The sequence below is a fragment of the Humulus lupulus genome, chromosome 4 (assembly GCF_963169125.1).
Source record: "Humulus lupulus chromosome 4, drHumLupu1.1, whole genome shotgun sequence".
NCBI classification, from domain to species: domain Eukaryota; kingdom Viridiplantae; phylum Streptophyta; class Magnoliopsida; order Rosales; family Cannabaceae; genus Humulus; species Humulus lupulus.
The window spans coordinates 129,364,940-129,437,028 of NC_084796.1; the positions used below are offsets into that span (position 1 = coordinate 129,364,940).

Sequence of the window (72,089 nt, forward strand, 5' to 3'; positions counted from 1 at the left end):
CATAGTGATCATGATTGGTGCACGTTGTTGTTTCACGACCTAGTCTATGTGTCATCATAGGTAGATCATGTGTCCACTCACCTGTAGGTGTAAAGACCTAGCATCTGTATACAGGAAGTGTTCTGAGCCTCCCCATTGTGGTGGTTATCAGGTCCAGCTACCTGGTTTAGGATGTCGGATTTTCTATGGTGGGTAACAGAAACTAGGGGTCTAGTGGACGGTGTGATGTGCACTGGTAGCTATGCTCTTATGATTATTTGTGGTTTATACATAATGATGTATGTTTTTTTTAAAAAAAGCTAACCATGTAGGGGTTTTTATTGAACTTTTGAGTCCGATGTTGTTAGTTGCTTTCCTACTGGGCTTTATAAGCTCACCCCTATCTCTCCCATTCCAGGAGCCTAGTGACGCGAACATGGAAAAGTGTGAATTATTGCTGAAGCCAATGTGTTTAGTGCCATAGTCCTATCTTTTGAACATTGTATGTATTTAATTTGGAACTTATCGGTCTGTACATCTAAATTAGCTATGTCCTAGTTAGAAATGAGGAATTGTGGATGCTAAGTATTATTTTGGGTATTTTATGACTTATTAAATTTAACTGTTTGGTGACTACATAACTGTGGGGATATTATTATTCTATGTATTAAGATAAATGATCCTACTTTTACCCGTAATATTTTCATATATAATTATAGGAGTTATTCCATTGTTTCGACTTATAATTATAATAATATTTAATATAAATTAAAGGATCATTTATAAAGACTATTTTCCACCGAGGGTCAAAGTTTGACCTTTGACCACCCAAGTTATGGATATTACAAATCTGCCACGGCCTAGGGCTCGGGTCGTGACAAAAATACCACCACTTCTCCCCACCTTAGCAACTGCCAATTTACCATGAAATCCTAACCGTACACGGAGAGTTTCAAGTTGATGAGGAGAACTAAGAGATTCTGATAAAAGGATGATTCCTGAGTTTATGTCCCGAATGTGGGAGTCGAGAGCTTGGAACATCCGGTCACTACCCAACCTTAAACGTTCCATGCTAACATATTCATAGTGATCAGCGGGCCTACTCCACAGGCTCTGCTGTTGACGCTGAGAGGGGAAATTCTTCACAAACCTTAAAAAGTATAGAAGCCGAAGTCGACATGGAGGTAGGAATTTCCTCAATGCATGTTGGAAGCTTATGGTGAGGGTCCATAGGTTCCATTATACTCAAATGAGACACACGATGATTCTTTTTGCCTCTAGTTATCTTAAGAGAAGATGAGCTTTTAGAACGCTTACTGGGTTGTCTACTCTTCATCCCCCTTGATGTGGTGGCTTGCATAGACTAGCTGGGAGGGTACGAGTAGCAGTAAAGGATGCAAGAGGACATGAAGAAGCCACTGAAAAGCTAGTATGTTTATCGACTTCAAGAATTTGGACATCTACCATATCCATGGACAAGAGATTGGAATTTACATTGGGGTTTGCATGGGCTGCTAGTGACCATGCATACGTGGGCCTAGTTTCACAAGTTGGTGGATCCAAATGAAGAGGTGGGTCTTTTTCGTTGCATATGGCTTCTTTAGCCGTGGTCACGTGCTTAAAGGTCCCAGTACCAAAATTTTCCCTTTGATTTAATGTACAAGGGATACTTAAATTCCCAAGATATGGCAATAAATTGCAAGATGTCATGGGTCTACTTATATAAGTCAGTGGTTTGGATAACGAGAAATTAGGCCTAAACTCATCACTCTACCCATTACAAGGAAAGTTTAAATTTTACTTAATTATTATTTCCTTACGATAAGGATTGGGTATTACTTTCGATAATAACTGGTTACCCAATTCAATGGACTTTCCTTTTGAGGAAGAGATATCATCCCCATTGACTATCCATGTTGGTTTTTTCTTCTAGGAGGATCCCGGAGTGGAAAATTTCTTGACAATATGACGGGGCCCAGAAGTTTTTTTGGCTTGTGCGTGAGGTGGTTTGCTTCCACGACTCTGTTTTGAGGGAGTATTGTGCTTGGTATTAGCAATAGCTCTGATCCAATCACCATACTTCCATAGGACCTTGGCAATGTTCAGAATTTTTTTAGCGGTGCATTCTCGGAGGGGGTGACTGAGAATCCCATAGTTGTAACATAGATTTTGTAGGCGTTCATGACCTAAAAATGCTAATAGGTTTTAGTGCCTTGATTAGCGTGCCAAGAAAGCATAATTGGATATGTATGTGATTATGTTATTTAAATGCATGACTATGTGGCATGAATGATATATATGATGATGTCAATATATTATATGCATGTTTGTAAGTATTAGATATGCATGTGGGTCGGTTAAGGTTTATAAGGGCATATCTGTAATCTTGGCCCGTTAAGGGCATAAATGTGATTATATGTGTTAAATTATTGAGACCACATTATTATGTGGATATATTTGTAGAACACGGCTTGAGGCGATCCTAGTGAGCGGATTAGCGAAATAGACACAGTAGGGTTTAATACCCAACCCGAGGTGAGCCTAGGGGTATTTTGAGTACCTTAGAGAATATTTTGTGGTTTATTGAGTAACGAGTAAGTATTTAGTAATAAGTTGGGCATGATGGGATTAACTGGTAATTGGTAGGATGACTTGAGGAATTAGCGAGAATTGGGAAAAAGACCATTTTACCATTAGAGCAATTAGAGGGCTAAGTAGTCTTGAGGGGTAGTTTAGTATTTTGGTTAAGGTATATGATCAACTAAGGTTTTAAGAAACCACTAGATTTATTAGGAATACACTTAATCTCTCTCACATATACAATTTCTCTCTCTCTCTCTAGAACCTAAGGAAACTTGAAGCTTGAAGAAGGAAAACTCAAGGAAATTAAGCTGGGATTTGAGATGGAAACCAGAGGAAATCAAAGCTAAGATCAGTCAAGAAGTTTTGAAGAGATTAGGCTATCAATTGGGGTAAGATTCTAACTTGCAATTACTAAATTATGCTTAGGACTTAGAGCTTGCATGAAAGTGGTTTCCAAAACTGATTTGGGGTGTTTGATGAGTGTATGGAGTGGTTTATAGGTTGATTATGATGTTTAGGCTATAAGGTTAACGATATTGGACTTAAATATGAGTTTTTTTTTTATGTTTAAGGTTGAATATTGAGGTTTAGGCTCAAGGAAAAATGCAGGAAAAAGGCTGGTTATCTGGGTTTGGGGGCTGCAGCCCGTATGCTTAAAGAGGCTCGAAGGCCTCTGTTCTAACTAGGCGTACTACAACGCAAGGTGTAGCGCGCGGCCTGTGTCCTTCAGCAGAGAGGCATTTTTCCTCTGACTAGAGTGTGTCACGGCTCAAATGCAAAACTAAGGTTGTTTGAGGGTTTTAGGCTCGGGAACCCAAATGTAAAGGCTTGGGAAGGATACTACCACCTGGTTTGGTAGAATCCAAGGTACCAAAGGTTATATTAATATTCTAAAGTTGATTATTGGATTGGGATTTGATAGTTGTCCATTATTCTTGTGACTAGGACTACCGCTAAGGCTCAGGACTGAGGATCATGCTCAGAACTGTTCCTTACCCATCGCTCGGGATTCAAGGTATGAAAACTGGACCCACGTGGTTGTGTTTGGGTATGAGATTCCTTGTAATTGAACGTAGGTATTGTGTAATTTTATGGCTGTTGTATGCAATATGAAAGTACGACCTAAGGGTGTCGGGGGGGATGATAAGCGTACTGAACGCAATTCGGCCTAAGCGAGCCGGGATCAGCTAAATAACCAGAGGGCTAGGCCTAAGGGCGCCGATACCTAATTGCTTGTATTATTGATCGGAATATATGTTGAAAGTATATGTTTATCGTTGTCTTGCCTTATACCTATATTCTATTAATTAGTTGAACTGATTGGATTACAGTTGATTATATGCTTTTAATGTTGTCTATGCTTGTTTTTATGGTTTTCTTGCTGGGCCTTGGCTCACGGGTGCTACGTGGTGCAGGTAAAGGCATAGGATAGTTGGACCAACCATAAGTTGGAGAGCTCTGAGGGCGGAGTGTACAGCGCCAGCTGCTCGACCGCCACGGCCGAGGGAATTTATAGGAATTAGATCTCTAATCTGTATTTTGCCAATTAGACTGGCTTTTTGTTGTACCAACTTTTTAGGGTTGTTTTTCTGCCATGTAAATACTATTTTTGCGGTCCCATGTATCAAACACTTGTTTTAATGAAAATTAATCGTTTACGATCAAAATCTTTTAACCCTGGTGTGTCAGTTAACTTTAGAAAACACATTTAAGTTCAAACGACTTGATTAGCAAGTCTAGCACTATTTTAAACACAGTGTAATGGTCTTGGTTATCCAGGGCATTACACCATCCTTCAATCACAGCCTTAAACCTCAGAAATCATTGCCCTTTTTCCTCCAATTTTCCCAATGCCCCAAACACTTCAAGAGGGAAAGAGAGAACCGAATAAAGAGAGAGAATGAGAGGATGAGTGTTTTCTTCTTCTCTTTTCCTTAGTTTCTATGGTCCTCTAGAATAGCTAAGTTCAGCCAAGGCCAAGTCTATCCCTTCGAACAAAAGACCAAAATTTCCCTTGCTAAAACCCTTATCCTTTAATGCCCTAACGGGAAAAATGGTATTTAGCCACATTTCCCACTAATCCTCAAATCGCACTATAGATTCCCAATTAACACTGGCATACCAACTTAATCACCAAATAACTACTCATTACCTGATAAATCTTGACTACTCACTAAGTTCCCAAAATACCCCTAGGCTTACCTTGAGCTGGGTATTTAACCCCATTGTGACTATTCTGCTAATCCGCTCACTAGGATCACCTTGGACCTCACATCTCAAATATATCTCCACAATACCGTAGTCTCACTCATAAAGCATATATATTACAAATAAACCCTCAACGGGTCAAAGACAACGAATATGCCCTTGTTTACAAGAACGGACCCACATGCATATTTAATACACATAAACATGCATAAATATTCACATTACCAAATAATCATTTATACTGCATAATCATACATATATTCCATTAATTTCACATATAAATCTGATTATGCTCTCCAGGCACAGTAATGAAGGCACTCAGCCTGAATAGCGAACTTGGGACGTTACAACTATCCCCTCCTAATCGAAATTTCATCCTCAAAATTTATTCAAACGTCTCAGGATACTAATCCTACAAATCTGACTATAGCTTCAGAGTCAAGTTTTTTACCTTGATATCTTTTGTAACACCCTGACTAGAGTGACACTCTTATTCTGTAAGACTCTATCTCTTCTATCCAGGATTTTCCACTGGCGTTTGCTTACACAATAAATCCCACTAAAATTCCAGGGTCTCTTCACACAATCAAGGGTAATACTTGACACCTCTTCCCTTAACATTGGCACCAGTAACACCTCATGAACCTCTATCCATGTTGGGGTAAGGCTAATTTGTAGGCCCCTGGCCTAATCCTTGTTAGGATCTCACAAGTCAATCATTCTGGAGTCAAAACTCCTCTTTCTTTCCCAAACTTTCTTATCCTTTTAGTCTACAATAGTCGGAGAAGTACAAAGTCTCCAATCTTGGAACTCCACATTCCCATACTTAAATTTGCGAACTCTTATGCCCTTTCAATAAAGCAGACACTCATGCTGTAACAATCCTTAATAACTTCATTGGTCCTCCGAACTGATTCTGAACCAGAATACTTCATGTCCCTCATTTCATTTCCAAGAATGAGTACTTCTCGTTCCCTATCGCACAATATCTTATTCAGAATCACTTTAGCTGCTGACTGACATTCATCACCGTGACAATCCAATCAAGGGGCCGTATTTACCTCACTCTCCTGAAATAGTTAAGAATTATTCTCCATCTTTGACAATCAATCTATCAATAATGACGAATAATATTCCATATTCGCAATTAAACTATTAACCCCATAGATAACACTTAAGCAGTCAATTACCCCAGTTTTCCTAATATAATTAATTAAAGCTAAGTGCTCTTAATTAATCTTTTTTACTAGGCAGTAAATACATTAAACATGTAATATATTTAACTAAGTGAGTCTTGGGCCCAGTATAATAAAATTAAATAAATAGTTAAGAATTACATTTCTTTAATATATGATTTTAAAGAAATAGTTAAGAATTATTCTCCATCTTCGACAATCAATCTATCAATAATGACAAATAATATTCCATATTCGCAATTAAACTATTAACCCCGTAGATAACACTTAAGCAGTCAATTATCCTAGTTTCCCTAATATAATTAATTAAAGCTAAGCGCTTTTAATTAAACTTTTTTACTAGGCAGTAAATACATTAAGCATGTAATATATTTAACCCATGTAATATATTTGTTTCAAGATTTAATGGCATAAAATAAAGTAATAAACAAAGAATAATGGATAATATGATTTTAAAGAAATAGTTAAGAATTATTCTCTATCTTCGACAATCAATCTATCAATAATGACGACTAATATTCCATATTTGCAATTAAACTATTAACCCCACAGATAACACTTAAGCAGTCAATTATCCCAGTTTCCCTAATATAATTAATTAAAGCTAAGCGCTCTTAATTAATCTTTTTTACTAGGCAGTAAATACATTAAGCATGTAATATATTTAACTTAGTGAGTCCTTGGCCCAGTATAATAAAATTAAAAATTAACTTGATCTTATATACTACAAACAAGAGAAATATTGGGCCTCACGATCCAAACATAGCTGGTTGAAGCTAGGTCACAAGAATACTGCAGTTTTTCATTGTAGTGCCACTTGCCGAAAACGTGAAAATTTTATTGGGAGACTCAATAATGCAAATGGTATCAGTATGGAAGGTCAACATGATATCTCCATGATTTTCCAAGACTACTTTAAGCATTTATTCTCCTCAGTCTAAGACACTTCAGAAGCCACCTCTCGTGTACACAATGCCGTTTCAAATCGGGTGTCCCCTCTTATGAATGAGAAACTCATTCGTCCCTTTACCCATGATGAGGTAAATTTTGCACTTTTCCAAATGAAGCCAACTACCAGCCCTGACATTGATTGTTTAAGTGCAGGATTTTATCATAAATTTTGGTATACCGTCGGCAATGATGTTAGTGATGTCTGTTTATCCTTTTTGAATGGGGATTGCAGTATCCAAAGTATCAATAATACCTTCATTGATCTCATACCTAAAGTTAATATCCCTTATAATGTTGTAGAGTTTAGACCCATTAGCATATGCAATGTCATTTATAAAATCATTGCAAAATCTATGACTAATCGTCTAAGAGAAGTCCTTGGGGATGTCATATCTGAAGAACAAAGTGTCATCCTTCCTGGTCGACTCATCACTGATAATGCAATGATTGGCTTTGAATGTGTAAAGGTTTTGAAACACCGCTTCTCATGTAAAAATGATGCTCTTACCTTGAAATTAGACATGTCAAAGGCCTATGATTGTATTGAATGGTCCTTTCTGTGTAGTATTATTAGAAAATGGGTTTTCATGAGAATTGGATCAGGAAGACCTTTGCTTGCATTTGAATATTCCAATACTCAATTATACTAAATGGAGAAGTGATAGGAAACATCACTCCAAATTGGGGCCTCAGACAAGGAGACCTTCTTTCTCCTTCCTCTTTCTTTTGTATGCTGAAGGTCTCTCTGCACTTGTTAGAAGGGATTGTGATTCAGGGTTGTTATCTGACATATCTTGTGGAAGATCAGGTCCATTGATTTCCCAATTATTTTTTGCTAATGATAGTATGTTCCTCCTTAAAGCATCATTGTCGGCTTGTACACGGTTCAAGGAAATTCTTAACTGGTATAGTCAGGCTTCAGCCCAAGTGGTAAACTTCTCAAAATTAGCAGTCTGCTTCAGCTCTAACATATCTAATGGTACCAAAGTTGATATGTCCAATGCTTTAGAAGTTAATGTCGTTTCTTGCCATGATAAATATTTGGGATTACCTTATTTTGCAAGGAAATCCAAGAAAGGCCTCTTCTAATATGTTTTTGATCGTATATGGAAAAAGTTATTCAGTTGGAAAGCTAAGTTGTTCTCCACTGGAGGAAAAGAGGTTTTTCTAAAGGCAGACATTCAATCCATTCCAACCTATTCTATGAACTTATTCAGATTTCCTGCTTCTTTGGTTTAGGAAATTCATAGACTCTGTGCTAGGTTTTGGTGGGGTGGAGATGATACCAAGAGAAAAATTCACTGGTGTAAATGGAAAAAATGTGCTAGCATAAGAACATGGGTGGTCTTGGCTTTCATGATTTATCCTTGTTCAACCAAGCGATATTGGCTAAACAAGCTTCGTGCCTTCATTCTAGTCCCAACTCTCTTGTCAATAAAGTCATGAAAGGACTCTATCACTTGTCTACCACTTTCATGCAAACAAGCATGTCAAATAAATCATCTTACATTTGGCGAAGTATTATGTGGAGCCGTGAGTTACTAAAAAGTGGTGTCAGATGGCATGTCGAAAGTGTTTAAGATATTTCTATATATTCCAACAAATGGATCCTAAGGGGCACTAGTCATACTTCCCTTTCGCCTCAAAATGTTCCTCCCAATGCCACAGTTGATAACTTGCGAACACCTTCAGGTGAGTAGAATGTCCCTCTCATCTTCCATTCCTTTATTCAGGAAGAGGCCAAGGCCATTCTTTAATCCCCTTGTCTAGTTTGACTAGAAGAGACCACATAGTTTGGCACCATGAGAGTATGGGCTGTTAGTCTGTTCGTAGTGGCTACTGGCTTGCTGTGAGGGATTTGGATTTGGGTCAAGTTGAGTCTTCAACAAGACCCCCAAGATGGTGGAAAAAATTATGGTCACTTTGTTTGCCTCCAAAGAACAAATTATTCATGTGGAAAACTACCCTTGATTGGATTCCTACCTTGAGTAATCTTTCGCATCATGGTATGGATATTGAAGATGTCTTCCCAATGCGTAAGAGAAGCCCGAAATCTACTTTTCATGCCTTATGGGGATGCTTAGGTTTATTTTCTATCAAGAAAAGTATTAATGAGATAATTAGATTGGATTCTATCAAGCATATGAACCTCTACGAATTTATCTTGGGGCTGGCCGACTATCTCCCTAATGAAGATTTGGGAAATTTTTTTACAATCATGTGGCACATCTGGTTCAGTAGAAGCAAAATGGTTAATGAAGGTATCTTGTTACAAGATGAAATTGTTTTATGCTGGGAAATTGACTATATTCAGAGGTATTCATCTGCTAACATCCATTAAGACAATCCTTCAAATTGTCCTCAACGTCGGCAAAGGGACCCTGACCAATGTTGGCAAGCTCCTCCTCCTCATTTGTTGAAAGTCGACTCTGATGAAGCTATACAACACCAATCCAACAAAGTGGGCCTCGACATGATTTTTAGAGACCACAATAGCCATGCTATTGGTTCAACTATTTGGCCCATCACAACTTCCTATTCTCCCCCTGTTGTCGAAGCTTTGGGTATTCTTAAATGCCTTCAACTTTGCAGAGAAACAAACTACCTTCATATTATGCTGGAGTCAGATTGTCTACAAGTCATCCAAGCCATCCACAACAAGAGCACTGACCACTTTTACTTAGGCTCTATTGTTAGAGATATCATTGTTATTTGTAATGATTTCTTTGACATCACTTTTCGTTAATCTGCGAGAAGTGCTAATAATGTATCTCACTCGCTTGCTAAATTAGCTCTCTCTAAGGAAGATCATATGATCTGGTGGCCTGACCACCCAATTTGTATTAGCACTTGTATTCAGACTGATGCTTTCAATCAATGATATCCCATTAATACTAAAAAAATGACACATTATGTTTGATTAGTGATACTCCATATTGCACTAATAACAGTATGTCACATCCTTGTGTTGTTGGCCCCCAATTGGATCTACTTAAAATTCATGTGCACAAGTATTAATTAAATTAAAAAAAATCATAGTATTAATTACAATACTTCATTCATTACTTAAGTGCACATAGTAGCTATAGCTTGCACACCAAAGGTTTCATTTAATGGCATTATTAAGGTAAGTAAAAAAAATATAAAAGAAGAAGAAAGAAGTGCTCCAATGGAGCATCCATTTTATTTTTAATCTTGAATATTATATACTTCCGGAAATATCGCTATTTTTTTTATTCAAAAGAAGGAAATAAAAAACTTAGATCTTTTACAAAACTATAATATATGCATAAAATTCCCCCAAAAATTATATATTTATACATTAATTAACGGTTAATACCTGACAGTGTATATGTATGCATTTCAGGCTGAGCATAGCAAAAATTTTAGGACTTAGAAAATACCATATCATATATTATTCTCAAACATAGACATATAATACCATAATATTCTCACCCTACCAAATAATTCTAAACAGATTCATATAAGTTCTAACTTTTGTACCAAATAACTTTATTAAGTCATCATGATCACGTTGCTTAGAATTTATGTTGTCTCAAACATGTAACATCGAAGTATATCATGACGACTACCGAAAAAAAAAAAAACCATACATTACATGTCATGTCCTTTATTTTTTTATATTTTATTATCATTTTTTAGGGGAATTCTTTACTTTTTTCACCAACCCATAAAATAAAACTAAATTACACAACATAATTAGACTATGTTATGCAAGCCAAAATTTACATTAATATAATAAAGTATTGGAGGATTCTCCGGTGCATCATTCAAAAAGAGGCATATTGGTGTATCCCTTGATGCTTTTGATTTGAAAAATATTTTTGGCTATTTTTTTTTATGACCGTGCACATTGCAGTTATTTAGAGAATCCTGCAAAATTTTAGAAAATTCCGAATAATTTACACTGTCAAAAATAAAGTTCAAAGAAGTTATCTTCCACACGCATAAAAAAACAATTGCACATGCAACGAATTATTTGAACTTTGTTTTATACACGATAAATTATTCAGAATTTTTCGAAATTTGCAAGATATTATAAATAACTACAATATACATAGCCATAAAAAAATTTCATCGAAAATACTTCCCGAGCCAAAAACTAGAGGGGGGTGCACCGTTGTGCCTCTTTTTCGGGGTGCACGAGAGAACTATCCTAAAGTATTATATGTACATAAAAAAATAGTTGATGCTACAATAAAACAGTGGGCAGTTCTCTGGTACACCCCCAAAAAGGGGTATATCGGTGCACCCACTTTTAGTTTTTGGCTCTGGAAGTATTTTTCGGCGCAATTTTTTATGGTGATGTATATTGTAGTTAGTTAGAGAATCCTGTAAATTTTCAGAAAATTCTAAAAAAATTATAGTATAGAAAATAAAGTTTAAATAATTTGTTCTACCCGTGATTATTTTTTTAAATATTAAGGGAGTGTATCTTTGTGTCTTTTTTTTTTTTGGTGCACCGGAGAATCATGCTAAAATAGTGATAATAAATATAAAATAGTATTTTTTTTTAAGATTGTGTGGTGGAGGTGGAGGTGGAGGAGATAGGAGGGGTTGGAGTGGGTTCGCCATGTGATATGCATACGTAAGTGACATTATGACGTGACGACACCCCCTCTTCCCAAGTAGTGAGATAATACTTAACTAGATTAAATAAGTTTTAAATAAATAAAAAAACTAAACAGAGAGAGAAATTAGAATACGTGAAAGGAATTGATCGCAGTACGTTGCGCATGTGAGGATGCAGCAACTCACGTGCGCCCATCTCCTGCCGTTCATCTGCCAAGTCCTGGCCCTCCTTGCCGCTTCGTGTGCGGTGGACTCCCCCACATCATCCCCCATTTGAGGGATAACGCTGTTAGGCGCCGTTAATGGAGTTGGTTGACGGCTTTGGAGGTTCGGGGAAGATCATGGCCGATTAAAGCTCGTTAGCACGTGAAAGTGCCTCATTTGGCCAATCGACAATCGGCACGAATGTGGTCGCTGTTTGAGGATGTGCAGATGTGGAATGCGGATATGTATAACTGCTATTCCAAAACATGCAGCATCTTAAATTGGGCTATCCTGTATTGACATATATAAAAATAAATATATATTACCTAACATACTTGACAACTAGTTACTTGTTTGAGTTTGTATTCCATGTTATATTATTCAATTTTCCTTATAATATATACTTTTATTGACCTACATTTTCATATTTCACTCATCTAAATTAAATAAACAGTTTATTTTACTAAATTTATTATAAAAGATTATTCATTCAATATTTTTTTTTTTACCTCTCTTAATTCCCATTTAATATTTTTACTCTTATGTACCCAAAAAAAAATACTCTTATGAATTCCAACATAATTAATTTTTTTATTCTTATATCAAATCCAATACAATAAGAAATTAGATTATAATATTCACTAACCAATTCAATTAAGTCTATTTTTCATCGTTGTATGCACATTATTAGCACATTGCAATAAAATATGATATTCAAGAAGATGTATATACTCGAATATGAGGAAGCTAGTCTAAACCAAGTATGTACTCGAGATACGAGCAAAGCTAGAAACTAATGAAAGAGAAGATGCTCAAGTAATAGCAAAAGTCTACTGTACAAGTTGACTAGGAAACATAATTACCAGAGATCGAGTGCGCTTGTTGGTTGAGTGACATGCTCGAACATACTCGTTATCGAGAAAAATTGTTGGGAGTAAATTTGTCATTAATTCTATAGTATTTTGATTCTACAATAAAATGATGAATTAGTGATCAACTACAGTAAAATAGGCCACTATTATCGTTTACATAAAAATTCGTCACTAATGAAAAACTGTGTGAACAACCCTTAACCTCATATTCGATAGTAATTGGATTTGATGGTTCATTCTAATTCATTTGTAATGTTTCTTATCAATTTTAAAGAAATTTTAAAAAATAATAACTAAGTGTGAATAAAACTTTTTCCATCTAATTCATTCTAATTATTTTGGCTATCTAATTTTTATTTATTAAATTGGTTTGGATAAAATCAATTAGGTTAATTTAAGATTTCTCTCATGGCCAGGGCTCCCACTGGCCTATGTTTGGTCTTTGGCGGGGCTCTGGCCAATGGGGTTTGGCGATTCACATGAGGACAACTGGTAGATTCCATTACTCTTTTTCTTCATGCGTAGGTCCTCTCCAATGGCTCTTTGGAACTGGTTAGTGCGCCCATTCTTTTCTCGTTGTTCATCTTTGACACGTCTGCTAAGTTGGTCCATGCAACCAAGGTTTCTGGCCTAGGTCGATTTTAGATAGTTCAAATTGGTGGGGTCCATCTCTTTTTCTGGTGGATGGACGATGATCTTTCTCCTCGAAGGGGAGTGGGAGGATGTCTCGAGTGTGTATGGGTGGGTTTGGTTTCTCGAGAGATGGAGGGCTCGGTGGTGGTCGGGGGCTTGGATTGTTGGGATTTTCCCCTACCTTTTGCATATTGATTTTTTGCTCAGTGCTTTTAAGTTTTGACGTTTTCTGTTTAGTTTTTTTAGTTTTGAAAATAATGGTGTTTATCACCAACCATCCCCCTCTCTCGCTGTTGTGTTAGTGGTTCTCATAGCAGTTGTAACGCCCTAGATAGTCAAGACATTTATACTTTGTAATTTAAATAGTGCTTGTAACGCTCTAGTTAGCCAAGACCGTAACACTGTGTACTTTAACTAGTGCTCACTACAACAATATTGAGTATATATTACATTAAAGAATAGCATATTTTTAAAAATGCTATTATTAATGGGGGATTAAAATTAACACGGAACTGATGAATATGGGGATTAAAATTTTTGGCGCCATATGACTAAAATCCCAGGCGGCAAAATGAATTTAGCCAAAATTCCCTTTCTCTCAGATTTTCTCAAGCCTTTCTCTCAGCCTCAATCTCTCACTCACGAAGTCTCTCCGCCCTCACCGAAGTCTCTCCGCCCTCACCGCCCTCAACTCATCTCTGCTTTCGCCCTCACGAAGTCTCTCCGCCCTCACCGAAGTCTCTCCGCCCTCACCGAAGTCTCTGCCTCACGAAGACAACTTTCCAGAGTCGCGTCTCTCTGCCTCTCCGTCTGGACAGTTGTTGTGTTCACCGATCGCCTCAGCGACGAGGAGTCTCTTTCACTCTCTTCCGATCGTGGCTGGTATTGCTCTGCTATTAGTCAATCGACGAGGATTTCTCCGACCTCGAACTTTTGCAGTTCTTTCGTATCCAAGGTCTCGACAAGTCCGGCAATCGGATTTTTCGCATCGTCGAAAAGTACTTTCCCGGTAAAATTCGAATCTCTCTACTCAAAGTTTTTTTTTTTTGGTTCGTAACTTGATTTTGATACGAGGGTTCTGTTTGTTTTATTGGTAGTGTTCTTTTTAAACCCTCTATTTAGTTAATATCGGTATTTTTGTTGATTTTGCTCGTATTGTTTTGAAATTGGAGGAAAATTTTGTAGCAGATATTTGATGTTAGTTCTCTTTCACATGCTAATTCCTAGTTTTGTATTTTGGTATGGCGTTAGTATTTGAATTTTGTAAAAAAATTGGATAAATTTTCTAGATTTAATGAAGTTTTGGGAAGAGAAAATTCAGCGCATGATTCTATCATAAATTTGTATACTTTCATAATAATAACCAGAAATTATTGATATCTTATTCAGAGCAATGTGAATGGTGGGGGATTTTACTTGAAGAAGTAATTTTGAGGTAAAAGTAGCTTTTTTCTCATTCTCTTTCCAAGATTTGTCAAAGATACAAAGCTTGTAGGGTTAAAGTGCTGCGCATTTTGAAAGTTTTCTATAAATGACTTGGACTTTACAAATGTTGCAATGGCAGGAATTTTTACTGTATGTATTCAGGAATCTTCACTTCAGATGAAGTTGTGGGAGCTGTTGGAGTTACTGCATTACCATTAGAGGATTTTGTATCAGAAAGGAGGAGGAAATTGGAGTACCTTGAGATGCAAGTAGAACTTATGAAGGTAATACTTGCTATTCTTCTGCACTATCTAATAAATTTTATGGGTTGTGAAAACAATGTGCTTCTCCTCCAAATGAGATAGTTTTGTGCACTGCTTTCTTCTTTCTTACATGTATCACAAAATAAATATGGAGTAATGATCAATCAGTTATGTCTGGCTGCCGCAGACTACAACTAAGTTTAGGTCTAAGCCAATGAAATCTGTAGCCCCTTGTATGTTTCTTTGTTTACTCGATTGATTCGACATTATTTAATGCAGGGGAAGAGAGAGAAGAAGAATAAGCAAGAATGAAGGAATCTAAGGGCAGTGAGGAGAATGTGGCATTGAGAGAAATGATTGTTCCAACCGCAAGAGAAGCACAAGAGCCAGCGAGAGCAAGAGCAGTTATGGGAACTAAGTCGTGCATTGGCTGTTTTGAGCTTCTGTATCTGTAAGAATTAGATACTTTAAGCTCCCTTGTTCATTCTTTTGGATAAATTTAGAAGTTGTATTTACTTTCAACTTGTTAAATGCAGTCAGTTAGTAGAGAAGATGTAGAGTTCCTTGGGCTTGTAAATAGGGAGCTGCATCGCTACAAGGAAATCATTGAAATGGAAACTTGTTATGTTCATTGTGAGGATAATGTCATCTTCAATTTTTTTGTGCATGACCAACTAGAGCAGAGATTAACATCCAAGGTATAAATGTTGTAATTCATATTAATTTACTTTTCTATGCAAGTATATTGACATATTAGGAATTCCTTAATTTATCATCATTAATTGGTTGAATGGATAGCCAAATAAGGATTGTCTACAAACATTTCCACTAGTAATTCTCTACTTTCACTTCTATAAATACTGTTGAAATGACAGTTCTCCCATTTTGGTGATTATCTAGAAATCTTTAAAATATCTCATACTCATACTGCCTCACACAATTAACCATGTATCAACTTTCTAATATTTAGTATTGTGATTTAGAATCTACTGGAGGACAAAGTGAACTTTATTTAATCAAATACATTTATCTTGTCTAGATTCTAGACCTATGAGATATGCATCTAGAGGCAAAGCAAACATTATTTCTTTTCTTTACCGTACTATTTCCTTATGTAACTATTATTTTTTTTGTTACTTCAATTCGTTTTTGACTTATAATCTTTTACTTTAAATTTTCAAACAGAGGCAACAATGAGTTGTTTCTAGTTCTATTGGTAGCAGAGAAATGTCTTAAAAAGTCAATCAGTCCAATGATCTACACTCATGGTTTCTAGTTTTTCAGGTATGCAAGTCAATTGTGAATCTGTTATTTGTTCATGCTTTCTTTTGCTTCTGTATGTCACCTTCTAACTGCAAAGGTTTTTCTACAGGCTGTGCTGATCCTCTTCCTCTGGGGTCTTTTCATGTGGCTGGGATGTTGGCATTGATTTGGGTGATTGGGCTTGCTTGGATCAGATCTTGGCTGCAAGAATTTTTATATAAGCTTCTTCTAGTCACGTTTAGCTTCTTGAAACTAGACCCCCTGGTGTTTTGAGTCCAAAAATAGTTCTTGTCTGCATCAATTCAGTCAAATGGAGATTAATCATGTGCTTGATTTATTAGCTTCTTTTGGTATTTAAGTTTCTCACCAACACACTAATGGCGTAATTCTACCAAACTTTGTTTGTTGTTTGATTATTAGAGACCTTGTATCATTTTAGTAATTGTTGACTCACAATTTAGCCTAATTACTCCTTTCTCTGTCTAAAAATTTTTGTTTTCTTTCATTGAGGCATTTTGTGGGATGTTGTTATCCAACAGGATGTTCTTGGGAACTCATCTAGATTTTTTGTAGCCATTGGGCAGTGAATATTCTGAATCTGAAATTTCTTTGTAGTGTTCCTCTTTTCAGAGCCTTTTGGCAGTTTATTTTGCTATTTTGGGTGTTGCTGAGAAAGAAATGTTTTAGCTAGCTGGCATACTTCTTCTAGCTTAACTAGATACTTGTTTTCTTGAAATTTTAATTAAAATTTTAAATTCTCTTGTGGTATCATTGTAATATACTTTATACAAAACAACTCTATTTACCCCTTGGCATTGTGATGCTTTAGAGATTGTTGTCAAGTTTTGTTTATGCTGAGTTAGATAAGTACCTATCTAATGGCTTGTTTCTGTTGTTAGCCTGCGACAGCTTTCAAGGGTGCTTATGAAAGTTTTGGTCTGGATGCATCTGGTGGAAAATCCGTTCATTTTCAGAAGATTTGGCACCTTATTCAGGTATAGCAGTTGTGTAGGTGCTTAGATGATATCTGATTGCGTGCTCTGCCCCCTGAGGGTCTGGTACAATTTTGTTTTGTGATTTTCTTCGTAGGGGAAGTTATCTTTTTTTCTTTCTTCCCACTATTCTATAGGCATTAACTGGCGAAGACTCGTCTGTTCCAAAAAGCGTGTCAAAAAAGAAATGTTATCTAGTTTTTTAATTTAAATAATCATAATAATAAAATTAGCACAAGTCTTGGCACCACTTGTCAACTGACAAAAGGACTTTGAGTGGATTTTTGGTGGTGGTGGTTGTTACTTGTTTCTGTTAGTTTTTTGTTGTTGTCATTTTTACTATTTCAATTTTGCTAGAGAGTATGTGCTTTGTAGCAGCTTAAACTCTGCTGGGTTACTAAGTGTATGCGGTCATTATTGAAATTTTCCCAAACCATAACTTTTGAATATCCTTTCGAATTTCGATTGTCTTTTTGCAGGGTATGGAACTCTATCCTCGCATTGGTAAAAACTTCGACATTAAAGTTTTTACAAATTGCAGATTTGGAATGATGTCTTGGGCAGTTCTAGCTGTAACCTATTGCATAAAGCAGGTAGCGTCTATGGGATAGTTGTGAATTATGCCTAATTATGTCAGTAATTCAGCATCACTTTGTTTATGTCCATGGTGTTGCTTGATGTGCCAGTTGCAATATGAATTGCATTTTAGGTTTGAAACTTGGCTCGCTTACAATTTGAAATATGTGGCAGCAGTGTAGCCATTTGATTGTGTGAACTTAGACTGTTAAAATTTTATTAACGAATCTGAGTTGCTTTGCCACAAAATCTCTACAATCCATTTCCAGCGGCCAATCATTTTCCCTCTTGTTCAAGGATTGTTTCTCTGTATAATTCATTTGAACAAAAAGAACACTTAATCTTACTTTACTGTGTGCCCGTGCAGCTGGCCTGGTGGTTATTTCTTACCTCTAAATCAGACCCGACCTTCCTGTTTTACACTTCTACAACAGATTGCTTTGTGGACACACTCTTTAGCTCTTTTGCTAGTATTTAACGTCTATCTTTTTTCTTTTTACCAGTATGAAGTGAACGGCAAAGTGGATGATTCAATGCTTGTTAATACCATATTGATGCTGGTGTATGTTACTAAGTTTTTTTGGTGGGAAGCTGGATACTGGAGCACAATGGATATTGCACATGATCGAGGTTCTACATCCTTTTATTTTAACTTTCCATCCTTGTTATCCATTATTTTATTAAACATCATTTTGGCAATAATCTTCTGGATGGTTTGATATTTTGGAACATGTACAAATTTAGATGTCTTATTATTTTTTTGAATGCATACTAAGCATAACTTATATTTATGAATTAAGTGAGATAGAAATAAGATAACTCGTCTTCTATGAAGTCATCATCATTAAAGTCTCTTACTTTCGTTACCATTCGAAGATTATAGTTACTTCCCCTTTAACCTTTTCCATCTATTGCTGTATTTGATCCCAATTACTTGGATTGGCTACCATGACGTTGCAAATTCTTGGCCTTAATTTTAGCAGATAAATTGTTTCTACTACCTAATTTTTCACTGTGATTAGAAGAGACCAAATAATTATTAAACAAATGTTCTTGTAGTGCTGAATTTATCTATTGCTTCTTTCCCGTTCTTTTGGTTTGTTCATACTTTCTCTCATTTGGATCATTGTACCTATCATTTTGACAGCTGGTTTTTATATTTGCTGGGGATGCCTTGTATGGGTGCCTTCTATATATACTTCTCCTGGCATGTACCTGGTCAATCATCCTGTACACCTTGGAACTCAGGTATAAAGTTTTCTATTCTAAGTTTATTTGGTCAATAAAATGTAATATTACTGCTTTCGTTCAGGAACAGTTCCAAAATGTTTTTCAACCTTTTCAAAATGTGAACACTTTTCTGCATTACTAAAGAGTAGGAAACTATAGCAATGGCTATGTAGATACCTTGGTGGGATTCAAACTTTAGACCTTATGGAAGCAAACCACATGTCTTCCCATTTGAGCTAACTCCCCTTGGTATACACCAGTAATATTATTATTAGCTTGTAAAAGCTGTATATTGGCAATTTGATTCTAGATTTGAGTTAGAAGCTGCAAATCTATTCTACCAGCCAAATGCAAAAGTTGAATGCTTGTAACTTTGTTTGTAAGCTGCCAAGCCCATGAGATGAGCGTAGACTTGATTTTTTTTGCAACCAACCATACTTTCTTTTCTGTCCTATTTCCCCATTGTCCCTGTTAAATTAATTCTTAATTTTAGTTGTCTACTTTGCTTTGTCACAGTTGGCACTCTACATCCTAGTAGCAGGCATTCTTTGCATATACATCAACTACGACTGTGATAGGCAAAGGCAAGAGTTTCACAGAACAAATGGCAAAGCTTTGGTTTGGGGTAAAGCTCCATCAAAGGTATATGGTTCTCTGAAACTCGTTATTTGGTTCTCATTATACATACAATTTTCTGTATATCTGCTGCTAAATCCTGCATAATTCTTCCCTTTCTGTTTCACAGATAACTGCCACTTACACTACCACAACTGGGGAAACAAAAAGCAGCATTCTTTTAACTTCGGGATGGTACGTTTTCAGGCTCTGCCATGTAAATATGAACTAACTGGATTTTTTTTTCTTCTTGGTTATGAATGCGGGGGGTGAGCATGCTGTTGTTGGCCTACTTGCTCCAACAGGATGTTGGAAACCTTGAAATGGGTACACTATGTATATAAAATGAGCATTCTAACCATGTGGATGGTTTGGTTTTCTGATAGAGGGTGCTTTCTTCTTCTATTTCTATGAGCCATTGTCCTAATTTGTCAAATGCTAAAATTCTAAAAACAAAGTTCTCTGGTTCACGCAGGTGGGGATTAGCTCGACATTTCCACTATGTCCCAGAAATATTAGCTGCATTTTTCTGGACTGTTCCAGCTCTTTTTAACCACGTAAGTAATTTTCCTTCTGGGGTTTAGATTTGTTTATGTTGTTAGAAGTTGTGTTTGAATTGAATCACTTTTGTCCTGCAGGCTTTACCCTACTTTTATGTGGTGTTTCTTACAATCCTTCTCCTCGACCGGGTGAAAAGGGATGATGATCGGTGCCGATCCAAGTAAGCAAACACAATCTCATCATTTGTTTATGAAAAATTATATGTCCCTTAAAAATTGCAAAGGTAAACCTTCCAAATTTAGTTTTTCAAATAGATCCCGAAGTTGAGGTAATTCATTAGTTAAAACTTACCTTACGAGTGCTACTAGTTTATTTGCTTGTATGGGAGAGACAAACTCTGATCATGTTAGTGGTTTCTGGTCCAACAGGTGTAGACAATTTACAAACCGATGCCAGTGTAGAGAAAAATAAATAAGTAGACGAAATGAATAATGGTTTGCGCGTTTTCATACAGATAAAGGCATAAAATCTTGACATGTGATTGTTATTGTAGGTATGGAAAATACTGGAAATCGTACTGCGAGAAGGTTCGGTACAGGGTTATCCCCGGAATTTACTGAGAAAATGTTGCACAAGTGTTTGTTCTATGTTGAGAATGGCATGTATATTCAGAATTTCCAAATTAAATGATGGCAGGCTGGTATCATGTTGTTATTGTTGTTTTTGTAATGGTCAACTTTATGGATGTTGTATTTCTCTCATCTTCAATGACCAAAAACTTTTCTTGTTTAGGAAAATTACTATAAAGTTTTGTTTCTATTTTTCATTTTTGAAGTAAAAATTGTTCAAAATTATAAAACTTTATTATGTTATGCTTTCAAACTTAAGTTAGAACTAAGATCTCATGAAGTAGACACATTTATGGTTTGAGTTAGTTATTGTTTAATGTAATACTCATGGTTTATCAATCTATTGAGAATTACATTTTATGATTAATTTTGAATTTTTTTATCAAAATACAATAATGAAAATCTTTTAATTAAAAAAAACCATATAAGTATACTTATCAAAATAAAATTTAAAATTTTATTACTATATGTTATGATTTAAAAGCATATTATAAGCGTAAAAAATCGTTATGGTTTATATAATATAACAAACTAAAAATGTTATCAAAATAATCAAATGTAACAGTTGAAAAGTGTTATGAAAAAAATACAAGATTAAACTTCAAATTTATAATAAAAAACTCTATCTAAATGTTATTATTTGAATATTATAGCACCTAAAAATGTGTTATTGAATAGTTTAAGATAACACCGAACATAACATTCAAAAAATGTTATAGAAAAGACTGGACTTTTAATAACATGGGCTACGTTAGCATTTTCAGAAGTGCTATCAATAGTCCCAGATAGCACTTTTTAAGTGTTATGAATACTGTTTTTTCTTGTAGTGGCTTAACTCGCTAAACAAGTCATTAGGTCATAAACGTGCATCTAAGTGTTATTAATGGGCCAGGGGGAAAATCTCGGTCAAAAGGAATATATATATATATATTTTACTAAAAACATTATACTGTACATGGGATCCCATAAAAGTGTTTACAAAGTTATTTACAATCCAAAATGGTCGTTACAGTTCAAAAGTTACAATCCGCCGACCTAAGCGGCAAAATAGGGTTAAAACCTAGTTTACCTAAGAAACACCTTGGTCGTGGTGGTCAAGCGGCCACATATGTACACATCGCCACCTAAGCTCTCCACTCAAGGCTGGGTGATCTTTTCTTTATTTTTACCTGCACAACATAGCACCCATGAGCCAAGGCTCAGCAAGAAAACTTATTATTGCATGTATTCATTATAAATAAATGATCATGTAATCATTTTGGGGCTTCAGCTCTAATCAGATGATGACTAGTAAGTCAATCATGGGGTCCTGTGCCCTGATTTCATTTTGGGGCCTTGCGCTCTGAATAGATGACTTATGAGTCTCTCTTGGGGTCCTGCACCCTGATTAGATGACTAATAAGTCTCTCTGGGGTTCTGCACCCTAAATAGATTACTAATAAGTCTCTCCGGGGTCCTGTACCCTAAGCCATTTGACTATCAAGTCACCTGAACCTTTTTGGTCCTGTCTCTAAGTAACTAGTCATAGACTAGTCAAGCGCTTAATTTTCTTCGACCAATAGGTCGGTCAAGCATTTAATCTTCATTTTGATTAGATATAATCATTTCGGCTTGTGGTCAGAACGCTAATGTCGTTCTTGACTCATAAGTTAATGGTATACGACCAACACTCAGTACTATTGCCGATCATTACTGATAAGTCAGAACTTCCTGAATATCACTGAACACCATTATCGTTTCTGACTAATAAGTCAGTGCCATTCACAAGTAAGAAATCCTGCCAAGCATTCACAATGCAACCAATGTCCATATAACATGTGTAACGACCCAAAATTACTAATAAGGCTTAAGGGACTTGATTAGTGTGCCGGGATGGCATAATTGGAAGTTATGTGAACTAATGGAGTGTGTTATGCATGATTATGTGAAATGCATGTTTATGAGTATTGGATAGGCATGCTGGCCCTGCTTGGTTGTAAGGGCATAAATGTGATTTTGTGATAAACTGTTAAGACCACATTATTATGTGGATATATGTATTTGTAGCTTCCGGCACGAGGCGATCCTAGGGAGAAAGTAGCGGGAAAGTCACAATAGGACCCGATGCTTGACTTGGGGCAAGTCAAGGGGTATTTTGGGTATTAGATGATTATTTGGGCTATCGGGATATGGAAATAAATAATTGGAGATATATCTCAGGTTAGGAAGCCTAGGCGGGAATATTGGGGAAAATTTTACCATTTTACCCTCGGGGACGTTTTCGGTACCCCAAGCCTCGTGATAGACTTAAGTAACTAAGGTTAGACTAAGAAAAAAAAAAAAGAAAACAGTAGAAACTCAAGGAACCAGACTCTTCTCTCCCTCTCTCCTTTTCTCTCAAGAAACTCAGTGAAACCAAAGGATTTGTGGCTGGGAATTAGAGTTTGAGCTGAGCAATTGGAGGTTTAATTCAGTGGAAGCTAGGGGAAACAAGCTAGGAACAAAGGTAAGAATTGAATCATACTCTTGGTCATTAGAATTCTGTGTTTTGGCTGGGTTTTAAGGGTGTTTATGGTTTTGATATTTAAGGACTGAATTGAAGCTAGGAACTTGGGAGTTAGCCCAGAAATAGCTTGGAGAATTTGTTCAGCAGTGAAGGTAAGTTCAAAATTAAGATTTAATATTTGAATTTTGGTGTTTTGTGGCTGGTTTGAGTGTTCTTGAGTGTGTGGGTTCAAAAGATTTAACTGTTGTTTTGATGGGTTTCTAGACTAGATTTCTGCTGGGTTTTGCAGCTGGAAGCATGTTAGAGAGTTGTGATAGTTGAGTTATGTTACTGGTATGGTGTAGGGTGGATTTGGGTGAGGTTTGAATATTAAAAATGGTGGTTTTTCTGGGTTCGCAGGGCTGGGCCACGGCTCTGTTCTAGAGCGTTGCGGCCCTTCGGAGCAAGGAAGAGCCAGGAGGGCTATGAGATGAGGGAGCGCCGCGGCGCCACAGGGGCAGGGCCGTGGCGCGTGTCTATGGTCAGAGAGGCCTAGCCTCTGGTTTAGGGGGCGGGTCGCGGCGCAGGTCTCAGGGGTTGCGACCCTTAAGGGCATTTGTGGCCATTTGGAGTTTTTAAGCGTGGCAACCTAACCTTTGGTGCTCGTGATCGATCCCACTACCGTGTTTGGTGGAATTCGATGTCCCGAAGGCTAGAATTCTATTCGTAATCCCTTATGCAATTATTGATTGAATCCTTTATCATGGTTGTGACTAGGTATACGCTTGGGCTCGGGGTAGGATCGTGCCGGGGGTCGTCTCTCCAAATTAAAGCACATGGATTTAAAGGTAAGAAAACTGCACCCGGTTGTGGAATTTATATTAGGACTAAGGGTTCTCTATTTTGGATGCTCTTTAAAGAGGATGGTATCATGCCATGTGAATTGTAAATGGATGGTATCACGCCATGAAAATAGTAAACGTGCGGCCTAATAGCGCCGGTGTTTACACATGCGCACAGGGCGCAGCTCTGCCACTGGTAGCCGAAGACAGCCTATTATCCACTGAGCTCGATTTAAGCAGGCTGGAGTCTGTGCGTTAAACAGAGGGTGCGACCTAAGTTGTCGGCCCTATGCTTATGTTTTTGACTGAAATATGAATGTATTATGCTGAATGGCTATAAGGAGCATGAGAACTGATAGGGCCTGGCCCTTGACTATTGTGTGATGAGATTGAGGCGTGTTGATTAGCATGGCCATTGCATGTGAATGAATATTCAGATAATGGTTTGCTTACTGGTTGTATGTAGTTAATTGTCTGAATTGAACATATCTGTTATACCTGTTTATTTGTATGTAGGAAGCATGGTAAAGTGTGAATGTACTTGGTAGCAATAAAAGTTGGTAGTTAAATGTATAGCAATACGAATCTGTGTTTAACGTGTTTGATGTACGCATGAATATTGTGGTTATATGGACCTGGTTGTGGTTGGTTCAGAGTGTGAACCTTAGGGCTGAGGAGTTTAGTCAATAGTGGTAGATGGAATTCAAATTGTTTGCGCCAGAATGGGTAAGTGGGCATTGCATTGTGTTACAAAGGGGGGGTTGCAGATGATAGTCGGGGTTGGAAACCTCTATCTGCCCCTGAAAGTTGCAGCAGATGTTTGTTAGTATGTGAGTAAGCTGTGGGGGCCCTATAGTAGAGACTAGATGGGTGAATGGCAGACTCTTCAGGGAAAGAACTACTTTGCATAGTTTGACAAAAGGATTACCAGAGTTGGTTTAATATAAGGATACAGGCAGATAAAGAGTATTAAATGGAAGGCCAAAAAGGGTGTTGACCTCTGGTTTGAGGGGGAAAATTCAGATTTGTTTAAGAATTGGTTACTGGATAGGCAAAGCTTCCTTGGGGTATATGAAGACGAGAGGTCATAAATAAGGAGTGCACTAAGCACTGGTGGCAGAAGGATGCCAGGAAATGGTATTTGGACCGAGATATTGGCCTAATGGGTTGGAAAGAACTCAGATGGCGATTTGATATAAAAAAAGGTTATAAAGGTATAATCTGAGCTACGAAGACTAATAGGCCCATAAGCTTGATTTGGAATGATAAGGTAACGGAGGTGTATATCAATGAGTTTTGTGAGTTGGGTAACTCATTTTGGAAGGTTGATATGGGTGGAGGTCGTTGGAAATGACGGCTCGGTTAAGAGTCAAACTCTGGTATGGGTCAGAGTATCAGGGTTGCTCCAATGTATGAGATCTTCGTCTGTGTTTAGGCGGCGATGAGGGCCATGATAGTTGTGATTTGGGGAAAAGAGGTTAGAGCGTGAATGTCGTAGGGCAAGAAATGCAAAAGGCAATACACCCATTGATGGAATTCAGTAAGGATCAACTTTCGGCAACCGAGGTAGAAGAACCCCGGGTAGTGCTACGACACTTAATTTTGATAGGAAGGGAAATTGATTGTAAAGATAGTCGTAAGGGTGGTGACAGGAATCAGTGGGGTTGTTTGATGTACACCTGAGGCAGAGGACGTCACCTGGAGAGATATCAGGTGAGGGCATGATTTCGAAATGAATGAATTGATATGTCGGGATGGATTTTCCATGGTTAGGGAAAATAGAAGATTAGGATGTTTTGCTATAGAAGAAGTCCAAGACTAGTTCCTCGAAGATGATCAGTTGATGGAATAGTTTATGTATTTGGTTATATAGCGAGCTAGGGGAGTTCGATGTTGAGAATGTGCCTCAGGGGTACTGTGCGGGCTGAAGGTATTGGTGTTTGTTGAGAAGGAATTAGACACTTCCAGAAGAGAAATTTGGATACAAGTAATCGAGAGGTTCGTGGTGAGAGCAATATAGTTTGTCATATGGACGCCTCGATGAGTTAGAATGAGAATTAATTCGTGAAGAGACAACCATGGATTGTAGGGGATATCAGTTGGAGTATTTCAATTGGACGAAATGGGAACTAAGATGATCAATAGGAAATTCAGATGGGTATACAAGGAAAGATTGGGTGTGCTTCAAGGTTGGACTACAGGTAGGTTTGATATCAGGAACAATGTGGCAGACGGTACTGGTTGATAGAAAGAATTAATAAAGCAGTTGAAGAAATCTAGTCTTGGATTAGACAGAGCATCATATTGTGGGAATTGTCGGTATCGTCTGTTAAGGATGAAGAGTTTTACATACTCGGTTATTAAACAGGACAATGTTTCCGGGAATTGATCTACGATCTGGTTATTACTAGCTGGGGATCAAGGAAAGAGACATTTAAGGAATTACTACTTGTACCGAGTAGAGTGTGAGGAATTGGTAGCAAAGGTTCTTAACTGGTTCAAGCTTCAGCCACACAGGTAAGTTCTTCAAGCAGGAAATATAAGAGTGGTATGGACAAGTCTCCTTCAGGTTTACGGGCGGTATGCCAGATTACTCTCCAGTCAAAGTGAGAAGTGAGCTACTATTACGCTAAAGATGTTAGTACTAAGGAAGCAAGGTCACAGGTAAGGCTCTATGAAGTGTCAGTTTGGTCTCGCTAGGGGTATTCAGAATACTGCTACAGGAAGAAGAGGGGTCGGGTATGAAGAGATTTGGTTTGAAGTCACAAAGAAACTACCGAAGAACGTCTGAAGGATAGGAAGCACAACAAGATTGGTAAGCGCGTCATCTACCACATAAGTAACTTTGCAGGCAGCTACACCAGAAATTAGAGGAATAATGTAACTTGAAGATTAGACCGAATGGATAGTGTCGGATCGAAAATTCGGAAGACAGGGTAGGAATCGATTAGCACTTGGTGATGCAGAAGTATGCGTATTATGGTTGAGTATAGAGGAATATCATAAAGGACCTAACTTAAGATAAGGACATGATACTGTGAGGATGCATCATAGGATGGGCATGCCCAAACTAAAGCTGATGTGAGGATGGATCACGTCTCATTGTAGGTAATATGGAAACATGGTCGATATACCGGAAGTGGTAGGTAGGCAGGGTATGTATAGAGTAAGACAAGGAGCGTTTGGTCATTTGTAAGAAATATAACGTTGAGACCAAGATTTAGTGAAATATAATGGATAGATGGTTGTTGCTGGAAATCCTCAACTGTGCGAGGGAAAGATTTGATTGTAGGAGGATCTTTTATTTGGGAAAAAAGTGTGTCTCAGCTACAAAGAACGTCATGGGTTATAATAGACTTGAGAGGGTAATGATTGAGATTGGTATAGCCTTAGTGTGTGGTAATGAGCAGGTATGTGTTCCTTTGGACCACTACAAGAAAAAACAGTATTCATAACACTTAAAAACTGCTAACCGGGACTATTGATAGCACTTCTGAAAATGCTAACATAGCCCCTGTTATTAAAAGTCCAGTCTTTTCTATAACAGTTTTTGAATGTTATGTTCGGTGTTATCTTAAACTATTCAATAACACATTTTTAGGTGCTATAATATTGAAATAATAACATTTAGATAGAGTTTTTGGTTATAAATTTGAAGTTTAATCTTGTACTTTTTTCATAACACTTTTCAACTGTTACATTTGATTATTTTGATAGCATTTTTAGTTTGTTATATTATATAAACCGTAATGATTTTTTACGCTTATAATATGTTTCTAAATCATAACATATTAAGGTTTTTTATTGTGATAATGGTACTTATAAGTTTTTTTTTAATTAAAAGATTTTCATTATTGTATTTTGATAAAAAAAAAATCAAAATTAATCATAAAATATAATTCTCAATAGATTGATAAACCATAAGTATTACATTAAACAATAACTAATTCAAACTCTGAATGTGTCTATTTCATGAGATCTTAGTTCTAACTTAAGTTTGAAAGCATAACATAATAAAGTTTTATAATCTTGAACATTTTTTACTTCAAAAATGAAAAACAAAAAATTACAAGATACACAAAAGTAAACCATGCATGAAACTTGCTCCATCCTTCAATTCATCATCCTTTGTGCACTTGTCTTTGTTGTGAGTCCATTTGTTGTGCACTTGTCATATACCTGTTTCCCTTTCTTCCACAGGTCCATGTGTAATCCTCTTTGCAATAAAGCCAGTTGTAGTCCACAAAAGGCCTATTGCTGTCAAGCTTATGTTAAGCTTCGTCTTTAGAGCACTGTAAGCTCCAGTCACATCTACACACCTGTAATATTCGAGTGTAATAATGGAATCACACCAGCAATTACTTAAAGTGGTAATTCTAGGGCTTTTATAAAAAAAAAACAGAACCAAATTGCCTTGTATTAATTAAAAATGCATGAAAGTTGTAATTCTAGGTTTCTATGTTGGAAGTAATGAAATTATAAGATTTTATCAGTCAATCCAAGTATAGGTGTCAGTGTGTGCCTATGCATGTGTGTAATCGGTCACTTGATATATTATGTCACTGCACAATATAGTATCTGATAAAACTGGAAGATTAGAACTTATTAAAGTGGCAGCTATAGTCATCCATGTTGCATTAATGAAATTATTAGCTCTTATTAAATATATCTGTATTATACTTTCAAAAGCATCAATCAAGAAATCAAAGAATATGTACTATTATCTGATAGAAGTGTCAAACGTAAGCATGAAAAATCATAGACAACCTATGACTTCAATACAGTAATGTGTATAAAAAGGAAGAATGAAAAGGCTAATAAAAGCAGACATTACATTCTATGATACCCCTTTGGGTTTGGTTGACAAGTCCTGGAAGTGATCTGAACCTAAAACAACACATATGGATTGATCTAATGCATCTAGTGCCATCTAACACTTTCTTAAAGATCATAAATTTTCACCTAAAATATTATAGATATATATAAAAACATATATCCTACTAAACAAACAGTAAGTTACATGATTTACCTGAGAATTTAAAGAGGAAAGAATACTGAAGTCGCTGTACTGGCCAGACGATTCCCTCAATAACTTTTTCACACCAGTAGAAACCTCGTGTCAAGATAAACTAAAGCTTAATATACTTAAACAATTAAACTCTATAAGAATGCTGCAAGAAAATCCCAAACAAAAATACTAGTTTCTAGTTACCAAATAGAGATTAACAATTTTCAAATAAATATGAATTACAATATAGAGAGCAAACCTTATTTACATTCAATCCTAATGCCTTGTTTCCTTCATCCAAGTCTTCCAACTTTTTTAATCTTTCACGCTCCAACTTTAGTGCAGCTTCTGCAGCTTTAATAATGTCACCTACCACCAATAGCCCCTTTCACGCATCAGATAACAGAAAAATTCTTAAAAGAGTACAGAGAACATGAATAAACTGAAAAAAAAACAGAGGGGAATATAGTGGAGTGTCAAAAATGAACTATTGCCAAAACCTAGCTGATCTTTGTGAAAACTAGGGCTAAACTAGATTTTTAGATAAAAGGGCAAATGATTATATTTATAGATCAGTACAAGGTTGCTATATTTGCCTGGTAGCCAATTTACCTGCTGATGCTGAATTTATTGGTTTTTCAAATTCAGATTCCTTGGTTTTGGCTTTAGTTTGCAATCCTAAAGCTTCCTTCTGAACAGCAGCCTGGCTTGACGCTTCATTGGCCTCCCTTTCAGCAGCCTCTTTTGCTTCTCTTCTCTGAGTCTCCATTGCAGCCCTATTTTCTTCTTCAGCTCTGAGTTTTGCCTTCATCAGAAAATACTTTTATTACTAACAACAGCATAAAACCAAGATAATATACCAAAGCGCATTAAGATTATATCATAAGAATATGTGAGAATAATAGAGGACTGTGACAACCATCTTTAGACATCTACCAAAAGAAATGAATAATCTGGGCAAAGTCAACAAACCTCAGCTTCTGCTTTGGCTTTTTCTTGGCAGAGTTTTTCTTCCAACAGAGCTTTCTCTTTTCTTTTGGCCCCTTCATAAGCCGCATCACTTCTTATTTTCCTTTCTTCTATCTGGGACCTGATTTCATGGTCCCTTTGGATAGCAGTCAAGTGATTATCAAGTGCTTCGACACTACAGATGCTGACCCAATAATTAGAAAACAGAAAGTCCAAATCTGACTTATACAATAAAAAAGAAGAAGGAGATGAGAAATCATTAAAATTCCAGGGAAAAAAAATATCAAAAGCATGAGCACTTCAATGAGGGGAGGCAAAAAACACAATACAACATTATTAACAAAGGAATTGTAGTCTTACATTTTTCTTCCATCAAGTATGGCTGAATTTCAAGTGCCGACTCATTCTCAGAGTCGTCATCATCACTAAGAGATAAATCAAGAAAATACAAAGTATTAATAGAAACTAGCGAGATCTCTAACAATCAATGCGATATCACATACCATAGAAATATCATAGAAGTCTGTCATGAATACACAATAGCTGAATAAAGCTTTTGATGACAGAATAGGGATGCAAAACTTGAATTGATAAATGGAATATAAGTAAAGGAAAACAATCAAGGCCAGTTAAATGCATACCTAACAACCATACACTTCACACTAGTTAAAACAGAACATTTCACAAATGACAAATATGGAATAGAATATAGAAATAAGTTGAGACAACTGCAGTTATATAAATATATAGAGAGAGAGAGAGAAAGAGACCTTTTCTGAACTATGAGGCCTTGAAAGTGAGTATCAAAATCTGAAATTCCAGAGCTTAACTGGTCAGAATCCAGAGCTCCTCAAATTGTTTGACGATCTCTGGATGGTCAAACTCTGCTCCAAGTACTGCCAATGGAACCTTAACCTCTGAAAGTATTTGAATCATGGATTAATATTTTTGAGTTGAGAAAGAATGAGTCAAGTTTAACATAAAATGCAAAAATTGGAGTTTTGGTGATGTGAAATACACAAGAGTTTGAACTAAAAGTTATCTTATAATTTGTAGTTGTTTCAAAGTATCATATCACTATGTAGTACCTTTGATGTTATCCACAGTGACGTAAGATTGATGTAAGAGGGCAGCAGCCTTAATAGAGTTGCACTTCGCGAGTTGAATTGCAGCCTTGGCTGAGAACCGAACAAATCTTGATCAGCTTAGCGTAAGTAACAACTAGATATATGGTTTGAAGACCAGTGAAAAATCAGTCTTTACAACACAAAAGCTACAAAAATTCAAGATCAGAAAAGTATTTGATTAAATTGCAATGTAATAAATCCAATTTGTTAATAATACTCCATAACTTAACTCTTTTATTTAGGAAAGATAGCTAAGCAAAACATCCATGTTCATATTTTTTTTATAATCAAAGACCGAAACATAGTGTAAGTGCCACCAGACAAACAAGACAACATATATACACAGAGGGCACTAGCACAATTTTGACTAATTATATATAAATGTATCTTGCATTATACCCAAAGCCATGTTTGTTGACAAAAAATCTTTTAGAAACATTAGTGTCATTGGTCAAAGTTTTATCCACTACTAAATATGAGGTAATATATTTTTTTAACTTGAAATAAAAAAATAAAAATGCATATTGTTCTAACATAGCATATCTCAATATATGGAGCTAATCTAGACAACAAGGAAAATTACAAAAACATTAATGTGGATCCTATCTAGATATTTGAAGGCCAAGTAGGTAGCACAGCAAGCATACAACAAACAAAGCTCGTTTGGCTACAAATATCAATCTATTGCTTATCAAAAGCACACCAAAACAGCAAATTCTATAAAAGAAAATATATCCATCCAATACACCATAATACAAAAGCATAAAAAGCTCAATTCAAAAGTCCTTTAAAGCTTTAACCTCAATCTATGGAGCTAATCTATAGTTAATTGACAATAAAATATATACACATCAATAATCTTAGCTTAGAAAATTACAACCTCTTGAAATAAGAACAAGATTAGAACTTGAATACATAGAAAATAAAAAACAAAAAAGAAAAGTTAGGAACTTGAAAGTACTTGCAAAGAGATTTCATTTCTTCTTTCCTCCCAAATTTTATAAGCATTTCTCTCTTAGAAGCTACAATAGTCTTTCTTATTCACAACTCCCATAAAAAAACACTACAACTTTAGATAGTCAAGAGCAATTTCTTATTAAAAGAGGGTACTCATTAATTATGAAAATAAAAAACCTTCCTTTGTGTTTAGAAGTTCTTGAAGTGTAGGAGGCACTTTTCTGTAAAGAACTGCAGCTTCGAGGCTCTATTCTGTAAAGAACTGTAGCTTCAACCTTGCAGAATTCTGCAATCCTTTCTATCAATATCTGCAGCTTTCACAAATTTTTTCAAGTTCTGTCCCAATATATAGATTTCATCATATAGGAACCATTCAGAGAGGGAATTTTTTTTGGAGAAAATACTAAAATGGATACAAGATTACCCTAATTTTAAATGATAAAATTGATCCATCATTTGACATAAAATACATATTAATTTGGATAAATAACATGTTTTACTGTGGAAAGTAAAATTATTCAGTTTTTTAATTCTTGAACTGTAAAGAATGACAGAATCCTACTGCAAAGTCCGACATCCTTCAGCTGAAATCGTAACTATGACCTCGAATTAGTATTCATTCCAATCAATATAATGCTAACCAGATTGTACTTTATTTCCTTAGACTTTGTATATATGTTTTGCCCTTCTTTATGATCAATTAAAACAAAATTTAAACACTTCCACTTAGTGAGACAAATCCTTATCATTATGTCTAATTTTCATATGTTGGTGAAATGGTCTTACTATCAAGAAAGTGACAACTGTTTTAGGTTTAACTTTCATAGAAGTAATTGAGCAATTGGGATTATCTGATATTAAATTGAAATTTGAATTAAAAAAGATACCTCACACAGACAAACAGAGATCAGAGTGCTCTTGCCTGGGTTCTTGCTTCCAGTAGGAGAGATGAGGGAATGGAGTACTTACTTATTCAACATAAACAATAATCTAGACATATGGTTTTATGCCATTTTGGCTATAGATGAGGGAATGGAGTACTTACTTATTCAACATAGCCATTATTACTTAAGGTTCAGGCACTGAGCGCGGTTGAAGTCACTGAAGAGAGTTTGAACTTGCGGACTTTTGTAGAGTTCTGAGGCTGGAAGACAACCTCTGTACTCGACCTCACGCATACCTCAAAAATAAGGACTTCATTAATGTTCAGACAACCAAAGCAACAATCTCTTATACCTTAAAAAGGAAATAAGTATTTATACTTTATGGTATGGATAAATGACAAACCTATCCCAAATTGGAGCAGTACTGAGAATAAAATTGAGGTTCTGCTGTATAGATTCTTGCATCTCTTTCTTTCCACCTCCAAATGCACCCTTAAGCCAACCAGAAAACATAGGCTTTGTTTCTGGTTTCTGTTGAGTCCACTGGTCATAGGGAATGACTTCTGGTGGAAAAGAGCCTGGCTGAATAGTACTGCAAGAAAAGAAGCTCGGCGAAATTAAAGGGAAGACAAACTAAATGTCACAGATGTTACTATCTACAACAACTACAATGTGAAACAAACCTACAAAATCACTGAGATAGGCATGTGCAGTGGTTTAGTGTCTAACTTAATGATCCCTGCAACTACGAAAAGTGCCAAAAATCAGAAGTCGAAAATCACTTGCCCAACAGCAAAAGAGTCAGAAATTCTTTTCATTTTCAACATGGTTCATAACCCATTTGAGTATACTATTTTCTAGTTTTATTTCCAAAGATTCAAGCTTTAATTATAATGACAATCGACTAAAATTTAAACAATTTCATAATTGCCAAACCCAAATCTCATAATTTCATTTAGTTTCTTCCACATGTAGTAGTGACCCTTCACTACAAAACCCCCAAAAGAACTTAACTTTATTGTCAGGACCACATTACAATATGCAAACAAAAACAAATTATAAACACACAAAAGGCACCAGCAATTATGTTATTAAAATAATAAGTTACCATCAATTAGAAGCTGCATGAACAAGACAAACAAAATTCAAGAAACATATCATGTATAGCTAGATGCATATTACCATATAACATGCACCCAAATGCATATTACCATATATAATACTTACCAGATCCACCCCAGAAATTTCAGAAGAAAGGATGGCCCACTCCATCTGTCCATACCTTATATACATATTCAATCATTAATCAAAAAATGAACATAGCATTTACAGAATCTAGTATATAACGAAGAAAAAATAATAGAAAAAAGTTTTCAAAAGAAAAACCTAGATATTTTAGAAGAATGTGGAAGTGCAAAAAAGTTTATGATTGTTTACCTTTGTTTAAATGATTCAAAGGGAGAGTACACTGCCTTCAGTGTATCCATTAGAACTCGAAGATCAGAATCTGAAAAGGAATGCTGAATATTTCTAGCAAAAGTCTGTGTCACGTTGTGTAACTCAATCAATGCCTCCAAATGTTTCCTCTGAATCTTAATTCCTTATGGCATGTCACCAGACATAATATCTAATAAACCTGAATAAAAAGAAACACATTGATAGGATAATTTATAAATTGCCAAAAGTAAAATTGCATGACTTAAAGCTTGTCCAATTGAAAGATATCATATAATATTAAATGCCTACAAAATTTAAAAGCACCATAAAAACAAGTTCGTACAAACCTTTTCCCAAAGCTCTTGTTTCAGGAACAACTTCTGCAATTGAAAGGTTGATACGTGAAATAAAGCTTGCTCTAATAGTTGCCATTGTCTCGATCAGTAGCTTTGGTACAAGAGTTTTATAATCCTCAGGAAAAGCAACCATACACCTGCAGATGACAGTCTAAGCTCAGTGCTTAAATTCAGTGATAGCTTCTTTGTATCAACAAGATGTTCCTCGGTGCTTAAAAAAAAATATAGTCAGAAGAATTTACCACGTCCACTCTTGCTCAAGATAAAGAATCAACTCATCATAGAAGCTTGGCAACCAACTTGCGAATGAAATTGTCGAAGAACTTGATTGAAACTCATGGCTTGACAGCCTTTCAGCTTCAGTCTTCTCATTTGCAAGCTTAATAGCACGTTGTTTTGAATCGAAATCTTCCCAAAGCAGCTTTATGGGCTTTAGGTGAACTTTTGTGTAATGTAGCTCCAGTGATTTGAATCTTCCAATTCGAATGAGAATACCCCGCAAATTTTGAGTAATGTCTATCTGCAGGATGATAATAGATGTAAGTTATTCAAGTTGCGTATGGTATGTACTAAAAGGAATTAATAAGAGATAAATTGAATAGAAAGCAAGCAAGCCATAGGCAAAACAAGTGCTGTAAGAAATTTGGTGACCTTTCGGTTGGATAATGCATCTGTTAAACATGGCTGCACCATTGCATCTAGCCTATCCTCTAGGACCTCGAGTTGCTTTCTCACATTAGCAAATTCAGCAACCTAAAATGAGCAAAACGAAAAATAAAATATCAAGTTAAAATCATCAAAATTTATAAATATCAAATGTAGAGTATAATGTTAAAACAATTTATAGAAAAATATTACCTCCCCAACAGCAGACAAGTAATGCCTCATGTTAGCTAAGGTTTTTGCAGCCCTTGGAAGATCACCACTGGCAAAAACATCTTCCACAGTTGAACTTAATTGAGTGAACTCAGCAGCATCCTGTTGATCCATCAATGAGTAAATCAAATGAAACATCAACATTTTCCAATACTGCACTGATTATAACTTCTATGATCAAATACCCACCTGCAATGTCTCATAAGCAGCTTCCATTCTCTGCTTAACAGTATCAACTTTGGCCAGAGCAGCTATAGATTCCGCTGATGATCCTTCAGCCTACATATTAAAACCAATTGTTTGAAGAGAAGAGTATTGTTATACATATGTATCAAGTGAGAAGCTAAAATCTCAAACCATATAAACAAAGCTAAGCCGGCAACAGCTGTCTACCCATGTAAATTATATAAACCAATTACATTAGTAAATGTACTGAAACGTGGGTATATCAATGTGAACCTGCTACTATAATTTATAGTAATGCTCTACAACATATTGCAAAGCAGAATATATATATATATATATTTAGGCAACTATTTCAGTTATGTGTGTGTATATCCATGCATATAACTCAACGTAATTCCATTGTTCACATTAGCAATAATCTATTCATAATATCTACATTTATTTTTAAGCAGAAAAGGTAAAAACGAGACGTTTTAACCAAAAGGGTGCCCTGCCTTCTTGTAATTTATTCCAAAAGTCTATGATCTCCTTGCCAAGAGATTGAGCTCAAAAGGTAGCACAAACTACACAATTGTAGTTCTCAAATATCCAAAAAAAAAAACTAATATCTACATTCACCTCGTTAAAATTTCCATATTAGAGCAATCACACACCAAAACAGAAAATGAGCAACTCAAAACGCAAAGAAGAAAAATTACACATACGGAATTGAAATTAACAAACAGGTCGTGCAATGCAAATCAATAACACAACGATTCGACGAGAAATTGGAAACGAATTCCATAATAGCTGAAAACCCAGATCAAAAAAATCACAAAAACATGAAGAACCCAGACACACAAAACGCAAAAACAAAGCAAACCCAGATCACAAAAATCAAAGAAAGACTCACCTCAACTACTACGTGGAAGACATCAGCCCTGAAAAAAATCCCACCGACCCTCCAAGAATGGCGACCTGATTAGCTTGAACAAGTAAAAATCCCATAAAAATTGAAGCTTGGAAAAACCCCCAGAATCCTTAAACTGAATAAATAAATAATCCCAAATTCAAAGCTCAAATGCTAGGTCTTATCAACTACAATACACAAATTCTTAAAACTTGAGACTCACAGCAAGAAGAAGGGATTCTTTAGTGGTTAGCCTCTCCATTTCTTGGGCGTAAGCAGCTGGAGCTCCTCCCTGTACAGCCTGCTGGACCATTGATATGCAAGTCAATCTCCGTGGTAGACCCACGAGTCGAGCCACGCCGTAGACCCACCGCCGCAAGCTCCGTCACACCCACGTGCCAGCCACGCCGTAGACCCAAGAGTCAAGCCTCCCTGTCACACGACCGAAGCCGCAGGCCCCATCACCTTGTTACACACCTGCAACAAATAGAGAGAAAGAAAGAAAGATTGAACGAGTGAGAGAGAGAGAGAGTTAGTGAGTGTGAGAGAGAAACAGAGGAGGCGTGTAGAGTAATTAGGGATTATTGCTTTTGTGTTTCATTTGGCGCCGGTGTATTTCATTTACCGCCCATTTTCCGTGTCTTTTTCTATTACCATGCGACAATAACACTTATTAAAATATGCTATATTTTAATGTAATATTTGGGCATAATTGTTGTAGTGACAACGAAATCAAAAGTGATGGTTAGGCGGAAACAGGGAAGAACCCTGTCAAGGTATTATGAGTGAGGGTACTAGGATCGGATGAATTATCCAAAATTAGTACAACCTTACACTTACTTGGAGAGATACAAATCTCTCATCTTGGAACCTTGTATTCCAAAATTAACAATTTACAAGTTCCTATGTCCTTCCAGATAGGCAGGCACTCCTGTCTTAAGAATGAGATGATTATTTGGGCTATCGGGCTATGGAAATAAATAATTGGAGATATATCTGAGGTTAGGAAGCCTAGGCGGGAATATTGGGTAAAATTTTACCATTTTTCCCTCGGGGACATTTTCGGTACACCGAGCCTCGGGATAGACATAAGTAATTAAGGTTAGACTAAGAAAAAAAAATAGAAAACAGTAAAAGCTCAAGGAACCGACTCTTCTCTCCCTCTCTCCTTTTCTCTCAAGAAACTCAGTGAAACCGAAGTATTTGTGGCTGGGAATTAGAGTTTGAGCTGAGCAATTGGAGGTTTAATTCAGTGGAAGCTAGGGGAAACAAGCTAGGAACAAAGGTAAGAACTGAATCATACTCTTGGTCATTAGAATTCTATGTTTTGGCTGGGTTTTAAGGGTGTTTATGGTTTTGATATTTAAGGACTGAATTGAAGCTAGGAACTTGGGAGTTAGCCCAGAAATAGCTTGGAGAATTTTTTTTGAAGTGAAGGTAAGTTTGAAATTAATATTTAACGTTTGAATTCTGGTGTTTTGTGGTTGGTTTGAGTGTTCTTGAGTGTGTGGGTTCAAAAGATTTAAATGTTGTTTTGATGGGTTTCTAGACTAGATTTCTGCTGGGTTTTGCTGCTAGAAGCATGTTAGAGAGTTGTGATAGTTGAGTTATGTTATTGGGATTGTCTAGGGTGGATTTGGGTGAGGTTTGAATATTAAAAATGGTGGTTTTTCTGGGTTCGCAGGGCTGGGCCGCGCCTCTGTTCTAGAGCGCCGCGGCCCTTCAGAGCAAGGAAGAGCCAGGAGGGCTCTGAGATGAGGGAGCGCCGTGGCGCCACAGGGGCAGGGCTGCGGCGCGTGTCTGTGGTCAGAGAGTCCTAGCCTCTGTTTTAGGGGGTGGGCCGCGGCCCTTAGGGGAATTTTTGGCCATTTGGAGATTTTAAGCATGGCAACCTAACCTTTGGTGCTCGGGATCGATCCCACTACTGTGTTTGGTGGAATTCGATGTCCCGGAGGCTAGAATTCTATCTGGAATCCCTTATGCAATTATTGATGGAATCCTTTATCATGGTTGTGACTAGGTGTATGCTTGGGCTCGGGGTAGGATCGTGCTCGGGGGTCGTCTCTCCAAATTAAAGCACATGGAATTAAAGGTAAGAATATTGCACCCGGTTGTGGAATTTATATTGGGACTAAGGGTTCCCTATTTTGTATGCTCTATAAAGAGGATGGTATTATGCCATGTGAATTGTAAATGGATGGTATCACACCATGTAAATAGTAGACGTGTGGCCTAAGAGCGCCGTTGTTTACACATGCACACAGGGCGCGGCTCGGCCACTGGTAGCCGAGGACAGCTTATTGTGCACTGAGCTCAGTTTAAGCGGGCCGGAGTCAGTGGGTTAAACAGAGGGTGACCCCTAAGTTGTCGGCCCTAACTATCAGTGATTTGAGTGAAATTATTGTGATGATTATGATTTGTCGGTTAGTTGAATATTACCGTTGAATGGGTGAATGTTGTGTTCTGTTGAGTAACTGGTTATGTCTTGTGAAATAATTGAATATTATTAGTGATTGTGTTTAAATGTTATGTTTTCTTGCTAGGCCTTGGCTCACGGGTGCTACGTGGTGCAGGTAAGGGCAAGGGTAAGGCAAGTTGACCATGGGTTGGAGAGCTCTGGGGGCGAGATGTACATTGTCAGCTGCTTGGCCACCACGGTCGAGGATTTGTACAGGAACGAGAACCTAAAACGTGTATTTTTCCATTAGAGTGGCTTGGTTATTTATAAGCTTTGGAAATTCTGTAATTACATTTTTTAAACCTTAATTTGGGATCCCATGTACCAAACATGTATTTTAATGAATATTATTCGTTTATAACCAAAATATTTTAAACCTAACCTGTTTGTATCATTAGATTCACATTTTTAACCAAATGACTTGATTAGCAAGTCTCGCACTATTCAAACACACAGTGTAACGGTCTTGGTTATCCAGGGCATTACAACATGCATCATTAATAATCGTGAATGTCACATACTGGGTGTAGTTTTCTTACCACAAGTTCAAGCATAAAATAAATAGAGAACAACCCTTGAGAACGATCCTATACTTTTGCCTTTAGCGGTCACCTAATCATAACCAAATATGAAATCCCATCAACAAAATAAGTAATAAAAGGTTCATGAACTAAAACGCAGCTCCCGGGACCTCGAATCCTACTAAAACGGTTAGTAGATTCGATCCCGAGCTTTGAGAATCGAAAACCCACACGCCTACATCTCACTAAAAGCCAACCTGGCACAAGGAAGACAGGCGGGCTGCGACCTGCCCCCAAGGGCCGCAGCGCGCCCCCAAGATAGGAAGCCCTCTTGTCTGGGTGCCAGGGGCGGGTCGCGGGATGCCTGCCAGACAGAGCCCAGGGGAGGCTTTAGGACACATTCAATTCGCGACTTGCATGAACTCGGTCATGACTTGACCCCGCGAGCCCAGCTCCCCTGCATTTCCTTCAATCTAATCCTCAACCAAAACTCAACCAAATAATTCCAAAATCACAACCAAACATCACCACAACATTATCACCATTCAAACAACAAAACCCAAGCCTAGAAACACTTAAAACATCAACAAATATCCACTTCTAAGATCAAAACCTTAAGCTTTCAAATAACCTCAAAACAAAGTAAAAACTCATAAATTTACAGCTGAAAACCTTACCTCAAACTTGAATTGAACCTCTTTTCAGATGCTGATCACTAGCCTAAACCTTCAACCCTTAAATCCTAAAGTTAATCCTTTAGCTTAGTTTCAAAACTCCAAACAGAGAGAGAGAGAGATGATAAAAAGAGAGAGAGAGAAGGAAACTATGTTTTTTCTTGTTCCTTCTACAGCCTACGCTTGGCTAAACATATCCCATGGTCTAAAATGACCAAATTGCACATAGGGCCAATCTAGTTCCTCAAAGCCACCCAATGGCATAATGGTCATTCCCCATCTATCCCGTCAATCATAATTAACGTCCTCCAATTCCTGTTACTCCAATATCCTCACATAATTATTAAATCATATCCCATTACATGCTCATTCCCTGTAATGTACTAAGCATCAAATTACCCCTAGGCTCACCTCAAGCCCAGTAATTATCCCCGTTATGACCAAACCGCTAACTTGCATCCTAGGATCGTCTCATGCCGAATAGTTCAAACATATCCACATAATAATGTGGTCTCACCCATATATCACATACTCGCACATAAATATACAATTATGCCCTTAACGGGCCAAAATTACAAAAATGCCCTTCTAATAAGAAGTGTGCCCACATGCATGCAATTATCATCATATCATAATATAACTAACATAATCATGCATATAATCACATATTAAATCAATTATGGACCTTCTGGCCCCCTAATCCAAGCATTAAGCCACATTAGGGAATTTGGGACATTACAGTAATAGACTCTCTAAAGGAGTCATTTGGCCATAACACATGTAACTAAAAGTGATTAACGACTTAGGCTTAAAATTTTTGGACGAAAGGAATAACCATTTCATTAAACATTAAGTTCGTACATGGGACCCAACATAAACATTTAAAAAGGTTATTTACAACTCAAAAGTTTACAACAAGTCGACCTAAGTGGCAAAATAGGGTTTAACCCTAGTTCCTCTGAGAAACCTCACCTGTGGTGGTCGAGTTGCCACATATGTACACGCCGCCAACGAAACTCTAAAACTCATGGCTAGTTTAGCTTCCCTTTCCCCTTACCTGCACCACATAGCACCCGTGAGCCAAGGCTTAACAAGAAAACTTAAACATGCTCATAAGCAGTTAACAACATATTACATAATCATAATGAGCATGCCTAGCAGTAATAACTCTACTCGTGCATGAATTCTATTCAAATAAGTGACTACAAGGTCACGCCAAAGGCCGTTGCCCTAAATAAATGAACATAGAGTGCCTCTGGGTCCATTGCCCTAGGATAAGTGACTATAGAGTCACCCAGGGGCCCAATGCCCTATCCTCTGTATAACTAGCCTTAGGGCTAGCCAAGTGTACCAAGCACTTTATTTTCTAAGCGACCATAGGGTTGGTCAAGCATATACCATGCTCCTAATTAGGCCCAACCATATCGACCTGCACTCAATCCTTTCGACCAGCGCTCAACGTGCTATTTCCGCCCTTGACTTATAAGTCAAGCCTTTTGACCAGCGTTCAACGCGCTATTCTCATCCTTGACTTATAAGTCGGCCATTTTCAATAAGATAATGTTGACAAGCATACATCAGTTAACAATTATCCAAATACAGAGCATTCAAGCATGCTTAATCAAACATTCACAAGCATAATCATAATCATACTCATTCACAGGGGCGTGGGCCCTAATCATAACCATGTTCAGCAACTAGGCCAAACCTTACTCACATATATCACGTATTGGGTGCAATTTTCACACCTCTGGCTCAAGCACAAGCTAAATAAAAATGAACCTCGAGCACGATCCCCTTTTGAGCCCTAACAGTACTCTAGTCACAACCAAAATAAATGTTATCCATCAATATTGAGTAAATTAAGGCTTCTAGACGGAGTCCTAGCCTCTGGGACCTTGAATTCTACTAAGCCAAGTAGTAGAACCATTCCTAAGCCCTTAGGTTTGAGTCCTCGCACTCAAAACCTAAGCTGGCCACCACCCCAATTTGAGTCGCGGCGTCCCCCACTAAGGGGCGCGCCTGTAGCGTCCCAAATTTGCTAAAAGGGCTTTGTGCCTTGATTAGCGTGCTGGAAGGGCAATAATTGATTTAATTGCATTTTACGTGAATTAATTATGATATATGTGCATCGTTATGTGATTGCTTGAGTTATATTAAAATATGACTAGATATGCATGTTTAGGTGTATTAAATATGCATATGGGCACGTTCTTGTTAAAAAGGGCATATTTATTATTTTGGCCCATTAAGGGCATAAATGTAATTATGTGTGTGTTATGACTGAGACCACATTGTTATGTGGGTGTATTTGCGATATTGGGCTCCAGGCGGTCCTAGGGAGTGGATTAGTGGAATAGTCACAACGGGGCCAAATACCCAGCTCGGGGTGAGCCTAGGGGATTTTGGGAATGTAGTACGTATTCGGTATTACCGAGTAACAGGTAGTTATTTATCGATTGTTTGAGTATGCCAGGATTAATTGGGGACTTATAGCACTACTCAAGGAATTAGCAGAAATGTGGCAAATGACGGATTTTCCATTGGTGGCATTAAAGGGCTAGGAATTGATCTAGGGCCATTTTGGTGCCAAAGGGTAGACTTGGTTAGGCTCTAGACTTCAGCATAACACTTAGAAAAAAAAGACACTCTCAGTTATTCCTCACATTCTCTCTCTCGTGTAACTCACTCCCTCTCTAAGGCTTTGGAAGATTTTGGGATTTTGAGAAAGATGCTCTAAAATTTGGGGCTGGGAATTGAGGAATCAAGCTAGGAGCAAGTTTGGAGTCAGCTGAGGGTCGAAATCGGCATTGATGTAAGGTTTATAACATGTTTTCTCTGTGAATTTTCCTAGTTAGCATAGGTTTTGACTGAATTTTTATTCTAGCCTTGGTTGTTAAGTTGGGATAGGATTCTTGGCTAGTTTTCAGAGGTAATTATGACGCTTATGTTGTGTCGTTGGAAGTTCTAGATTTCATTTTGGGTTCGGTTGTTGTTTAGGTTCAATTTTTGTGAATTTGGCTTGGGAAAATGTTGGAGTTTCTGGGTTCGTGGGGTCGCACCGCGGCCCACACGAACCCAAAAGGGCTAAAGGGCCATGTTGAACCACCTTGGCACTGGCAGGGCGCGCTACGATGCGTGTCCAAGAAAATGCCTAGGTTTCTGTCTAACTTGTAGAGGGCCACAGCGCCTCTGAGGAGGGTCACAACACAAATGGAAAATGTTGGCCAATTGGCGATTTTAAGCCCGGGAACTCAAACTTAGGGGCTCGAGAAAGATCCTACTACCCGGTTTAGTGGAATTCGAATCCCCGGAGGCTAGTATATTATTCTGAAGCATTTAATCTATTTAGATTGTGATGGTTATTCATTATTACATTGTGGCTAGGTTTTACAGCTAAGGCTCGAGATTAGGGATCGTGCTCAGGATCGCCTTGTACTGTTAGCTCGGGACTCAGGTAAGAAAAAATTATGTGCCTGTAGAGCAGGGCATGGCCCGATTGTTTGTCTTTGTTTTTTGCTTAGTGTTATTTGTATATGTCTACAACTATTATGTTATATATATGTTCAGACTGAGCGACAAGGGCCGAAAATGACAATGAGGATGCTGAATGCAGGGTGCCATGGCATGGCCATCTAGGGTGTTGTACTCACCCGCTCAGTTAGGACCGTGAAATTGGTGCCTGGTAACGCACCATGACAGGCTTAGGTCGCTGTTGTGAATTGTGTGTTGTGTTTGTTTAGTTATACGTTTACTGAAATGAATTGTCTCACGGGCGCTTTATGGTGTAGGTAAGAGCAAGGGAAAGGCCAACCAAGCTTGAGTTGGAGGGCATGGAGCAGTGCATACGTGTTTGGCCTACCTGGATGTAACGTCCCAAAATTGCTAATAGGGTTTAGTGCCTTGATTAGCATTCCGGGAGGGTATAATTGGATATATGTGTGATTAATTGATTTAATGTGTGACTATATGGCATGCATGATATATATGTGATATATGAGTATAATTATATTTAGATACATGTTTATGAGTATTAAATATGCATGCGGGCCCATTCTTGATAATTGGGGCATGTTTGTCATATTGGCCCGGTGTGGGCATAAATGTTGTTTATGTGAGCAAATGATTGAGACCACATTATTATGTGGATATATTTGCAGTATACAGTTCGAGGCCATCCTACTGAGCAGTTTAGCGGATAGCGGGGTTTAATACCCAGCTCAGGGTTAGCTGGGAATTTATAGGATTGTTGGAGAATTAGTGGAAAATGGGAAATAAAGACTGTTTTACCCTTGAGGGGACTTTGATGGAAAATTGTTAAGCAGGGGAAAATTGGTCAATTGGCTAGAGGATAGGCTTAGTAACTTAGAAGCTTTTAGAAATTAGAACACTCTGTTTTGGTCACCACTCCTAACTGGCCCTTCCTCCTTCTCTCTCAACTTTGTGGAACCTTGAAGAAGCTTAAGGGAATTGATGGCTGAAAGTTTTGGGAAGTGAAGATTTGAGGCTTAGAAGTTGGTTAGTTGCAGCTAGGGGGTGTAGTTCACAGCCAAGGTGAGTTTTGATTGTTGTTTCAATGGTGTTTTGTTTTGGTTTTGTAACTATTTTTAGTTACAAAGTTTAAGATTGTGAATTTAAATTGGGTGGAAGTTTGAGGGTGTCAAACTGGAGTTTTGTTGCTAGAATCACATTGGTGTTATGCTGGGAAATGAATTATAGTTTTAGGAGTTATTTTGGAAGTTTTGGTGGACTTTAGGCTGAGGATAATGCTAGAAAACCCATTGGTTTCTAGGTTCACGGGGGCGCGCCACGACCCAGTTCATGGGTGTTGTGGCCCGCCTACCCCAGAAGGCCCTGGGAGGATTATTGTCATGAGGGCATCCCGCGACCCTTATTGGCAAGTCGCAGTGCAGCTCGCCTTCCTCTACATGTAGAGGTTGCGCCTTTGACTTGAGGCGCATCATGTCATGGGCCGGCTATTTGGGTACTCCAAGTAGACGGAACGTGCGGCACTTGCACACTCTTCAAGCTAGCAAGTCAGCCTACAAGACACACCTGCAGGCAAACAAACTCAGTGGTTAGCCACATACACATCTTGGACATGCAACGGGCAATAAAAAAGTATGAGCAAGCACAAAGCAAGTCATTCCTAGGAACGTCCACACAACACAAAGCACACAACAAGGCAAGTGGCATGCAATGGCCCAACGAAGATAACAAACAAGTAACACATAGGCCACACGGAAGCACACAGGGGCAAGTATGGATATATATCATTTTATTAATATATAGCCTTGATAGGGCAAGGGAGTACACAGCTTTGGCCCCTATCTGCTGATGGCCATGGTGCTTCCCTAAGTCACTAGGTCACCTCCCCCTAAGGAGCCTTCTAGGGAAATAAGGTCTTCCCAGGAACATATATGATTTTTGTCTGGGAGACATATGCATAATTACAAAACTGCCACTACCCTATCCCATGAGGTTGCTTGGTGCAAGACTTGACTAATGATCAAGCACCAAGGCATGCTCACTTACAAAATGGCCCCATGTGGGTGTGCCAAAGGGGCAGCACGCGACACTCTCCCCCACTCAATTCTTCGGCATCCTCGATGAAGTAGCTTGTAGATCTTCAGTCTTCTGCGTGAGCTTCTTCAAGTCTTCCGCCCTCTCCCAACTGATCTCGTCATCTGCGAGCCCCTTCCATTTTACCAGATACTCTTTATGCTTTTTACGGTCAATGGTGACCATCCTTTCCGCCATGATTTCTTCAGGTTGACGCTTGCTCCTTCACTGAATGATGACTCCTCCTCTGGTTGACTGGTTGCGCTCTAGATTTGCTAGATCTTCATGATACAGATTCAAGTTGCTGACGTGAAGGACCGGGTGTATGTTCATCCATGGTGGTAGGTCGACTTTGTAGGAAGTTAGGCCAAATTTTGAGATGATTGAGACAGGACCCTGGTACTTGCGAACGAGTCTGATGTCTTTGTCCCCTCGGAATCTCAATTGTTCAGGCCTCAGCTTGATTAACACTAAGTCACCTGCTTTGAACTCCAGTGGTCTGCACTTCTGATCGGCCCACTTCTTCATTCTTCTTGATGCTTTTTCTAAATAAGCTCAGGCAATCTCTGTCGTTTTCTTCCAGTCTTTTGTGAAGTGAAAGGCTCGCGGGTTCCAACCGTGATATTCGTCCACTATGTGGGGCAACAGTGGCTACTGTCGATTAACAACTTCAAAAGGGCTATTATTCGATGAAGAACTCTTTTGAGAGTAGAAGCAAAATTCAGCTACATCGAGTAGTTGCGGCCAATTCTTCTGATTGACATTGACAAAGTGGCACAAGTACTCCTCCAACATCCCGTTGAATCTTTCTATCTGCCCATCTGTCTGTGGATGGTAGCTCGAGGATATGTTCAGTTGTGACCCCAAGAGACTGAATAGTTCAGACCAAAAGGTCCCAGTGAATCTTCCAACTCGGTCACTAACAATGTTCTGGGGCACTCCCCAATATTTGACAATATGCTTGAAAAATTGTCGGGCTGTCTCTTCTGCCGAACAGTACTTCGACACTGGGATGAATGTTGCGTACTTCGAGAATTTATCCACGACCACCAAGGTCGCACTTAAATCCCATGTCTTCGGTAGACTGGTGATAAAGTCAAGCGACACACTCTCTCATGGTTGGCTTGAGACTCGCAAGGGTTCCAACAACCCAGGTGTCTTGTTCCTATCGACATTGTCTTGCTGGAAGACGAGATAGGTCTTGGTGTACTCCACTACATCATCTCGCATTTGTGGCAGTAGTATCCCTGCTTCAAGAGGGCATGGGTTCTCTGCCACCTTAGACGACCTACCCACAAGGTGTCATGACACTTGCTTAGTAATGTCCACCGCAAATCTCCAACTTCCGGAACATACAAGCGACCCCCTTTAGCCCACAGAAGATCATCCTCCACCCAGAAATGGTGAGTCTTGCCTTCTTTTACGAGCTTCAGGATGGTCCTGACAACCGGGTCTTTCTCTAGGTTTTCTTTAATGCGCTCCTTGAGTGGAGTGTTGACCATGCTAGCCGACAAACTAGCCAAGATCTTTAGAGTCTCCAATTCTGCTTTGCGACTCAAGGCGTCAGCTGCCTGGTTCAAGCATCCTGCCCTGTGCTCAAAATGGAGGTCAAATTCTGCCACGAACTCCTGCCATCGAGCCTGCTTAGGGGTCAGTTTCGGCTGAGTATGGAAATGACTAACAACTGCATTATCCGTCTTCACCATGAACTTTTACCCCAGCAAGTAATGCCTCCACACTCGCAAGCAATGGATAACTACGAGGAGTTCCTTCTCCTGGGTAGTATACCGCCTATCAGCTTCAGACAGCTTGCGGCTCTCATATGCGACCGGGTGGTCTTCTTGTACTACTACCCCTCCTAGAGCATAATCTGAGGCATCTGTCTGTACTTCGAAGGGCTTGCTAACATTTGGCAAGGAAAGAATAGGATCCTTAATCATGGCTTCCTTCAAACTCTTGAATGCTTCAGCACACTAGTCAGTCCACGCCCAGGTCACACCCTTTTTCAGAAGCTCGGTCAAGGGTGTCTCCCTTCTTGAGTAGCCATCCACAAATCGTCTATAGTAGCTGGCTAGGCCCAAGAAGGAGCGGAGTTCTTTCATGTTTGTGGGGGCTTTACATTCTTGGATTTCTCTCACCTTCTCCAGATCCATACGAATTCGGCCACGTTCCACAACGCGGCCTAAGAACTTGATGCTCTCCTGTGCAAACGAGCATTTCTAACGCTTCACATATTGCTGGTTCTCTCTCAACTTCTAAAACACTTGAGCCAGGTGTTCTTGATGCTCTTCAATGGTGGCGCTATAAACCACGATATCATCCAAGTACACCACCACGAACTTATCTAGATACTCGTGGAATACTTGGTTCATCAGTGTGTAGAATGTAGCAGGCGCATTTGTCAACCCAAACGACATTACTCAAAACTCAAATGCTCTGTATCGAGTAACGAACGTTGTCTTTGGTTCATCCCCATCTGCAATCCTCACTTGATAGTAGCCCGATCTCAAGTCCAACTTTGTGAAGTATTTGTCTCCACTTAGCTGGTCAAACAAATCAGTGATTAGAGGGATGGGGTAGGTGTTGCGAACTGTCACCTTGTTGATAGCCCTATAATCTATGCACAGTCTCAAGCTCCCATCGTGCTTCTTCTGAAATAGCACCGGTGCACCAAATGGCGCCTTCGACGGTCTGATGAAGTCTGCCTCCAATAACTCTTTTAGTTGTCTCCTCAACTCAGGGGGTGCCATTCTGTAAGGCAATTTTGTTGGAAGTTTTGCTCCCGGCACCAGCTCTATCTGGTATTGAATCCCCCTCTTTGGTGGCAAGGCTTTGGGGAGTTTATCTGGCATCACATCCCTATATATCTTTAAGACCCTCGTAATTTCTAGTGGAACAATCTCTTCCACTGCTTCTTCGAACACGGTGGGTACCGCTACATAAGTGGGCTCTAGCTTCTTCACACCCTTCTTGAACTGTAAAGCTGATAAAAGCTTCATACGAGGGGGTGGTTTCACCTTTGCAGGCACCATTACAGGAGTCTCTCCCATTATGAGCAAGCTCCCAATGGCAGGGATTGGAATGGCACATTTCTCAATTAGAAAGTCCATTCCCAAGACTACATCGAAGTCGTCCATATGGACCACCACTAAGTCAGTCTACCCCTCCCACATGTCGATTCTAACTTTTACCCCTTTAGCCACGCCAGTTGTGGCCAAGGCCTTGGAGTTGACCGCTTTCATGCGCCCGACATCTTTCTCCAGATTTAGTCCCAGTCGCTTTGCTTCGAGTTCAGAGATAAAGTTGTGGGTGGCGCCCGTATCAATCATCATGCTTTGGGCGGGCTTGCCATTGATGGTGGCATCCAGGAACATTAGCCCCTTTCCCAGGGTCTTTTTCCGTTTTTTTTCCGTGTTTCTTAAGAGCATTCAACAGGCGGACAGTGCCAATGTGCGCGTACTCTTCGTTTTCCTCTTCTCCTTCGCCCTGTTGTTCTTGGCCAATGAGGGCATTCAACTTGCCCCGGTAAGGGCAAAACTGCCGACTTATGTGGGACTTTGCAAAGCCAACAAGCTAGCGACTTCCTCTCTGCAGCAACATCTGTACTGCTGGAAGAATTGGACTAAGCTGTCCCCTTCTCTCCCCCACTCTTGCCCTGCCATGATTTCCCAGACTTCTTACTCCCAGCGCTACTTGAGTTGGTTGAAGGGGTAGCCCTTTTCGGCAAGCTGCTCTCGAGAGTGTAGTCTGTTAAGCGTTTAGCTGCTGCTTGAGCGGTGGGTAGGTCAGACACACGCTGTCTTTGAAGTTCTTGCTTAGCCCACGGTTTCAATCCCTCCAGGAAGCAGAAGAGCCTGTCTACTTTGGACATGTCCTTTAAGTCGAGCATTAGTCCCGAAAACTTCTTCACATATTCTCGGACTATCCCAACTTGTTTAAGCTCTCTCAACTGGCGTCGAGCCATGTAAGCGACATTTTCTGGCAGAAATTGCGTCTTTAATTCTCTCTTCGGGTCTGCCCAAGATGTGATGGTGCACCTACCATTCTCTATGTCATCATACTTGGTCCTCCACCACACTTTGGCATCCCCAGACAAATACATGGTAGCCATGGAAACCTTTACTTCTTCCGAATCGGCCCGCACGGCACTAAAATAGTGTTCCATGTCGAAGAAGAAATTCTCCAAGTCCTTTGCGTCTCTGGCCCCGTTATAGGGCCTCAGCTCAGGTACTTTAACTCGACCATATTCCATACCTATCGGCCCTATTGCAGGGGCATTCCCAACCGCTCGCATGGTTAGGTTTACCTTGGCAGTTAGCTCAACCATTTCTTCTCTGAGCACGCCAACTGCCTCCCTGCAGTCTTCCATAGTGTCATTTATGGAAACTTCTTATTCCTTCAGCATGTGCTCCACTGCCGCGATGCGCTCTTCCCACTGAGGGGAAACAAAACTACTTGTTAGAGTGTTTCTTTTCTCCAACGCGATTATTCTGGATAGGAGAACATCATTTTCCTTTTCTAGAGCAGCTATGCGATTGTTTGCATCAGGCGATCTAGAGTTATGACTTCCAGAGGAAAGATCCCTGACCCTTTCGTCCAGGCCATCTAATTCCACCACACGCTTCTCAAGTTGCTCACCATTAGTGTGTTTTGCCAAGCTCTTTCTAACTTGGCTATGATACCAACTGTCACGGGCTAGCTATTTGGGTACTCCAAGTAGACGAATGTGCGGCACTTGCAGACTCTTCAAGCTAGCAAGTCAGCCTACAACACACACCTGCAAGCAAACAAACTCAGTGGTTAGCCACATACACATCTCAGACATGCAATGGGCAATAACGAAGTATGAGCAAGCACAAAGCAAGTCATTCCTAGGAACGTCCACACAACACAAAGCACACAACAAGTCAAGTGGCACACAATGGCCCAACGAAGATAACAAACAAGTAACACATAGGCCACAAGGAAGCACACAGGGGCAAGTATGGATAAATATCATTTTATTAATATGTAGCCTTGATAAGGCAAGGGAGTACACAGCTTTGGCCCGTATCTGCTAATGGCCATGGTGCTTCCCTAAGTCACCAGGTCACCTCCCCCTAAGGAGCCTTCTAGGGAAATAAGGTCTTCCTAGGAACATATATGATTTTTGTCTGGGAGACATATGCATAATAACAAAACTGCCACTACCCTATCCCATGAGGTTGCTTGGTGCAAGACTTGACTAATGATCAAGCACCAAGGCATGCTCACTTACAAAATGGCCCCATGTGGGTGTGCCAAAGGGGCAGCACGCCACACGTCGTAACCCCCAGGGCCAGGTCGCGGCTTGTCTAGGCAGTTTTGATCTAGGGATATCTTGAGGCATAGTGAGGCTCGGGCATCTAAACTTAAGCACTCAAGATGATTTCTACTACCCGGTTTAGTAGAAATCAAGGTTGCGGAGGCTAGTTATTTAGTCCAAAGTTTTTAAATGGTTTAGAATCTCATGGTTATGCATTGTCTCCCAGTGACAAGGATTTTACCACAAGGGCTCAGAAATTAGGGATCATGCTCAGGGCCGCTATACGCTTACTGCTCATGATCCGAGGTAAGAAAACTGCACCCTTTTGTGGTTGTGTTGAGATTGAGATTCCCTGTGTCTGGATATATGTGTTGTATAATTATGATATTGTTATGCGAAATATGAAATGAGTGGCATAAGAGAGCCGGGGTTTATGACTTGCGCACAATACGTGGGTCAACCACTATAAGTCAGGGTCAGCTAAATAAACAATGGACTCGGCCTAAGCGAGCCGGAGTCAGCTGAGTAAATAGAGGGCTCCTCCTAAGAGCGCTGACCCTGAGCACTTGTGTTACTTGTTTTGATATGTTCTTGAAAGTACATGTTAATTGTTGTCAGCTTGATGCTTGTAATTCGATGGATTTTTGTTTCACTGTCTTATGATTGATTGGATGCTACTGTTGCACTTTAATTGGGATTGTTGCCTATAATCTATTATCGGTTGAATTTGGTGAATTATATCTATTGTCTTTATATTGTTGCATAGTTGTGCATGTTGTTTTACTTTTCTTGTTGGGCTTTGGCTCACGGGTGCAACGTGGTGCAGGTAAGGGAGTTGATTGCTGGACCAGCCATGAGTTGGAGAGTGTTGACGCCGTTTTTTGTCAACTTAGAAATGAAGAGCACTAACACAAAATCAGAAAAATAAAGAGGAAACACAATTTTTTACGTTGTTCAGTAGTTAAAATTGTCCTAGTCCACGAGTCGATGTTATTCAACTATGGAATTCTCTCAATGCTTTTTAGAAAGCAATTCGACAGAGTATTCCCAGCACCAATTTCAATGTGTCAACAAAAAAAAATTTCTCCAATCTATTTATAGACTGGTTTACAGAATATCTCCCTCACACATTTTGGGGAGTTATGATTCAAATTTTAAAATAAATACAATTAAATGCGTATAAATATACAATACGCATATGAATCCCCTGATATTTAGGATTTATTAACAGATTACAAAAAATCCCCTAGATATAGGGATTGCCAACAGTAACCGTATTCACACTAAGCTATCGATCTCGAACGTTTGACTTATATTTATTCGAGATCAGAAAATCATCACGAACTCGCTACCTTGGCTTCCCCCGGTCTTAAAAAATAACTTTATTGAGATCATCCTTTCTGAGCTCACAATGCCTAAGCTCGAACCTCCATGTCTAATGCCAAAAAATAAACTAGGAAATTTATACAAGTGTTGAAACCTTGTCATTGTAACTTTGAGCTTTGCTCGAAACTTCGAGATCATGTGGTTCTGAGCTTACCACCTATGATGTCGTCGTTTTAATATTGAACGAGTCTGTCAAACTCGATTCTTATTAATGTTGATCTCATGGCCAGTTTGCATATTTCGAGCTTACACTTTATGAGCTTGAATTTCGAGATGAAAATTTTATATTCTCGAAATTTTGGTGTAACATTTTGCCCCCTCAAAAGTATTATTTCGAATCCTATGAGAAGGAAACTTTTGAACTGCTACTTTAAAAAATCGGGCCACCTACCACACTCGAATGTGGACATGCGTCAGCCAAGGATTGCGCAGTCAGAGTACTTGAGCACCTTTTACATTTGCCCACGTCTTTTCGTATCTTCTTTTTGCCGCCATTACCATATTTATGCCCCAACCATTGTATTAGACTCTAAATCAAACCAACGACCCAGATTAGTCCGACCCTTGACATCCCCTGGGGTCTATAAATATGCCCACTTCGTCTTCCTCATTTTACTTTTAGTCTCTTTACAGAAAAAACTCGCACATGAGAAAGAAAAAAGAAAAACCAAAGATTTATTTGTATGTTTTCCAAACCACGGAAACAATATACCTCCAACACACTCGATTCTGTGAAGTCCTTCCTTCTACCAACATTCTAGTCGACAATGTCATCATTCCCACGAACAACTTTGTGTAAGTTCACATTCTTAATCCTTTCCTATGGTATGTGTATTTTTTCTTCTTCTTTTTATCTGAGAAAAAAATTACTTGTTTTTACCAGTTTTACATAGGCTTTTATGTCGATGCTTAGGCAAACTTTTGATCCGAATAATGTTGTTGTAGTTATAGTCACTGTTTTAGACCCCAAAATTTCTAGTGTAAATATGTAAAAATGGGGATATTTTGATTAGGAATAGTGTTTCATGTAAGCTGAGAAATAGGGGTTTTGATTTAGGGTTTTAACTGCACAAATCCCAAAAATATCACATTTTTAGGAAACTCTCAGCTTTATCCCTTAAAATATGGGATCCTTAAAACTGATATCCACTTCCCCACCCTCTTGTGTGGGTACACTCTTGAAGACCAAATTTTACAATATTTCGGGGCTCACTTTCAAATTCATCTTACCCTTTCGAGAGTTTAGTCTCGATTGAGGTAAATTCGTGATCTCGAACTTTCGAGCTCGGATCACCAAAATTACGCTTTCTTTGTGATTTCCCATTTACTGGGCCCTCACCCTTCTATTTCCTGTTAGATGTCACAGTACTCTGAGACTCGATGGGGGCCCAAGCTCACTATTCCATACTCCCCGTCAACTCCCACTCCTAAATCACCTTTCACATGGAACCAGCGCCTGATACGCGAGCATAGAGAAAAGTGTGAACAAGAAGACATCTGAGATTGGTTTTGACGTCAAATTGACGGGGTCATGGAAAGAAAGAGAAGAATACTCCAGGTTGCGGTATATCCGGATCCGGACCCCGAAATCAGACGAATCCCACTAGACCCCAAGTTCAGAGTCACCATCGCCTTCGAGCCTTGTGCACTTTCTTTCTCACTGATGGAAGACCTTTCACATCGTTCTTCCACCTTGCAAGACGTTTCCATTTCTACCTCAAGAGATGAATTCTTCAAGGCTGAGCACTATTGGAGCTTAGTCACTTCCACTAGCCAAATATCAGAGTTGCTAGCTTACCACAGACTTATGCTTTCTGGCACCCTAATGTGTCGACCTGCGACTTCAAACGAACGAAGCTGCTTCACCCCGGGAGATTGAAATCCCAATGGCAAAATCAAGCTTGCCGCGTGGAGGCACGAGTATATGATGGAAGGGCCTTTGCTACCCCTGAAATCATACTTCAAAGATTTTCTGGACTTTGTTGGGCACACCCCATTCCAGCTCTAGACTAATTCCTTCAGGGTGTTATCAGCCTTCAAGTCGCTATACCATGAGCTGAAGTGGGAAGGGCCTTTGCCCCAAGAGATATTATATCTCTTTTGTCTCAAAAGCAACCCATCATAAGCTCGTGGAGGGGATGGCTTTTATTATCTATCAAGCTACCTAAAGGAGAGAAAGCTCTTCGAAGATATGTCATATCATCTCCCGAATTTTAAGCTCGCCTTCTTCTGGACGAATGGTCTCGCCCCTTCCAAATTTTACTATTTTCAACATATCCGTAAGTACCTTATCACTTTTTTCTTTTTCATTAAATAATTAGGCTCAGAATATTGATACCTAGTTGTTCCCGCAGCCAACTATCATTGCCTCACCCCATCAAAAACGATGGTGAAGCATAGGGCAGTCTTGCTCCAACTGCCCTATGGTTGAAGATCCATGTCCTTCCTTTTCATGAAGACCGGCTCCAAGCCTGCGGCCTCTTAGAGGAAGGCCAATCTACAGATGACTCGGCTTACCGCAAGTACCTGGGACCACATGCCGCTTCCTAGGGACAAACTTCCCCCCAGGCAGAGGTCTTCGAGCTCATGGGCTCGGACCCTTGTGGTCTACCATCACGATCGTCCTGCCTCGGGCAACGAAGCCCAAAATGAGGCCACACCAAGCTTGGGTGATGGAGGTAAAGTAGTGCTCATCTCCTCCATGTAGTCTCCCTCTTTGCTTAAGCACAAACCTGATGTACTGATCCTCTTTCTGGATCCTAGTGATAATTTTTATGTGTAGTCTTGGGTAGATTATAGAGTGCGTAGTTTTGATAGCTGGTTGGGTCAGTATCAAACTATCTATAGTCTAAATGAGGTCTAGGATGGGGTTGTCGTTCAATACAGAACCAACATTTATAGAGACCTCTCGAGCCTATCTTCTACATATTGAGATGGGACTCCTCCAACGTCCTTAGAAGATAAGGGGGTCTCTTGGTCGCTGAGCTGAAGCTCGGCTGAGAGTACTAGTTAGGTTTCTTTTAACCTTAGTCTTGCTTCTTTTAGTAACTTTAGCTCGATCACTAAAGGGACTTGTGTATTTTGCAGTAGATAAGGACTCTGATCTCGACAATGTGCTCAACTGCCCCTCGGTGTCCAAGGGAAGAAAATGCCCAAGGGAATCTCAGAGAGGAGGGCGTTCCTCCAAAGTACCCAAGAGATCCCAGGAAATCCCTCCAGTTTTAGCTATTCAGAGCTCAAGCCAGGCTGCTGACCCTAATCCTGAGATCAGGATGATTGCTGAAATTGAGCCGGTGGCGTCTTTAAACCCCCTGCCTCCTCCTGCGGTCCGAGTCACCCACTAAACTCCTCCTACCTAAAAGAGACAAGCCCCTACATAGGAATGACTTTGGTTGATCTCAACTCACGTCCCAGAGAACGTGCTTGACAATGCAGCAAGGTCACATGGAGTCAATCTAGGCTCGGATGTTTTGTCCCGCTTTGGCCAATGTCTCGATAACCTTGGCGCCCCTCAATGGGAGTTCCTCACCTCCTGACAGGATTCCAATACCAACTTTGATAAGGGTGGCAAGCTTCTAACCTTGGTAAGTCATTTGTACTATAACTTTGTTATACTGACTTACATCGCATGTTTAATAACTCGTATTCATTTTTGTGTACAGGCATTCGCTGCATTTGTTCAACACAACTTTAAGTTTTACAACGAGGTGGCTACGAGCAAGGCACATGCTCAAGAAGCTAAGGACCTCCAGCTGAAGCTCATGGACGAGATCAACGCATCAAATATGAAAGTGTCTAAACTGGTGCTAAAGCTGGAGGTCTCCCTAGAGACTGACCAGAAGGTATTCGACCTCGAATCAACAATGGCAATGACCTTGAAAGAGGTCGAGGCCAAGAATTCTGAAATCAAGGAGAAAGTCTCCAAGGTTAAGGAACTTGAAGAGTTAAATGCCAAGTTGGAGGAGGAAAAGAAGGCAACCTTCGAGATAATCGAAGGTGAGAAGGCCCGCCTTCTTGAGGAGTTCAAGACCAAGAACCCCGACCTTGATACCAGCCATGGCGATGTATCGAATATGGGTCAACAACCCCAACCTTGATACCATCTTCTTGGACAAATTAGAGGCCAAGTTTGTTGAAAAATGGCAAGCTTGGCTGGAGAAAGAGGAGGACAATCTCGAGGCTGAGAAGATGGTGGAGGCAGCCAGTGCTGCTGGTGGGGAGGTGTCTACCTCGTGAGGGTGAGATCATGGGCTGTGTCCCATTAAATTTTTGTAACATATATTATAAATTTTTTATGTGCCCTTAGGGAGAAGACAATATATGGCTCGATTTAGAGCTATTTAATCTTTATGCATACAATTTTTTGCCTTAATATATGCTTTACATTTCAGGGTCGAAATATTTCAAGCATGCTATATTAAAGACTTGCTTTTATAATTCTTTATTTGTACAAATACATCTATTGGATTTAAGCTTGAATTTCAATGCATTCCTGCACAATTTATTCAAAATATCCATGTTGGACTTCGTTAATGTCAAGGTCGAACCTTACTTTTACCAGGCACTCGAAAGTACTTAATTGGAATGTAATTTTGGTAGTTTAGTTATATCTTGCTTTCTTAGTCCCTTTTTTCTCATCCTCGAGGTTACGTGGTTGAGATTTATTTTGCAAAACTTTCCAACCTTGAGATCAACTTTTGTTCATAGTTGGTTTTAAATTCCGACTTCTTTTATTTGTCACATAGGTTGGGTTGTTCCAAACTAATTTAGCTCGTGTTTGGTTAGTGATCCATACACTTAAAATTTTTATTGTCAGGTTAAGTCCAGACAGTTTATGCTCGTGTGTGTACTTATAAACATTCATGTCGGGTTAAAGGTCTAGAAATTTAGCTCATGTATAAACTTATAAACTTTCATGTCGAGTTAATGATCCAGACATTTTATTTTATGTTATTTATTTTTTCAAACCTATGGTATGATCATGTACCACTTATGCCCCCCTTAATATCTTGTGAGTGTAATCATAGGTTATTAAATTAAGAGGGTTTGCAAAAATAAAATAAAATAAAACAGAATACAAATTTTTTTGAACAAAACTTAGAATTGTTGGTGAAAAGCAGAAAAATAAACTTGCTTGGTTGCAATGGAAACATCATTCCTATATTACTGATAATAAGGTTCCAAATGTTCGCCATTCCAAGCTCGCAGCACCAACTCTCTGTTTAGCCTTGCCAGTTTGTACACCCCGGGTTGAATGGTGGACTCGATCTGGTAAGGTCCTTCCAAGTTAGGTCCAAGTACCCCGGAAGACGGGTCTCGTGTAGCTAAAAATACACGCCTCAGTATCAGGTCTCCCAATCCAAATTTCCTATCTCGAACCCTCTTGTTGATGTACCTAGTATCTCGTTGTTGGTATGCAACATTTTTCAATTACGCTTCATCTCGTTTTTTTTCAATAAGGTCTAGACTTTCTTCGAACTGGGATTTGTTCGAGGCCTTATTGTATGCATGGCTCTGTATTGTAGGGATTTTGACCTCAATAGGCAACATGGCCTCGCATCCAAAAGCTAGGGAGAAGGGAGTATGCCCTGCTAAAGTTCGTGCTGTGGTTCTATAAGACCACAAGACATGAGGCAATTCTTCCTGACACCTCCCTTTTGCCTCCTCCAACCTTTTCTTTATGGAGTTCTTTAAGGTTTTATTTATCGCTTCAACGTGTCCATTTGACTGGGGATGGACCACGGAGGAGAAGCTTTTTATTGTCCCATATTTCTCAAAGAAATTGGTAAAAAGATCACTGTCAAACTGGGTTCCATTATCTGATACTATTTTTCTGGGCATCCCATATCGACAGACGATGTTTTTTATGACGAAGTCTAAGAATTTTTTCGAGGTAATAGTGGCCAATGGTTTCACTTCGGTCCATTTTGTGAAATATTTGAACGCGACCACAGCGTATCGTACTCTGCCCTTTCTAGTTGGCAATGATCCTATGAGGTCACTTCCCCATACTGCGAATGGCCATGGGGAGGTCATCATGGAGAGTTCGGTAGGTGGAGCTCGTGGAACTAAGGCAAATCGTTGACATTTATCACATCGTTTGACATACTCGAACGAGTCTGCCTTGACTATGGGCCAGAAATACCCATGTCTTATGATCTTTTTGGATAGACTATGCCCCCCAGTGTGGTCTCCACAAAATCCTTCATGGATTTCTTCCAAAATTTTCTTTGCCTCGGGTGGAGTGACACATCGGAGTAATGTCATAGAGTATCCTCTTCTATACAACCTTCTTTCCACAATAGTGTATCTTGGGATCTGATACATCAGCTTTCTAGCCTCGTTCTGGTCTTCTGGGAGACATCCGGTTTCGAGGTAGTCAACTATTGGGGTAATCCAGGTTGGTTGCGCGTCAATCATGCATACGTCTTCTTCGTTAGGCTCGTTAATACTTGGCATCGAAAGAAACTCCACTGGGACCACATTCAGTTTATCAACCTTGTTAGTTGTAGAGAGCCTGGCCAATGCATCTACATTTGAATTTTGTTCTCGGGGGACCTGCTCTACAGAGTAGAATTCAAACTGTCTGAGTGAAGCTTTCGCTATCTCTAGGTACGCGGCCATTTTGATGCCACGAGCCTGATATTAACCCAAGACTTTGATTTGAGCTCTCTAGCAACTAGTTGTGAGTCACTATAGCAATGTATAGCCTTTGCTTTGAGCTCTCTGGCTACTCGAAGTCCTGCTAGTAAAGCCCCGTATTCAGCCTTGTTGTTTGATGCTTCGAAGCCGAACCTTAAAGCTGAGTGGAATCGATTTCCTGTTGGGGTAATTAATATGATACCTACCCCGAATCTATTTTCGTTAGAAGATCCATCAACGTAAAGTTTCCACAACTCTCGGGCTGGGGTTACAACTTCATTGTTTGAGATCCCGATAAACTAGACAATGAAATCTCCCAGGGCCTGTCCTTTGATAGTTGCTCTTGGGTGGTATGTGATCTCGAATTGCCCGACCTCAACAACCCACTTTAACAATCTTCCGGACGCTTTTGGCTTGCACAAAACTTGTCGCAATGGCTGGTCAGTCAACACATGAATAGGGTGTGCCTAGAAATAAGGTCAGAGCTTTTGAGATGCATGTATCAGGCTCAGAGTTTTTCCATTAATGGATATCTCGCTTCTGCCCCCAATAATATTTTGCTAACGTAGTACACAGGTTTTTGTATTTGTTTCTCTTCTTGAACTAGTACCGCACTAATGGCGTGCTTGGTTGTAGCAAGGTATATATACAAAACTCTCCTATGCTCAGTTTGGACAAGATTGGTGGTTTGGTAAGGTGTTTCTTGAGATTTTGAAATGCGAGCTCGCACTCCTCTGCCCACTCTAATTTTTTTCCCCCTCTCAAAAGACTAAAGTATGGAAGGCACCGATCCGTAGATTTCAAGATAATCCTACTTAAAGCCACTATTCATCCAGTTAGGCTCTGGACATTCTTATGTTTTCGAGAAGACGGCATATCAATTAATGCCTTAATTTGGTATGGATTAACCTCTATTCCCTGTGCATTTACTATAAATCCAAGAAGCTTTCCCGAAGACACTCCAAATGAGCACTTTTGTGGGTTAAGATTCATGTTGTATTTCTGAAGTACAGTAAAAAATTCTCCAAGATTATCCACACGGTTATCGTTATGTTTAGATTTGAATAACATATCATCCACATAAACATCCATTTTATTTCCTATCTACTCGGCAAACATCCTATTCACCAGCCTTTGGTATGTGGCTCCAGCATTTCTGAGCCCAAAAGGCATGACGTTGTAGCAGTACAACCCTTTATCGGTTACGAATCTCATTTGTTCTTGGTCCGACGCATGCATGGAAATCTGGTTATAACTGTATACGCGTCCATGAATAACATAATGTCGTGACCTACAGTGGCGTCTACTATTTGATCTATCCGAGGTAAGGGAAACAATCTTTAGGGCACACCTTGTTAAGATCTGAGTAGTCGATACAGGTTCGCCATTTTCCGTTGGGTTTTGGGACAAACACTGGATTGACGATCCATTTGGATAAAAGGCATCTTGTATGAATCAATTTGCTTTCAACCTATCAACTTCTTCATTGAGGGCCTTCTTTCTGTCATCATCCAGGAGCCATTGTTTTTCAGCTTTAGGGGGAAGCTCTTGTCAATGTTTAGTGCATGGCTTATGACATTTGGACTAATTTCTACCATGTCTGAGTGTGACCATGAGAACACGTCCTGGATTTCTTTCAAGAAGCAAATTAATTGCTATTTTTCCTTTCTGGAAAGATTCTTACCTACTTTTACCACCTTCATTGCATCCATTTCCTCGAGTGTCATTTCCTTGAGCTCTTCCAGAGGCTCGAGATCAACCCTTTCTTCTACTCTGGGGTCGATCTCCTCATCTATCTCGAAGGCGGGCCCATCTGTCTCCTAAACAACTACCAGTATCTGCGCACTCGTTTGATTTTTTCCTCTTATGGAAATGTTGTAGCATTCCCATCCTGCGAGCTGGTCTCCCTTCAACGTCTCAATGCCACTAGAATTCGGGAACTTGATGGGCAAGTGCCTGACAGACGACACTGCCCCCAGTCCAATCAGGGCGGGTTTCTCGAACAGTACGTTTTAGGCCGACGGGAGGTCCACCACTACAAACTCAATCATCTTGGTTACTAAGACTGGATATTCTCCCAAGGTTACAGGGAGTTCAATGGATCCCATACAGGCAATCCCTTCACTTGAAAAGTCGTACAATGTTGTTGCACATGCTTTGAAACCGCAAGCGCGAGTTCCATCTTTTCTATAGTGGCTTTGTAAAGGATATTCACCGAGCTCCCATTAAAAATCAGGATTCAGCGTACCCTCTTGTTCGCGAGCTGGAGAGTAATGACCAGGGGGTCACTATGAGGAAATTTGACGTGTGATACGTCCTCTTCAGTAAATGTAATGGGCTGAGTCTCAATCCTTTGCTGTTTTGGAGCTCGTGGTTCGGGTTCGTAGGGAGAGCCGTCTCTGATCTTGAGCTCATTTAGATATCTCTTTTGGTCATTCCTGACCAGACCTGCAATATGAGGTCCCCCCGTGATTGTTACTACATTCTCTCCATCAATCGGAGGGGGTCGCTCATCCTCCCAAACTCAGGAGTTATGATTTTGGGCAGTTGAGGCTTGATTGGAATTTCGGTTTCTAACATACTACCCAAGATATCCTCTTGAAATCAAGCCCTCGATCTCGTCCTTCTATTGTCGACACTCATCGGTTGTATGTACGATGTCTTTGTGGAACCTACAGTATTTGTTTGAGTCCCTTTCTGCCTTTTGATTTTGCATGGGGTCAGGTCATTTGAATGGGATCTGATTTTCATTGGTCAAAAATATTTTTTCCCGAGCCTCGTTGAGCTCGGTATATACTGTGTAAACGGAGAAATATTTATCTCCTTTTTTATTTTTCCCTCCATCAGCCTCAGGGTTATTCCCTTCATTCTTCTTCCTTTTAGAAGGGTTATCCCCAGAGGGTTTTGAAGTTGATGGGGCCGCCGAGGTCGAGGCAGAGTTAACATTTGTCATTGTAGTTATGGGTTGAGAGGTCAGGTTCAGTGCTAACTTCGCCTCTTCTACATTGACAAACCTATAGGCCCTCCGATTGAACTTGGTTAGTGACCTAATGGGCTTTCTTTGTAAATCTTCCCAAAGGGGACTCCCTGGTGAAATACCAGCTCTAACGCACATCAGGTGGCCACTACCATCGACATTTCGAGCTCGGGCCACTTCTAGGTTAAACCTCGTAAGGTAACTCTTTAGTGACTCGTCTTTGTGGAGTCAGACATTGGTTAAGGCTGAAAATTCAGGCCTGATGCCAACCATAGCCTTGAATTGTTTTTTAAATTCTCTTGCTAATTGATCACAGGAAGAGATCGAGTGTCTTCGAAACTTTTCAAACCAGTTTTTTGTTGGTCCCATAAGAGTTGCTGGAAACAACATACACCTAAGCACGTAGCCAACATTGTTGGTTCGCATGATGGTATTAAAGGTGCTCAGACGACTGTACAGGTCTGAGTTCCCATCGAATGGTGCTACGTGAGGTATTCTGAATCCTTGGGGAAATGGAGTGCTAGAAATATGCGGGGAAAAAGGCTTGAGCTCCTTGTCGAACTCTTCAGCCTTATCCTTGCTTCGCTCGTCTTGCAGGAGCCTGAATGCTCTTTCCAACTGATCAATCCTTTCCTGGCCCAGATCCACAAAGGGTCGAGCTTGGACTTGATGGGGCTGGTTTTTGTTAATAAAAATACTAGCTCCTGGTCTTGGAATGGGGTTATGTGCCAACTGCTTATGACCATTCAGATGGTCTCACAGATCAGGGTTTGGGGGATTATCTCATCCCCGGTTATGGTTCAGGTGATCTCGCAGATCAGGGTGATTCCCCCAATTCAATGTTTGCCTAGGTTTAGTATTATAAATGATTACGGACCGAGTGTAGTCTGAGCTCCTGCTTACGTAGCTTGCAGCACTTTCTGGCTGCGAGGCTCGATAATTATGGGGTGGGTCCCCAGCCGATCTCCTTACCCTGGAAGATTATGATCTTGAAATTTGGCTTCTTGCAGGTTGAGGAGCTCTGTGCTCTCGGGTAGCCTCCCTTTCATTTCCTCGTTCAAGCCTGGCCTGTCGGTTTCTATCCCGATTGCCACTATGAGATGGTCTTCGTGGTGCAGGTCGGGGGACTTCTCAGTTTAGTGAGGAATGCCTTATTGGTGACGGTGGATGCCTTATAGGAGATGGCGGCTGTCTCCCATTATTGGGCCTGGATGGCCCAGAGTTTGCCCGGACAGACTCCGGGTTGTTTCTTGCAACTTTAGGATTCGGGTTCCAAGTCATTGGAGAAGCTCGGTTATTACCCATTCCTGTTGATAATTCTACAGTTGGGTTGGCAGTGGCCTTAGTCCCGGTACTTCTCCGGGGCCTCGGATGATTTGGCTATGGTGCTTGTTCCACCCTCCTGGCAGCCATGCTCCCACGGGGATGTCCTCTAGGCCTTCGAGGAGGTGCCTAGACTTCCGCAACCTGGCTGGCTAATTCCTCATTGTGTTTTTTCGCCTCTGCCAACTGCTTTCGCAGTTGGTGAGTTTTGAGTTCCATGATAGGAACATACCTTTCAGGATTGTAATACAAATCTTCATCAAGCCTGGGAGCTGGCGGCCCTTGAGAATTGGATAAATCACATCTCTCCACAGGGCTTGGGTCAGCCATGGGCTGCTTTCTAGGTCGTCACGGATAGTCTTCGGTACGAGGAGTTTCTTCCTCTGGTGTCTAGGGCAATGGTCGCCCGCCAGTGCTGGGATTGTTTGCAGTGGCCATTGATGATTCAAGAGGTTTTCTGATTAAACCAGCTAATGTCTCGTTTAATAGCTCTCAATGAAAGCAGCAAACTGTTGACGTTGTTTTTCATCAACTTAGAAATGAAGAGCACTAAACACAAAATCAGAAAAATAAAGAGCAAATATGATCTTTACGTGGTTTAGCAGTTAAAATCTTCCTACTCCACGAGTCGATGTTATTCAACTATGAAATTCTCTAAAAGCTTTTTAGAAAGTAATTCGGCAGAGTATTCCCAGTTCGATTTCAGTGTGTACAAAAAAATTTTCTCCAATCTATTTATAGATTGGTTTACAGAATATTTCCCCTCACATTTTGGGGAGTTATGATTCAAATTTTAAAATAAATATAATTAAATGTGTATAAATATACAATACGCGTATAAATCCCCTGATATTCAGGATATATTAACAGATTACAACAAATCCCCTAGATTTAAGGATTGCTAAACAGTAACTGTATTCACACTAAGCTATCGATCTCGAACGTTTGACTTATATTTCTTCGAGATCAGCAAATCATCACGAACTCGCTACCTCTGCTTCCCTCGGTCTTAACAAATAACTTTATAGAGATCGCCCTTTCTGAGCTCATAATGCCTAAGCTCGAACCTCCTTGTCTGATGCCAAAAAATAAAGCAGAAAATTTATACAAGTGTTGAACGCTTGTCATTGTAACTTCGAGCTTGGCTCAAACCTTCGAGATCATGTGGTTTCGAGCTTACCACCTACGACATTGTCATTTTAATATTGACCGAGATTGTCAAACTCGATTCTCATTAATGCTGATCTCATGGCTAGTTTGCATATTTCGAGCTTATACTTTACGAGCCTGACTTTCGAGATGAAAATTTTCTATTCTCAAAATTTGGGTGTAACAGAGAGCTTTAGTGGCGGTGTGTACCTATGCGGCTTGCTCGATCACCACGGCCGGGGTAGCTTGGGAGGAACTAGGATTAGACCCTATTGTTTCCACTTAGGATGGCTAAATTGTATCTGTTTATCTTTTATCAATCTGTAAACTAATTTTTTGGATCCCGTGTACGAAATTAATATTTTAATGAAAAATAACCATTTCTGACCAAATCATTTATTACTTAACCTTGACTTAGTCTTTAATTACATATTTAAGTTCAAACGACTTGCTTAGTTGGTTAAGAACTATTTTAAACACACAGTGTAATGATCTTGGTTATCCAAGGCATTACAACTTGGTATCAGAGCTGTCTAAGTTTAAGAGTTCCTGAAGACAGGTTGGGCGTGTACACTTTCCGCTAAAGATAAGCTTGACTCATTGTTATGTATTTATTGGCATGATTATGATTAATTATTTAAATTGAACCTATGTGTCTTATCTTCATGGTAATATAGAATACATGATGTGTATGAATATATATGGTAGTGATGGGATTTGATATTTAATGCACGAGTAATGTAGACTGGTGCTTTTATATGCTTAATGTGTGTATGATTATTGTGGTTGTTTGGACCTGGTATTGTTAGGATGGGGGTTGCTGATGTTAGTTAGGGTCGAAACCCTCCATCTGTCCGTGGAGTTCACAGCAGACGTTCTCTGGTATGCGAGTTAGGTTCCTATAATAGGATAAGGAGATTAGATGGTTGAGACAGCAGGTTCCATTGGGGAAACGTTGTTTCGTATGTCTTGACAGTAAGGACACCAGTGTTGGTTCAATTCGAGGATGGAAACTGACTAGAGTTATCGTATGAACGACGTTAGAAATATTATCCTCTAGTTTTCGAGGATGGTTTGGGTATGCTCAAGAACTGATCAATGAATGGGTGTGATGAATTCTGTCCTTCAAGATATGAGAATGGTAAGTCATGATAGGGTAGCTCCACCATGCATAAGTGGTGGGAGGATGCCCGGATGTGGTGGGAAGTCGTACCCCAGACCCAGAACGTTGTCATGATGGGTTGGGAGGAATTCAGAGAGTGACTTGACAAAAGAGACTACTATGACGTAGTTTGAACTGCGAAGACTAAAGAGGTTATTAACTCAGTTTAGAATGGTAAGAAGATAGCAGAATATGTCAATAAATTTGATGGGTTGGACAACTCGTTTTAGATTTAATACAAGTAGGTATAGGTTAGGAAGAACGATTTATTTAATGACTGAACTCTGGGACGGCCCAGAGCGTTAGGGTCACTCCAGTGCTTGAGATTTTCATCTGTGCTCGGGTAGTGGGGAGGGCCTTGTTATTAAAGACATAAGATATGGGGTATGAAGCGAGAATGTCGTAAGGAAAGAAGCGCGGGCAATAGTGTTCCCATTAGCGGGATTAAGTAAGGGTAGATGCCAAGTAATCAGAAAAGAAGGATTCCTGATAGTGCTACTGCTCCTAGTTTAGATAAGAAGGATTATAGTTTACAGGATAGTTGCCAAGGCGGCAGTGAGAAGGGAGGACTGGTCTGCCTTGTTACATTCAAAGCCCGAGGCTAGTTCCTTGGAGATGATCGGTTGACTTGTGAGTCCTCGTTCTTTATTATATAATCAGCTAGAAGAGTTTGGTATTGCGTATCTCCCAGGAAAGATTCAGATACGAGGTACATGCCTCAAGGTTGTTATGCAGTGGGGCTTAGGATATTGGTGCCTGCTGGGGAAGAGTGGGGAAACTTTCAAGAGAAGAATTGGAACACATGTGGTAAAAGGTTTATATTAAAAGTAATTAAGCTTGTCATATGAGAGTTTTGATATGAGCCTGAGTAGGAGCTAATCTATTCAATAAGGGGCAACCATGGATAACAAGAGATAGTAATAATGTCTATATTTGGAAGGGAAGGACCCGATTGCATCTATGAGATGCTTGGACGTTGGGGTAGATAACGCTGGGAAAGTATCAGTTAGACTGAATGGAAACTGGAGTAGCCAGTAAGGTTTTAGATGGGTGCACAAAGGAATGTTGGATACACTACGGGTTTGGGTATGGAAAGACTTGGTATTAGGGACATCATGAAGAATTAATGGTTCAGTTGAAGAAAGTAATTGATTTAAGGATGAATCAGACGGAGCATCGTCTCGTGGAACACGTGGGCATCACTTGTCAAGGATGAAGGGTTTAATTGTAAAGCCCTGGTTACCCCAGAACAGTTACGGTGAACTGGAAATTTAACTCGCTACCCAAGTCCTTTGGTTAAAAGGGTGCTTCTAAGTGTTGTTAACAGGCTAAGGTGAAAAACCAATAAAAAAGAAAGGATATATTTTATTAAATACATAAAACTGTTCATGGGCCCATTAAAACATTTACCATTTACTTACAACTCAAAATGGTCATCACTGTTTCAAATTTACAAACCCGTCGACCTAAGCGGCAAAAATAGGGTAAACCCCCGAGTTCCTCTGAGAACTCCTTGGCCGTGGTGGTTAAGCGGCCGCATATGTACACATCAACACCTAAGCTCTCCGCTCAAGGCTGGGTGAGCTTTTCTTTCCCTTTACCTGCACCACATAGCACCCATGAGCCAAGGCCCAGCAAGAAAACACAATAATGCATATAGATATTAACAACTGATTATTATTATAATCGCACAGAGCTTATAGGTCTTAAATAGATGAGTGAATATCACTTGAGGTTCTGGTAAACCATAATGAGTGACTAACAAGCAAGTCACTAATTTAAACAGATGAGTGATTGCTAGGTAATTCACTAGCTTAAACAGATGAGTGACTGTTGGGTAAGTCACTAGCTTAAACCGTTGAGTGACTGCTGGGTAAGTCACTAGCTTAAACATATGAGAGACTGATGGGTAAGTCTCTAACTTAACAGATGAGAGACTGGTGGGTAAGTCTCACAAGCGCGTTTAGTTTTCATCGAACTTGAGGTCGGTCCGGTATTAACGCTCTTCTGAGTCATTTAATGCAGATGTCGATTAGATCTAATCTTTATTGGCTTGCATTGAACACGCTAAGGCCGTTCTCACTTATAAGTCAGCACTGTGTGACAAGTGCCCAGTACCACTGCCGAACTTGACTAATAAGTCACAGCTTCACAGTTGACACTGACACCTTTGCCAAATTTGACTAATTATTCAGTACCATGCATAAGTGATCAAGATTTGCTAAGCATTCAATAATCAATCCATGTCTACATTTACACAATCAACATGCCTCAAGAATAACCATGCATGTCACATATGGGGTGCAGTTTTCTTACATCTGATTCGTGTGAGAATGAATAAAAGAACGACCCTTGAGAACGATCTGACTTTTAGTCCTTTAGTGGTCACCTAGTTATAACCAATTATGGGACACCATCAATAAAATGATAAACAAAGGTTCCCAAACCAAGATCTAACCTCCGGGACATCAATCCCCACTAATCCAGGTAGTAGGAACAATCCTGATGCCTAAAACCAAGTTCACAGGGCCAAAACACTCAAACGGGCTCAAACCTGTCCAAGGGCTATGGCCCTAACACCATGGGCCATGGCCCCCAGCCACTCCAGGAGCAAGGGCCACGGCGCCCAACACCTAGGGCCGCGACGCCCAACAAAGGAAAAATTGCTCCACCTGCTTCTTCGAGCTAGGGCCGCGGCCCCCAACCCAGAGGCATCCCCTAACACGTTTTTCTTCATCCCAAACCTCCCAAAAACATGCCTAAACACTTCCAAATCAAAAAATCAAAGTTCCCAAGCTTCCCAATGATCCAAAACCATCAAAACCCGAGGCTCAAATGAACCGAAAACTCAACAAATCACAAAATCCAATTATAAGCTTAGAAACTCTAAAAACTCAAAACTTAAAACTTCGATTACCTTTGATTGGGTTGTTTCTCATCAAATCCTTCAGTCAAGAAGCTTCTAATCTTTCCTAGGATCACTATACCTCGATCCTCGCTTGATTCCGACTCCTAGAACTCGAGATTTCTTCGAAAATGCTTCGAATGGTCAAATGAACTAACAGAAGAAGAACGAGAGGTTTTCTAACGTACGTTCTATCTGACAAGCTACTTCAAGCTTAAGTGACCTCAAATAAAACCTAGTGCTCGAGGTCCCAAAAACTCCCCCGGGGACATTATAGTAAAAACTTCCAGAATTTCTTCCTGATTACAATAACTCCCAATTTATCATCAAATAACATTCTCATTACTCAATATCGAATTAAAAGACCCCCGTTATGACAAAACCGCTAATCCATAATATAAGATCGTCTCATGCCGAATAGCTCGAATATATCTCCATAATAATGGGATCTCATTCACAAATCACAATATGTACCCAAATACACAAATATGCCCTCAACGCGCCAAATTACCAAAACACCCTAATATTCAAATGTGGACCCACATGCCTGCATATAACATCATATTATAATATAATTCATATAAACATGCCCATTATCATTTAATGGCATAATTAAACAATTATGGCCCTCCTGGCCTACTAATCCATCCAATAAACCGCATTAGCGATTTCAGGGCATTACATCAATTGCCTAGTTGCAAGGTAGGACAATGTTCTCGGGAATTGATCTTCGATCTGGTTATTACCAGCTGAGGATCGAGGAAAGAAACATTTTAGGAATTACTCCTTGCACCAGGTAGGATATGATGGATTATTTGTGAAGGTTCTCAACTAACTAATGCTTTGGAAAAACAGGTAAGGTTGACAAGCAGAGGGTACAAAAACGACATGGATGGGCGAATGCGGATTCGTTAGGAATGTATTGTACTACTCCCAGTCAGAGGTAGAATGTAAGCGACTACCACATTGATAATACTAGGACTGGTAAAGCAGGGTTTTAGGTAAGACTCCAGAAAATGTAAGCTTCAATTTCTCCAAAGGTCATGTTATAGGAAATGGAGGGATCATGTATGAAAGAACTCAATCAAAAGTCACAAAGAAATTACTGAAGAACGTCTGAGGGGTGAGAAGTACAAGGAGATCAGTAAGACACGTCAATTACTATTTGAAGCATCTTCAAGAACAGTTACACCCAAGATTGGGATAACACAATAACCTAACGTTGGCATGTTAATTCCATTTTTGGCATATTTAATTTGACAAAAATATTTTTATTTTCTTATTATATTCGGTTGTATATAAATAAATATTATTGATATATGTTTTATTTATTTTCAATAATAAAGGTATAATTGATGACAAACTTTTCTATATTAGGAATGTTTGCCGAAAATAGTGTGGCTTTATTATTTTAAAATCAAATCTTTTTGAAGTGTCTTTTGCCAGCCGATTACCTCATTGTATCTGACCATATAATTGAGTTTTATTGCATGATCAGGTTATAAAAGGGAAGCCTTGATTCCTACATCAAAGGATGGATTGTTACCATATATATAACTCACGATTTTGTAGCTACAGAATCAAGAAATCCTGTCAAATTGAAGAATTCTTTTAGGAAAGTTTCCTTGTGGGCTTAGGTTGGGTTCAAACGGTGTATTAGCTGTCCAATATGAGTATAATGACTATAAATACTCATATTGGCCACTAGGTTTTAGTTACATCATTTTGTATTTCATTCTTATTTATAAAAGAGAGTCTTTGTTTTGTAGAGGTGAGTGAGTTCAACTCTACCTCTGTTTTTCAGTGTCCTTGTAATTGTTTTTAGTCCTCAAATAGTTCTACAAAGGAGGAGAACAAAGTGCAAAACTTCAGGAGAAGGTTCTTCAAGCCTTCGGGAGAAGGTGGTTCAAGTCTTGCTCCGGGAGGAAGCAAGCACACTTCAAGCAGATCGAAGGGAGTTCGTATTCTTGAAGGTTTGGCAAGGTTCATTTGTAAAGGTGGAATGCATCAAGCTTGCAGCATATAATAAGAGGGAGTCTATTTATGTATAAGTCAAAAAATTTGTATTTTTGAGATCTTAATAATGAATCTTATCTCTGGGCGTGGCCCCATGGACTAGTAGCAATCTGCAAGGATTGATGATACCACGTATGAAAACCTTGTGTGTTTTTATTTTCTGCACTTTAGTTATTTTCTGGTTTTCTAGTATGCAGTTACAAAACCCTAGTCTATAGCTACAGAATATTTGTTTCAGTACCAACTTAATAATTTGGCATTTAATTAATAAATTAATTAACTAATAAGCTAGTATTTATAAAATACGGAATTTCAATTAGTATCAGAGCAAGTCATTAAACTCATAGTGAGCTCTTGAGGTTATATTTTTCTGTTTAATTTGTTTTGTGTGAGATGTCGTTCTTTGCAGAAGGAAACTCCATCAATCGGCCACCTTTATTAAATGATACTAATTAACCATATTGGAAGGTCAGAATGAGGGCATTCATCAAGTCAAAAGATGAGAGGGCTTGGAGATCTATGCTCTCGGGTTGGACTCCACCAACTGAAAAAGATGATAAAGGTAATTCAAAGGTAAAATCTAAACTTGAGTGGTCCATTGAAGATGAAAAATTATCTGGTTATAATAATAAAGCTTTGCATGCAATTTTTAATGGTGTTGGTGAAGGCTTTATAAAATTGATATCATCTTGTGAATTTGCAAAGGAGGCATGGAAAATCCTTCAAACTCAGTTTGAAAGTACCGCTGATGTAAAGAGATCACGTTTTACCATGTTGCAAACTAGATTTGATGAGTTAAGAATGTTGGAAACTGAAACATTATCTGAATTTTATGAAAAGTTGTTTGATATTGCTAATGGGTTTTTTGCCTTGGGATAAAAACTAGATGAATCTGTGTTGGTTCGAAAAATAGTTCGTGTGCTTCTATACAGGTTTGACACGAAATTGCTAGCAATGGAGGAGGCTAAGGATTTTGGCAAAATGAAGGTTGAGGAGCTTATGGGATCGTTAAGAACATTTGAGCAAAATCAACAAATAAAGCAACAGGGTAAGACGAATCCTTCTATTGAAAAAAGCATTGGTATTGCATTTAAAGTTAAGGTAAAAGATGTTTCTCATGATGAGAAAGATGATAAAATGGCATTATTAACAAGAAATTTTCAAAAGTTCATGAAAAAGGTTGGAAATAAAAAGAATTTTTCAAAAACTCCAAAAGGTAACACCTCTTCTAAACCTTTTATTTCTAACAATAAAAAAGGTATTCAATGTTGGGAATGTGGAGGTTATGGTCATGTTCAATCTGAATGTGCCAACACATTGAA

At 39.2% G+C, this 72,089-nt stretch overlaps 1 protein-coding gene and 4 long non-coding RNA genes across 5 annotated transcripts in view; 4 read left to right on the forward strand and 1 right to left on the reverse strand.

Moving 5' to 3' along the window:
- LOC133829169 (uncharacterized) overlaps positions 1-664 on the forward strand; it is a 1,063-nt gene extending 399 nt beyond the window's left edge. Inside the window, exon 2 of the long non-coding RNA XR_009891593.1 lies at positions 398-664. This is a non-coding gene — a long non-coding RNA (uncharacterized LOC133829169). The remainder of the gene's footprint in view (positions 1-397) is intronic.
- Positions 665-14,217: 13,553 nt separating this feature from the next.
- LOC133829170 (uncharacterized) lies at positions 14,218-14,852 on the forward strand. The gene is made up of 3 exons (XR_009891594.1): positions 14,218-14,228; positions 14,609-14,654; positions 14,784-14,852. It is a non-coding gene; the product is annotated as an uncharacterized LOC133829170 (long non-coding RNA).
- Positions 14,853-15,465: 613 nt separating this feature from the next.
- Positions 15,466-16,774, forward strand: LOC133829171 (uncharacterized). Its single transcript, XR_009891595.1, has 3 exons — positions 15,466-15,605; positions 16,093-16,191; positions 16,280-16,774. It is a non-coding gene; the product is annotated as an uncharacterized LOC133829171 (long non-coding RNA).
- Positions 16,775-17,489: 715 nt separating this feature from the next.
- LOC133830809 (7-dehydrocholesterol reductase-like) lies at positions 17,490-20,762 on the forward strand. Its single transcript, XM_062260880.1, has 8 exons — positions 17,490-17,755; positions 18,242-18,368; positions 18,886-18,986; positions 19,485-19,610; positions 19,714-19,778; positions 20,059-20,140; positions 20,222-20,304; positions 20,638-20,762. The coding sequence occupies exons 1-8, from the start codon at positions 17,645-17,647 to the stop codon at positions 20,702-20,704; spliced, it is 762 nt and encodes a 253-aa protein (XP_062116864.1). The 5' UTR covers positions 17,490-17,644; the 3' UTR covers positions 20,705-20,762.
- A 9,295-nt stretch (positions 20,763-30,057) lies between these two features.
- On the reverse strand, positions 30,058-30,909 carry LOC133829172 (uncharacterized). Its single transcript, XR_009891596.1, has 3 exons — positions 30,767-30,909; positions 30,357-30,421; positions 30,058-30,171 (listed from the first exon to the last, which is right to left on the reverse strand). It is a non-coding gene; the product is annotated as an uncharacterized LOC133829172 (long non-coding RNA).
- Between the last annotated feature and the right edge of the window lie 41,180 nt (positions 30,910-72,089).

Coding starts and splice junctions, on each gene's coding strand:
- LOC133830809 (XM_062260880.1), top strand. CDS start 17,645: ATGGAACTCTATCCTCGCATTGGTAAAAACTTCGACATTAAAGTTTTT. Junction 17,756..18,241: donor TAACCTATTGCATAAAGCAG/GTAGCGTCTATG, acceptor TCTTTTTACCAG/TATGAAGTGAACGGCAAAGT. Junction 19,611..19,713: donor GGGGTAAAGCTCCATCAAAG/GTATATGGTTCT, acceptor TCTGTTTCACAG/ATAACTGCCACTTACACTAC.